Here is a 72,089-nt window from a genome sequence, read left to right as displayed (position 1 = left end):
TCTCCATCTCCCCCCGCCGCCCTTTGTCTCGGCTCCACGGAGCCGCTGCAGGTTTCCTCTCCCCGAACCCGCCAGGAACACGCACGGAACCCTAATAAGGATGATTTATGGTTCCGCGTTACACCGACACAGAGCCTACGGCGTAGGGTACGCGGCGACGCGTACCTTACGCCGTCGATTTAACGCGGAACCATAAATCAGGCTTGACACTCATTCATGAGCCGCGCACAGATTCATCAGCCTCAAGTCAAGGAAACTCATTTTAAATTGATTAATAAAATGTATCCAACCGCTGAATTCTTGAGACATAGATTTAAATTTGAAGTTGACACCTGTGTTTTTTGCAATGAATCGGAAGAATCACTTGATCACATATGTTTTTATTGTGTCCTGTCTCAAAAAATGTTTGGCATGAAATTAGAAATTGGCTATCTTTAAAAATGAATGACATTTCAAATTTAGAAATAGTTAACATTATTTTTTATATAGATACTATTGACAAATCAGTGTCCTTCTTGGTTAATGTCATTCTCTTACTGGCTAAATACCATACATTGTTGTAAGTGGAGAAAAATCAAGCCCTCTTTAAATTTTTTTATAAACGATTTCAAATGTTTTTTTGTTTCTTTAAAAAATATTAAGTCAAATAACTCTGCAAAAAAATTATTAACCGATATATCAAAGTATCTTTTATTTTAAGTCCCTTTCTGAAATGTCGATGTCATTTGCTTTAAAATGCCTTACTGTTCCTTTGTATTGACCTTACTTGTCTATCTTATTTTTGTTTATATGTCTCTTGTTCATAAAACCTCCAAGATGTTCTTTTTTCTTATTATATTTCCTCTACTAGCAGTTTTGTATGAAGTGTGTTTTTCTTGTTTAAAAAGTTGTGTTCAATAAAAAAAAAAAAAAAAAAGATCAGCCTCATCCCCCCAACGGGTTTATTCTCTACAAACCCCTGAAAGATCCTCCTGTTCGTTTGTCTGGTGAACCATAAGAAAACCAGTGAACAGAATCAAAGTTTTTTTTAAATTATTATATTTATTGAGTTTTCAGATTTAACATGACATATAAATTAATGATGGTTTACATGCCCACATTCATAGAGAAAAGAAAAGACAAAACCAAGAACTACTGAAAAAATATATAAATGAATAAATAAAAAGTCAATAAAATAAAATAAAAAATATGCATTTCCTATAGAGCCGATGTGTTGAATATTACATTTTCTTCATACACTTCCTGATTGGTGACTTTCAAGATATTCAATAAATTGTCCCCATAACTTAAAGAAACTTTACTGTATTTTCCCCTTGGTGGCAGGTTAACTTCTCCATGGCTAGAACGTTGGAAAGATTGTTAAACCTATGTTTAACTCTGGGAGGTTCAGTCTCTTCCAGGAAGTTGTTATACAGTGTTTAGCCTGAAGTGAGCACAAAATGACAATCTTTTTATTCGCACCGGACACTCCTAACTCATCTGAAAATAGTCCTAGGATAAATACTCGGGCAGACCGGTAGTTTGATAGAGATAATATCAGATACAGTTTGTATGACCTTTTCCCAGGATTTTTTAATTTTGGGGCAACTCCATAGGCAGTGTAATAAAGTTTCTTCTACTTAGCTACATTTAATACAGAAATCAGGATTACTGTTATCACAGCGATGTAACAGGGCAGGAGTAATGTATGTGCGCATAATTAAATTGTAATAGTTTCAATCTGGTTTTGATAGTCTGATGTTGTGCATCATGACAAACTGTCTCCCAGTCAGCTTGAGAGATTTCTGCATTTAAATCGCTAGACCAAGCCAATCTTTTACTGTCCGAGGATTCTTTAGATGAATCTACAATCCTTTTATACAAAAAGGAAACCTGGCCCCGGCCCTGAAGATGATCTAGTAGACTTCTCCAGACTAGGAAGAGGAGGTTTATGAGGGGATTGTTTCACTGCTGTTAGAATGTAGTTTTTTAATTTGTAGGTATTTGAAGAAGTGTTTTTTATGTATATTGTATTCTTTTGCGAGTCCTCAAAGCTATAAAGAATATCATTTTCGTTATACATATCCATAACTTTGCCAATTCCTCTGTCTGGAACAGAATCAAAGTAAATACAAGCTTTTATTATATCAGGCACAATGTTTTCCAGCCGGAGGTTCACTTTTCTCAAACCACAGATGTAGGAGAGAAATGTCATCAATCCAGTCATATTTATACTGAAAAAGGGGGGGTGTTTTGTACGTTTTAGGAGCCGATGTTGAACCTTATCTGTTGAACCTTATCTGGGACTGGGAGGCAACTGCAGGGAAAGAAACTTAAACATGTCAAACTTTCAGCCATATATTTTCTGTTGTCTATCTCTAATCCGACATGCCAACCCAGCAAAGATCTACGACAACCAAAACCCAGGGAAAAACAGAAGGGGACCCATCAATCTTAAACATCCGTTCCTCTTCACCGTCCTCACCTAAAGAAGAACTCAGCTGATCAGTCCGGTCATAAAAACAGGAGGTGGTTCTGCACTGAGAGCAACCATCAGTGTACAATCTTATAGAAAAAAACCCTCATACTTTTAACAATTTCATAAAATCCTAACACCCCGATCCCACAATGTTGCACACTGTGTAAAATGTCATTTAAGACAGAATTGTTGTTGTTCTTTTAATTCTAAACTCAGATTTTAGTATTATTTTGATGACGTAGGCGACTCAAAAACTTAATTTCTGCAATAACACAGTTGTCTGACTAGAATCGAATAGTGAAGAAATAAGATATTAATAGGCTAAACTGAGGAAACGTTTTTTTTAATTATTGATTTGATTTATTTGTTGGCAGCAACACACCTGAAATAAAGGTTGGGTCAGGGCAGCGTCCTCCACTGTCTTCCCATCCTCTCTACTGTCAACAGCATCCATCTGAGACCAGCTGCTTTGGACCAGGAATGTTGTCCCAGTCTGCTCTGATATAGTCCAACTGTCCTGGTGCAGCAAGTGTTTTCAGTTCAGTTTTATGTATGTAGCATATGTCACAACACAAGTTGTCTCTAGTAGCTTCCCGTGACCCAGAACACTGACCTCTAGCAATTATTACACAATCAATGGCAGGTAAACACTCCCCTTTTCAATTGATCACATTTCCGGACTGCAGGCAGGTCGATCCAATGTCCAGGCAAAATACACGTATTTATATAATGTAGCTTACCATTTAGTTTAGTTTATCTTGCTGAAAAATCCAATTTCAATTCTTTAAAAACAAGTTGATGTAAAACCTTTACAAACTGAATCTTTTTGCATTGATGTTTTCTTTCTTTCTTCTTTCACTAACACATCGGATCCCTTTGCTTATGTTATGTTTTGCTGTTCAATACTGTTGTAACATTACAACAGTAAACTTGTTATTTTTATGAAAATGATTTACACTTTGCAGACAGATTTTTACAGCATCTCCGCCCTTCTTCACTTCTGGGATGTTGGTTTTATACCCGTGTCACTGACCTCCTGCCAAACAACCTCATCAGCGGTCGGATGCTCCTTCAGGTGTTTCTTTCAAGTTCTTCACCTGAAGATGACGGTTAACAGCTATTTTCCTGGATTTTAATTACGAGTTGACAGTTTCAACAGTCTCCTCATTTCTTTTGTTAGCTTGAGCAGTAATTTGACCACCAGATACAGGACTGTCTCAGAAAATTAGAATATTGTGATAAAGTCCTTTATTTTCTGTAATGCAAAAATGTCATACATTCTGGATTCATTACAAATCAACTGAAATATTGCAAGCCTTTTATTATTTTAATATTGCTGATCATGGTTTACAGCTTAACAAAACTCAAATATCCTATCTCAAAAAATTAGAATATTCTGGGAATCTTAATCTTAAACTGTAAACCATAATCAGCAATATTAAAATAATAAAAGGCTTGCAATATTTCAGTTGATTTGTAATGAATCCAGAATGTATGACATTTTTAGTTTTTTTAATTGCATTACAGAAAATAAAGAACTTTATCACAATATTCTAATTTTCTGAGACAGTCCTGTATGTCTGTTAGACAATCAGAGAGCCAACAAGCCACTTATGGCACATTGTTGTCTGATAGTTGAGATTGTAAAATGAGATTTATTTATGTGAAGTACTTTAAAGATAAAGTTACATAGGTTGAGTTCATTTATGATTTACTTTACTGTCCTCTCATTAATCATTCATTTATAAAGGTGTTATTTGATAGGGTCCACTCTACCTTTAAGGTCGCTCAGGATTACATGATTACTTAGCAACCTAACAATATTTAAAAAAAACAACAATATTGCCATCAAACCAACGGTTACCTTCCCATAGCTTATACTGTACATCATGCACTGTGAATAAACCAGGATGTTTCCAGAAGACTGGGCCGGTATCAGCGGTTTCAGGGTGCTCAGCTTGGCTGAGTTGGCCACCTGCTGGACGGCCTGCAAACACGGGGCGCTGACGTTCCTCCTTCTCCCACCAACATCAGGACGTCATCATTTAAAATGCATTTGTCTCAAATTTGACATCTTGAATTCATGTGAGAAGTTACCTGTTTAATGCCACTTCAAGTGTTTTATCTTCCAACTAAGCGGTGAGGTCTGCATGTGGAACTAATGTGGAGCAAACACTGTGCATCAGAGACGAGGACACGTCAGTGACCCTGTTCTTCCTCTGATACTGAAGCCTTTTCCTCCCTCTGTCCACCCTCGTCCAGTTTCTAACTCCACTCTCTCCTCCATTGTGTGTGTGTGCGTGGGCAGTGAGCAGCGCTTAGATGCTGCTCCCTGCCTCCTCCACATATCCAGTCAGTTATATAAGAATACTAAAGAGTAGCCCATTTGATACTGAGAGATTATTTTTAAATCTATCTAATGAAAAAGCTGCCCACTTCCCTGGAGCTGTTTAAGCACTAATGCAGGATATCTGAACACGTACTTTTATCTACCACCATGTTTCTGTGGGCTGTTCCTCTGGTATTGTCACGCAGGAGCATATGCTTTGAGAGAGGTTTTCATATTTGTTTTAGGGAGGAAACAGTGAGGCACCTACTGAACACAGAGCATTTCTGTTTGTGTGTGTTAAAATACCTGCTTCTTAAAAAAACAACAAATCCCATAACTTGTAAAATGTACAGTAAAGAATGTGACTTACAGGACTGTCTCAGAAAATTAGAGTATTGTGATAAAGTTCTTTATTTTCTGTAATGCAATTAAAAAAACAAAAATGTCATACATTCTGGATTCATTACAAATCAACTGAAACATTGCAAGCCTTTTATTATTTTAATATTGCTGATTATGGCTTACAATTTAAGATTAAGATTCCCAGAATATTCAAATTTTTTGAGATAGGATATTTGAGTTTTCTTAAGCTGTAAGCCATGATCAGCAATATTAAAATGATAAAAGGCTTGCAATATTTCAGTTGATTTGTAATGAATCCAGAATGTATGACATTTTTGTTTTTGTAATTGCATTACAGAAAATCACAATATTCTAATTTTCTGAGACAGTCCTGTAGAACATGCATTCACAAACACCACCACACTGCAATAATGATAATAAAAACATCAAATTTCAGTCTTATTTTAATTATATAAAATATCATGTCAAGTTTCAGGGTAAAATTAAAATTACAATTGGCTATATGTTTTATTGATGTACGTCTTCTAGGCTTGAGAGCACACAGAAAGACACACACAGAACTTCAGCATTATTATCAGCTCAGTTTGGTTGAGATTGCCGAGGTCTGAAAATATCACATTCAGTGAGCTGTGCATATGTGCTGATATCTGTTACGTCACAGGACTAATTCAGTCAAGTCATTCAGCATCCTGATCTTTGTCTCCACCTGGAATCTCCACACACAACTTCAAATCATGGTGCATTCACTGTACGTCAAAAATGGGATATCAAATCTCTTATGTTGACATCAAATTCTCCTCAGCAGTTATATAGCTATGCTAACAGAGAGAAATAAATAAGACAATAAGGCCTCAACAGTAATTTTCCTTATGATTATAAACTTCTTTCAGATTTTATTTTATTTTTCACCTGGATCTTCTTGTTCAGCATAATGAGCTTCAGTGGCTTCAGTGATGTGTCCAATTTAACTGATGTGCAAAGCTGTACACTGGATGAAGGTGCAAACATGGCTAAAAAGGGAGCTTTGTATTGTATCCCCATTGTATTTTGAACAAACTATGTCACATTTCCTCAGGAAATTGCATCGACTTGGAAAAGAAGGTGTGATATGACTCCTGAATGCAGGAAGCAGCAGTAGCAGAAGAACAGAATCATGAATACATGATAGAATTGCAAGAGAAACATTTTTGACCAAACATAAATAACGTTTTCACAACTAAATATTATGAGGTAAGCAACGATTTTTATTTAGGACTTTAAATATGATTAATTTAAAAAGAGCTGAAGACAATAATGTTACTTTAGTGTTATTTCAGTGCTATATTAGTATATTAGTATATTTGAGTTATAAAAACTCTGCCCTCAAGCTTCAGGTCAGGCGATGCTTCTTCAACAGGCAATCTCTCTTTCTGTTGTCTTGGGACTGTTCAAATGACAAACATCTGACTGTTCTATAGTTCAATATCGCTACAGCTATATTAACAGCTATAGCAAAACAATTATTTGCAGCAATCATTTTTCAATATTTATAAGCGATGTTTACGTGCACCACGAGCAGTCCATGAACGCATCTTAAGGGGTTGCCGCTTCAGTTTCCTGGCCTCTGATTGGTCAAAGGGAACGTCCGTCAAAGACCGAACGTCACGGTGTCAGACAGTCGAAGGGAGCAGGTTGCAAGAGTCGGAGCTTTACATAGTCAAATACAGTTGGTTGCAGCTTGTAACCGGACCTAACGCACAAGCTGGTGAGGAACTATGTTTTTGTTATTGTATTTATTTTTTTTACAAATGAGTTTTTCTTGATATGCAGGCAAAGAGACCCATTGTCAGTTGCGCGAGGAATCAATTCTCGCTCAGCAGCCTTTTAGCGGCGTTGATGAGTGTTTTTAGCGAAGTATCGCGTTATTACCGCCGGTTGTCTCGTGATATCCAAACAATTCCCGCTACCGGTTGTTAATTCGGCATAATTGGACATTTTTTTTGATAGAACGCTTATTTTTATACCAATTTAGCCCAACATTTCCCCCCTAAAATTTTAGAGAAAAAGGAAACGTACAGAGCAAAAGCCCCGTAGTTGGTCAGGATCGCAGCATGGCTGGTGGAGCGTGTTGACATGAGGAGGTTCCTGGTTTATGGGTCTGCGTTAAATCAACGCAGCGCCTACGCCGTAGGGTACGGCGTAGGATATGCGTTGGTGTAACGCAGACCATAAATCGGCCTTACCTCGGTTCCTACCGCGGGGTTGAATCAGCATGCTCGGGGTCGCTGATTGAAACACTAACTCAAGTTAAAGCAAAAGCTGAGATAAACCTTTGATCTAACCTGTTCATCCATATAGTTTAAGTCGCACACCCTCTGATCGCACATGGCTTTACATTGTAACCCAGCTCTGTCGTTAGCGGGAAGGAAAAGAACCAGGGACAGTTATTAATAATAACATTTTCATGTAAATATGCTATATTATAACCAGTGGCTGATTTGCATGTTTAGTCCCTGGGGCAGGTTGATGTAAAAAAGGTTTCAGACACACATACATTACATACAGTCCAAAATGATGACACACAGCAGTAAAATAGAAGAATAGAATAGAATACTTGTCAATATACCTGGGTACAGTGAGATAAAATTAAGCAGCATCACCTCTCCAGTGCAAGACAGTGCAAACAATAAGAAATGTAAATAATATAATAATATAAAAAGGTTCAGGTGCATTTGAATAGTGAAATCAGACCTGAGACCCTATCTACAGATAATAAACATATAACTACATGTGGTGGAATATTGCACGGATAGTCCGGGAAAAAGTATTGCATGGTAAAAACAGTAATTGCACATGAAGGCATTCACATTTTGTTCAGGGCGGTTATGGCTTTAGGGAAAAAGCTGTTTTTCAGTCTGTTAGTTTTTGACCTGATGACTCTGTAGCGTTTTCCTGAAGGCAGCAGGTCAAACAGGTCAGAGCCGGGGTGGGAGCTGTCTAAAATACACTAATAAATACACAATAGAAGAAAATACACTAAGATAAAAGGTAAAACATACAATAAAATACACTAAGTGTAATATTAGTGCAGACTTGATTCTCTAGAAGCTTGTTCTTAAGTGTTTAATGAAGGAGGTGAGGGTGAGTTTGTCTCGTATGACATTTGCTACTGTGTTCCATGTATGAGATGCTCCGTATGAAAACGCTGACTGCCCAAAAGCACTTTTTCTGAATGGGACGATACAGTCACCTCTAGATCCTGCTCTGGTTAACCTGTTCATGTTTTTCTTTATATATATATATATATATTTAATGGAGGTGGAATTACATTGTCCCAGCTCAAAAGTTCATATTTCTTCAAGATTGCACAATGGTACGTGATACGTGTTGGACTTTTTATCTAGAATTTTCAAAGACTGTTTGTATGCAATAATATCCTATTTATTGGTTTAGTTTGCCTAATTTATAAATACACACATGGTCCAGTGCATTGAGTGAGTTTCCCCCTGTAGCTTCAGGATTTAAAAGATGCACACCAGGGGTTTAATTATGGACATTAAGGCTGCTGTGGTGCATCATGTGATGATGCTGCCATCGTGACTGAAATCAGCATCTTAAATGAAAGTCTGTTACGACTCAACGGAATGTATTTCCTGTTTCTCTTCAGAGTTGTGAGAGCTGACACGTGATTTATAAGAGAAAAAGAAATAACACCAAGTAACAGTTGCTCTTTGTGGACTGCAGGAAGGTCTCAGCGCAGAGTGGGTGCCCAGGGATCCACTGCCCGGCTGTGGCGAGAGCAGCGGCCGAGACCCCCGAGACATGAACAAGGGAGACAAGGGTGGCCTGGTGATCTTCACCGCCAACTCGCACGCCTCAAGCCGCGAGTTGGGCAAGAAAATTGCAGAGTGAGTAGAGGACAAGTTACTGATTTTTTCCAAGTCCAAAACGTGCAGCAGAACTGGTTGTTTTGCAGTAAATGGTTCATGTAAGTCCTCCAGTTCCCTCTCTGTCTTTTACTCTGTCTCAGATGGGAAGAAGTGACTTGCAGACGCTTTTCAAACAAGTGTGTCAGTTGCATCTTTCTCTTTTTATAAACATGTAGTGTGTCTGTGTCTGCATCCACATGTATAGATGCAGATATTCTCACACAAGTTAGACTAAACAAATGTGGTACTCAAGAATGTAGCACATCTTACAGCCTGTCCTAACTGCATGCGAGCGTCCGACTGTCGCGCCGCACTGCGTGGCATCGGACGCGCTCTGTCCACACTGAACGCGTTATCGGCCCCACGTTCTACCAGGTTGTTTTGATTGACAGCGGAGACTCGCCTTTTAAAATGCTGATTCATGGTTCCGCGTTACACTAACGCAGACCTTATGGCGTAGGGTACGCGGCGCACTCACCGAACGGTGCGCGTCGCCGCGTACCCTACGCCGTAGGCTACGCCGTCGATTTTACGCGGAACCATAAATCTGCCTTTATTCACCCGCCCGAGACTCGCCTTTTATTCTCCCCACCAACCGCCCGTGCGCTCCCTTTGCAGCTCCCTGTCCATCTCCCTCCAGCAGCTGCCACTTTATTGAGGTTTTTGTAGTGAAATGAGGAGGAATCATAGAGATAACTTCTCATTTCAACTAACTGGATCAGCCGTTCCTCATCCATGACTGTTTCCTGCAGCGCTTTCAACCGACTTTTAACGCAGGCGGCAGGAAGAAAATAGAAGCAGGTCTACCGTCCGACCAAAGTGGGGAAAAAAACGAACAAAATAACGGAGTGTGGTGACGCAATCACACAGCGAACAGCTGGAGTGACCGGCGTGTTCGTGGTGTTAAATGCAGCAAACATGTCAGATCATTACTGGGATGTGGGAAAAAAGCAGAGGACACGAGAAATGACCAAATAGGTACCAGATCTTGTTGGATCCGGCACAAATTAAGCCCTAATAAGATTAAGATAAGATTCTTATTATATCTTATTATTTTATCAGAACCTTCCAGCTCCTTGGCGATCTCCCTCCAGCCAGCTGCCACTTTATTGAGGTTCTTGTATTGAAATCACTGTTTCCTACAGCGCTTTCAACTTTTTTTTTCAACTTTCAACCGGCTTTCAAAGCGAGCGACGGGAAGAAAATAGAAGCAGGGCCTGCGACAAAAGTCCAGCTCAAAACGGCGCGCCGCGTCGCGCCGCATCGCGCCACGTCGCTCGCAACCAGTGTAGACAAAAAATAAAAAATAAAGCAATGGAACTGTTTTTGACGCTGACGCTCGCTCGCGTCGCATGCAGTGTGGACACGGTGTTAGAGATAAACAGTCATGAAAGCAAAATGAATGTTTTTTTAGATAAGTTGCCAAAAAAAAATAACAGTAGCAATTACTGTTTTCTTGTAGCGTGGTGTCAAAATGCAGTTTTGGCCTCCTGAGTGTTTTTGTGCAGAACAGACGAGTGGTCGATGCAGCTACTCATCATTGAGATCCAAAGAAAAACAACCTGGGGATCAAATTTGATAAACAAAAGAACTGATTGAAATAAGAAGTCAAAAAGCTGTCCAGAAATTCAGGCTTTTAAAGTTTTAAGCACATGAAGTTTGATTCAAAGAGCCCCATATCTCGTGAGAATGAAGTCGTGTATGGCATTCAGGGTAGAAATCCTCTCAGACCATCTGCTGCTGAGTTTGTCCCACAAAGTTCAGTCAGTGCATCATCTCAACCATCTGCCAACAGTAGGAAGCAAATCTGCATCACCAGTGGAAATGCTGGATGATGATTAATAAGATCAATTCAGTCCTCCACCTGCAGGGACCAGCAGGACCATGGCACACTGGGCCTGAACAAAGCCATGTTTCTACAAACTAACACAAATGTTCATGGTTTGTATCCCAAATCGATCATGCTTCAAGTATCTCAGCAAACCTTTCATACCCTTCATCATGAACAAGAACATTCTGCTCAAACTCCTCACCGTTATGCAACTTCAACATGATATAAAGTCCTCACTTTCTTCACTCCCAAGAAGTTTCCCTCTCTTGTGTGGAGACCCTTTCAACTACATTTTTAAGAGCATGTGGACAATAAAAAGCTGCTAGTTGTGTGGACAGTATATGCAGGGACAACCAAGAGCTAGTAGGTACTTGGCAACACATGATTCCTAACAGTGGATATCAAAGAGCCAAAGAACTTTAATGAGAACATTTAGGAAATGAAAAAAAGGCCACTGCATATATGGAAAATGATCTTGGATCGTCTGACGGCGTGTCTCCTTCCTTCCTTGTATTTATGTGTCTGCTGCAGTATTACGGAAGACATTGTTTACATGTCAGAGATGAGCATGCCTGCTTTAATCCTCAGGTTGCCATATAAACAGAGAGAAAGATGGAGAGACACTGATTATGACCTGCCGGGCATCATAGCCAAGCACATTAAGCATCAGATTTATCTATTACATCCACAAAACACAAGTTTCAGGCAGTTTTGCTGCCTGCTGACTCAAAGAGAAAAGAGCTTTGCACAATTCCTCTCTAAAGGTATGTCTACTGTGTGACAAGTTATAGATTGGACTTCTGTCCTGACATGGATAAGATCAGAATAACAAAAAGAATTGACGTTTTAAAGAAAATGTTGCCGTTTTAGGTGTCTATCTGTTGGACAAATAGACCAAGACTGTGTTGCAATTCTTTGCCACATAAAACGTGTGAGCCGAAGCGTCTTGCCACCATTTATATCCATCTCAAAGCAGAGAAAGTGGCAACGTTAAACATCTGAACACAGTTGTGGGATTTCTCTGGAAATATGTGGCCTAATGAGGACTTGAACTGTAGACTGTGTCTTGGCGTTTGCGTCTGTGCACGTCAAGGGTATGAAAGGCAGCAAAAATATTCCAGCGGTGCATCTACAGGACTGTCTCAGAAAATTAGAATATTGTGATTTTCTGTAATGCAATTACAAAAACAAAAATCTCATACATTGTGGATTCATTACAAATCAACTGAAAAATGGCAAGCCTTTATTATTTTAATATTGCTGATTATGGTTTACAGCTTAAGAAAAACTCAAATATCCTATCTCAAAAAATTAGAATCTTAATCTTAAACTGTAAGCCATAATCAGCAATATTAAAATAATAAAAGGCTTGCAATATTTCAGTTGATTTGTAATGAATCCAGAATGTATGACATTTTTGTTTTTTTTAATTGCATTACAAAAAAAAAAGAACTTTATCACAATATTCGAATTTTCTGAGACAGTCCTGTATATCCTGACTTCTGCTTAGAACGACTCATGAAGGGAGTTAAAGGTGAGAGGGAGAGGTGCTGGAGTTTGACTGTTGTCGTTCGGTGGCTGTACTTATCAGTAGCAACGACTGTAACTTCTGTTTCTGCGTCTGGCGATAACGTTCCAGATAAGAATTAAGAGCATAGACACGTTTGACTGCTGTGGAAATCTCTGAAATCGTTGCTGAGGTGGAGTTGTTCATTAGGTCCAATGTTCCTTCAAGTGATGGGATCAATAGCGTCTGTCAACGGCGAGGGGGAAGGACTTTGTACCGTAAGAACCTGGTTAGGGTCGACTACTGAGAGGAGTCCACGAGGCCCGGAGCAGCTATCCTGCTATCAGCTAACTGAATATCCACCGGTCATAAAGAGAAACGCTTGATGATGCAATACAATCAATGAAAGATGAGAGGAAAAGCCAGAAATGTCCACAGAAGACCTACATTCAGGGTGTGATTTGTGAAAAAACCAGAGGGGGGGGATAATTTTGAGAAATATTTTTATTCAGAAAAATGACCACACAACAGCGGGCCAACAGTATGGGCTATATGAAAACTTGTTTCTTGTGTAAACCTTACACTGAAGCTACATAACGTACCAGTAGGCCTATTTTGAACATGAACTGAACCACTGCATTTGCAGAAATATTTTCTCCTAATATTGTTTTTAAATGTGCCAAATAAAAATAAATAGACAAAATAATTTTAATTCTTTCTCGATATCAGTTTAACAGAAAACATGGGAGCTCCTCAGCCGGGGAGATGCTGCTGTCCACCTTCCGATCAGCAATGTCAGATCTGGTTTCATCTTCTGTCGAATTTTTTCTCTGGATTTTTGGTTGTGATCCTGTAAAATATGAGGATTATGCTGCTCTGGATTCTTTTCATTTTTTCATTCATTTGACTGACTGTATCTTTTATTTTGGCGGGCCGGAAGTCGGACTTTTGGAATGCAAGAAAATCCGGTTGGTTTTCAAAATAAAACTACTTTCTGTGGGCGCGATGCCTCTGACTCGCTCCCGGTATCAAAATCACAGCACAAGCAGAATGAGCACGGACTCTGTGTATTTTGGTTGTTATTACTTGTTAATAATTACAACGTAATGGTGAAAATACTTTGGGTGGGGGGGATACATTTTGTCCCCACCGAGGATAAAAATAATTCAGCAGAGAGGGTAGGACGTGTAAACCAGAGGGGGGGGAAATCCCCACCATCCCCACCGGCAAATCGCACCCTGCCTACATTCATGGAGATCATGAGCTCAACTGTGGACATTATTGTTTGAAGTTATTCTTCATAGAGGATAACTTGACGCCAAATAATCACTGATGCTCTGCAGAGAGGATGCAGATTCTTCCCTTCATGTGGTGACCAAATGGTGATGTTGCACCAGATCTCACTGAATACAGAACAGCTCTTCCACAGTGGAGACACGTTGATGCTGCAGCAGCGGTTTTCTGCTTGTTCGCTCGGGGTGTGAAAGGGAGTATCTGCTGAAAAGCGGCAGGTGTATCCGCCTTAAAGTCTGAATGGCCTGTTAATATCGTAAAGTGCAATCCTTAGCCGTGATGACTCGGAGGTTAAAGCGAAGGCTGCAGGGAATGCCGTGATCTTCGAGGATACACCAAGGGTTTCAACTATTTCTGTCAAGGCCAAGCATCCCATAAGCCAACAACTTCCTTTTTCTTCATGGAAAAGGGATAAAATGTCAGTTGCTTGGTTTCTGGTGGTTTCAGAGGCTGCTAAAGTTGTTGAGTCCAAAGACTTGGTGTCGTGCAGTGGACTTGGCAGATCCCGACAACAGGAAAGATTCATAGGTGCACTGGGAGGACGGAGTCTGTCTACGGAAAATGTTGATGGAACTGAAAATGCCATCATTCAGCAAGGTCACTTGGAGAGGTTTGTTGAGTAAATAATCGCTTTGAAAAGGGGAACATCTGGAGCCGGTGCTGGATAAAAGTACAGAGTTTTTTCTTTCTCCGAATGGTAGGAAGGCTCAATAAAGCAGCAGTACCCAACGTTAGAAAACATCCCATCATCCGTGCTAATGACCAGCCTTAGTTTATCCTTATTTTATCAATGAATCTCAAGCATTTAGGACATTGTGAAAGAAATGCCCTGGTTTCAAACTTTGTTTGTGGTGTTTGATAAGCAGTGCAAATGCCCGTACCAGAAGATGTTTTCCTATGTAATTTGCAGACGTTATGGGACAGATCTAGCAACAGACTACAGCCTGACCCGGTACACGGTGCGAGAGCACCAGGAGGTTCCCAAAGGAGTGATGATGATGATTCTGATTCCTTTGTCCCAGTACAGGACTGTCTCAGAAAATTACAATATTGTGATAAAGTTCTTTATTTTCTGTAATGCAATTTAAAAAAAAAAAAAAAAAAAAAAAAAAAGTCATACATTCTAATTCAATTCAATTTTATTTATATAGCGTCTAATACAACAGAGTTGTCTCTAGACGCTTTACAGAGACCCATACCCAGAACATGACCCCCGAGCAGTTATTACATAAACAATGGCAGGTAAAAACTCCCCTAGTGGGAGAAAAACCTTAAGCCAAACAGTGGCAAGAAAAACTCCCCTTTAGGAGGGAAGAAACCTTGAGCAGGACCAGGCTCATCAGGGGGGACCCTCCTGCCGAGGGCCAGACTGGTGGGTCAGGGACGGCAACAGCACAGCAGTCTGGATTCATTACAAATCAACTTGAAATATTGCAAGCCTTTTATTATTTTAATATTGCTGATTATGGTTTACAGTTTAAGATTAAGATTCCCAGAATATTCAAATTTTTTGAGATAGGATATTTGAGTTTTCTTAAGCTGTAAACCATGAAAAAATCAAAAAAATTGAATATTCTGGGAATCTTAATCTTAAACTGTAAGCCATAATCAGCAATATTAAAATAATAAAAGGCTTGCAATATTTCAGTTGATTTGTAATGAATCCAGAATCTATGACATTTTTGTTTTTGTAATTGCATTACAGAAAATGACAATATTCTAATTTTCTGAGACAGTCCTGTATATAAAATATGTGGTGGCAGACGACTCTGGTCCTTTCATAGCATGAAAGGAGGGACGGCAGGGAGGGCAACGTGTCCAGAACTGGACACCAGCTCTGCACAGATTCACATGTCAGATAAAACGGTAGTACTAACAGAGTGGGCCGAGTTTCAGGTCGGGGTGAAATGGAGTTCAGTAGCCCTTCCACATCACATCCTGGTGGGGTGTTGGAAAGAATCGATTGTATGGCTAGCTCCATCAACAAAGACTAGCCTGTGTGAATAAGAGGCCGTCTTGTGACCCGTCATAAAGATGTCAGATGATGCTACAGATCTGGAACTCCTGACTTCAGATCACATCCTTTTGTCCAGAGGCTGCCTGTCCATCGCTCATAGTAGCAGCGACTGTCAGTCTGACCTTTTTTTTTTTTTTTTTTTTTTTTTTTTTTTTTCTCTTTTATACTCTTTATTTATTTAGGCAACAAAGAACCTGAGGGCATCATGGGTGTTACAAAGTCAAGGCAATACAATTTCTTCCATACATCGTGCTACCGTGTCATATCTTTGTTAGTGTGCATACAGAATCCATTTTTCCCAGTACTTGTCACATTTCTGCAGTTCAGGTTTCAATACAAAAGTGAGTCTCTCCGTACAATAAACACCTTCTACAATCTTCAGCCACTGATCTTTTGTTGGAGGCTCATCCTGCAACCAACTACGAGTTATTGCTTTCCTGCTGCTTGCCAGAAGTATCTTCAGCAAATATTTATCTTTAAGAGGAACAGTTTCTGGCATCTTTCTTAAATATAGTGTGATGAATGAGCAATCTAACTCCACTCCCAACATTTCAGATATCGCCGTAGCCACCTCCTGCCAATATGGCTGTATCTTTGGGCAAGCCCAGAAAATGTGGTAATTGTTTGCCATAGAGGTTCCGCATTGCCTCCAACAAAATCCCCGGCTCTGAGTGTGTGTTTGTAGTGCTGTTATTCTGGGGGTGATGAAGTTTCTCGTAATATTCTTCCAGCCAAACTCTCTCAGGGCTCTTGAGTTTGCAGTGGTTGCCTGTGTCTCACAGATCTCCGTCCAGTCTTCCTCTGATATTTGTGCACCTGACTCTTTCTCCCATTTTTGTTTGATATATATTGTAGTATTTTTTTGCCATTTGTATACTTCCATATAATCTCGACACCAATTTTAAATTTTTTCCCATTATGTATGCATTAGAGAATAGAGTAATCAAGCTATGTTCATTTGTCGTTTTGCTTTGTATTTCCTTACTGACCTTTTAAGTTGCATAGTTGTAATAAAAACAACCATAACAACAGCAATAATACACATATATGCACGCACGCACGCACGCACGCACGCACGCACGCACGCACGCACGCACGCACGCACGCACACACATCAGTTATATATCCATAATATATTAATAACACTATAATTTATACTAATACACTACTAGCACTAATAATAACATACATTAGTATATTTTCAGTCACTGCTATCATTATAATAATTCTACTAATTTCAATATGAGTAATAAATTCCCAGTCATATGGTCTGCAGCATTAGGTGAGCCTTATGTCATTTTTTAAAAGTTAATTTGTTTTGTGAGCGAGATATGTGAGGAGGTAAAGAGTTGCAGGACATTATTGAACGACAGATAACTGAGTGTTTGAATAGATGAGTTCTCGGAGTTGGAGGTATCAGGTATCCAGAGCTGCATTTCTGGTGTAATGGTTATGTCTGTCTCTAGTATTTAGTAATTGGTTGAAAAAATGTTCAGGTGTCTTACTGAATATGATGTTTCTAAAAATCATCAGGATGTTGTAGCTTAGTGTTCAGGAATGAAGACCTGGAATTTTAGGATGAAGCCAACTTTGGCCACAAACATGTAGTGTTTTTATCTCGTCAGCTGACCATTTACGGTCACCAGATACGGCAGATACGTCAATATTCTCTGCATCATGAATCTCCATTCGATTTCCATTCGATTGAGATCTGTCGTCTTCCCGCTGACTTTGCAGCAGCAGCAAATCCACCACCTCTTGTTTTTTTAATTTTCTTCAAACAAGTAAACGTCCCCTTTGCTGTAAAATGTCCTCTTTTTCCTTGATTTTCTAAAAAGCCACGTTGATTAGAAAACTCTTCTTCTTCCCGTCGTTTTCATAAGTGAGACTGTAAATCCCCGGCTCTGCTCGCCCCCCGTGGAGCCTCACGGGATGTTCCCGTGTTTCCCTCCAGCTAAAAATATCACCAACACTTTATTTTTAAATGTAACATTTAGTTGCTTAAATACAAACGCAGATCAAACTTTAAAAGAAATATGTGATTACAGATTGTGTAAAGATATCAAATTTGCATATTTGAACACATTTTTTGTGGGGAGGAAATAAAGAGAGTACCGTATTGTTGTACAATTGTACAGAAAGTATTACTTGATTGTATCTTCTACATGAATTCAACGAAACTCCATGTCTGACTAATCAGTTTCTCTTTTCTTTCCTCTTCCTCAGGCGGTTAGGTGTGGTGCTCGGCAAGGTGCAGGTGTACCAGGAAGCTAACAGAGGTATTATGGCGGTGATGTTTTATTCCTTTGTCTCACTTAGATGCTGCATGCTGTGAAGAAGACATTTTGATAAAAGTGCGGTTACTGCGGTATATTAAATTGACCTAAAAGTCAATGGTGCAATTTCAGATTAAAAGGTGCAGAAATTCAAACAACAATACATCTGATCAGCAAGCTGAAACCTTTAGATGGCGACTGAAGTCTTAGCCTCCCGGTAGATCCTGTTTCTAACAGTTTTAAGAAGAATCTCTGAAGAGGTTTTCTGCCCCGTATTTAAAATATTTTTACACCATACTTTGATGATATTTGGTCTTATATGAAGCACTTTCTATTGTTTAGTTAAAGTTCTTATAGTTAGGTTGTATTGGTTGAATGGAGGATATCCCTTTCTGTTTATTTAAAAAATCAATTGTTTCCAATATACAGTATTACATTCACTTCTTGGACCATTGCCATGTCTTTCTCCAAAGTTCAACCAATTTCATTGGGAAAGGTGGATTAAAAAAAAAAAAACAAGTCGGAAAAAAAAAGTCCAAGTGTCTTTGATCATGGTGCTCTCGTTATCGTCACAGCTTTGCAATGTGAAAAATAAATAAAGTCCAGTATTAGAGAGGTATCAGGTGTAGAGAGCAGGTCATCACAAAAAACACAGATTCAAATGAAGTCAGATCTCACAGGCTTCATGTACTCAAGTCTATTTAGACCAAATCGCATAGAACTTTTCTTTTTGTATTCTGAGGGAAAATGACAACTTTTCCATGATGTAAGTATCAATCCATTCTTCAATAGTGGGTGATTGAAGGATACACCGTTCATGGTTAGGACACCGTGGCTACTCAGGTCTGTACTAATGTAACCTGGATCTTACGAGCTGTTCATGAGACGGAAGCGTGTTCTGGTAGAGAAAGCTGCATGGATGCTTGTTCCACTCCCTCCTCACATCCCGTTTGGTTTCCTTAGAAACGCGGGTACAGATCCAGGAGTCGGTGCGAGGCAAAGATGTTTTCATCATCCAGACAGTGTCCAAGTAAGAACCAACATACTTTTGAATAATACAACCCAGCTTTTTCTTGAAACATCCAGTCATGTTAGGTTTAGTAAATGAATAAATGATAGATCTGTGGTTGGTTTCAGGGACGTGAACACCACCATCATGGAGATGCTGATCATGGTGTACGCGTGCCGGACGTCGTGTGCTCGCAGCATCACCGGCGTCCTCCCCTACTTCCCCTACAGCAAGCAGTGTAAGATGAGGAAGAGGGGATCCATTGTTTCTAAGCTTATCGCCTCCATGATGTGTAAAGCTGGTACGTAAGCGAGGACTTACACACACGCAGTGTAACGGAGCGTTTGGGACGAGGTCACGTGTTCATACGTGTGTGTCGTCTCCAGGCCTCACCCACCTCATCACCATGGACCTGCACCAGAAGGAGATTCAAGGCTTCTTCAACATCCCCGTGGACAACTTGAGAGCTTCTCCGTTCCTGCTCCAGTACATCCAGGAAGAGGTACAATAACCGTCGTCATGGTGATGAAGTTATGCAGGGGCTTCTCACTCCCTGTGTCCTTCAATGACCTTCACTTTTTTGAGTTCATAAGCTTATTAAATTAGCAGCCCACTAAAATCTCCTTTCCCTTTTTAGTTTTCAGAGATAAAAAAAAAATCCATATCTGAATAACCCCCAAAGGGAAATTGCATAAAGGCCTTTAGCTCATGTTATTTATGAATTTGCACGAAAACAAAGGTGGGAAACGTCAACAAACACGGTCATTTGACAGGACACTCAGACAGACAAACACGGATATAGTTATAGTACTATATACACGGATGCACCGAGAGAAAATATCTAGAAAATAGTTCTGTGATTCCTGGTAAAACCACCCATGTCCTGAATGGGTCCAGCGTATAAGCACTCGCGTTGTGAGAACACAAACTATAATCACATGTCATAGTTGGGATTTGATCCAGGTGATTATTGGACAGATGCTTTGAAACCCTCAGATGTTTATCTCAAGATACTCTTCCTGTGAGGGCACTGACGATACCAGAGAGTCTAAATGGAAATGTACGGCTAAGAGCAGCATTAAAGCTCATCACCATCACCCTCCTGCACGGTGCTGAGATGTCTGCCCCCTCCTGATTTCTTATTTATGAAATGTTTGTCACACTTGAATGTTTCAGATCACCAAACAAATTTAAATATTAGACAAAGATAACACAAGTAAACACAAAATTCAGTTTTTAAATGAAGGTTTTTATTATTAAGGGGAAAAAAAATCCAAACCTGCATAGCCCTGTGTGAAAAAGTGATTCCTCCCCCTCTTAAAACATAAATGAACTGTGGTTTATCACATCTTTGGAAAGCTGAGTTCAGTTTCTCCAGCCACACACAGGCCTGATTACTGACACACCTGTTCTCAATCAAGAAATCACTTAAATAGGACCTGCCTAACAAAGGGAAGTAGAGCAAAAGATCCTCAAAAGCTAAAATGCTTTCATAGCATGAAAGGAGGGATGGCAGGGAGTTTTTGCATAAAATGCTAAAAACCAAATTCTCAAAAATTAAAAACTGAACATGGAAAAACTAAAAAAAGAATGTGGGAAAAAATAAAAGCGATTTCATACGTCCTCTGTTTCCTCCCTGGATCTGTTTGGTAATTCTGCCCCACGATGTTTCTAAAAGCAGTTCTATCAGCATTCTGGAAGCTGATTGATCCTTACAGCATCATTAGCTGCCAATACTTGCTGTTGAATCTCATTATAATACTAGTATTAATATGTTGCAGAACTACACAGTCATGTAATTCATGCAACAGCTCAAACAACAGTTTTAATAACACTAACCCAAATCAATATCGGATCAAATCAAATAGGATCGAATCAAACCCTGATAATCGATTGTGAATCTTAAGAATTTTTCACAACTGTATGTACCACTTATCCGTATCTGTACTGGTTGTCAGGATTTCAAACAGGTAAATGAGTGTGTATTTGAGTGTGTGTGTGCACCGGACCCCCCCGGGGCTTTACTCTCTCACTGGCCATCGACTTCCCCAGAATAACACTGTGCTTGTGACACTTTGTGCTAAAAGCTGATTTAAATCCTGACTTTTAATTAACCCCCAGATCCCCGACTACAGAAACGCTGTAATTGTTGCCAAATCCCCAGCTTCAGCCAAAAGGTAGGTCCTCCTCTTAAACTCTGCTCGTGAAGTTAACTTGTGCTGAGTTTTAGTGCCATGACTTATATTTTATATGTTAGACTCCCATCCTTCCTGTCGTCCACAGCTGCTTAAACGCAGAGTTTACGTGTCTGTTCCTACTCTTGTGCTCCCTTTTGGTGAAGGCTGAGGTTGCAGAGTGAGCCGTTGCGAGGAGTAACTGACAGGGTTGTTGTCTGCGTGGATGTGCAGGGCTCAGTCGTTTGCAGAGCGTCTGCGTCTGGGCATCGCTGTGATCCACGGTGAAGCTCAGGATGCCGAGTCGGACCAGGTAGACGGACGACATTCCCCTCCTACGGTTAAGACCACCGGAGCCATTCACCCCAGCATGGACATCCCATGTAAAGCACACACACACACCAGCAGTGTCTCACACACCCAGTCCCCCCCGCTGACCTGCAGCAGCTCAGCCGGATACTCTCTCATGTCTGTCCCCAGTGCTGATCCCCAAAGAGAAGCCTCCCATCACCGTGGTAGGAGACGTAGGAGGACGCATCGCCATCATCGTGGTGAGTGGTCGCACCGGGGTGAGCCGTGCAGCTCTGAGGGGTTGAGTCTGACGGCCGTTTGGGTTTGCAGGATGACATTATCGACGACGTGGACAGCTTCGTGGCCGCAGCAGAGACACTCAAGGAAAGAGGAGCCTACAAGATCTTTGTCATGGCAACGCACGGCCTCCTCTCCTCTGACGCTCCCAGGTTTATAGAGGAGTCTGCTATCGACGAGGCAAGTGTGCTCCCATTTTAACAGCATATGCAGTACAGTAATGCCTGGTTTTTCACGGGGGTTACGTTCCAAAAAGAACCAGTGATAAGTGAAATCTGCGAAGTAGCAACCTTTCTTTTTTTTTTTTACAATTATTATATAAGGCTTCAAATTGCGGAGATCAGCCCCGCCCCACCACGACCTACGGTGGCCGAGACCCGCCATTGCTGAAAATAAAAGTAACACTGCAAACAGAAACAAACGCCGCTGCAAATAAAAGAAATGCTGCAAATATAAAGAAACCCCTCTGCAAATAAAATAAAAAAACAACGCAAATAAAAAAGCCACAACGAAAGTGAATTACCGGGGACTATTTTTGCAGATGCACCGGTGTTGCACATTAAAAATTACACGTAGCGACGTTGAACACTAACCTTTTCACTTATTTTCTCGTTCGTTTTTCTTCTTATTCCTCCCTCTTCTTATTTCTTCCAAGTTCCTTTTCACTTACGTCGTCTTCTTCTCCTCTCACGTAAAAAACACCGGTGCATCAGCAAAAATAGTCCCCGGTAATTCACTTGTAATTCACCACCGTTGTGGCTTTTTTATTTGCGTCTTTTTTTAAAAATTTGCAGCGGTGTTTGTTTTTATTTACAGCGTTTATTTTATTTGCAGCGGTGTTTGTTTTTATTTACAGCGTTTATTTTATTTGCAAAGCATTTATTTTATTCGCAGCGGCGTTTCTTTTTATTTGCAGCGTTTCTTTAATTTTCAGCAATGGTGAGTCTCGGCCACCGTAACAACCCGAGTAACTGGATTTGAATGGAAGAAAATGAAAAATGATTATGAAAAAAATACAATAAATACAGTAGGACCGATTGTGACTGGTGCGTATTCCCCTGCTCTTCTGATGCCGCTGCATCCTGACTCGCTCTGTAGCGTCTTTTTTCTCCTAAAGCCGCGGTGCAGGAGTGTTTTTTCCAGAGAAGAACATAGTTATGGGTCGTTGTTGTCGCTCTTTTTTCTTCTGGGCAAAAAGATTCTGATAAACCGACATGCCACCATGGATTATATCTGAGACTGTAATGAACGATTCATCAAAGGTCCCGTTCTTGAGCTGCTGCTGAAGCTCATTGGCCATTCTCAGCTTGTTGCTAAGCAACCAATGTTATTGACACAGGAAGTGAAGAAGCGGGGAGACTGTTTAGCCCAGGGGTCGGCAACCCAAAATGTTGAAAGAGCCATATTGGACCAAAAACACAAAACACTAATCTGTCTGGAGCTGCAAAAAATGAAAAGTCTTGTATAAAAAGTCTTGTATAAGCCTTAGAATGAAGGCAACACATGCTGCATGTATTTATATTAGTTCTAACTGGAGGAAGATTTTTTTTTTTCATTATGCACTTCAAGAAAAAAGTCGAAATGTTGAGGAAAAAGTTGAAATGTTGAGAAAAAAGTCAAAAAGTTGAAATGTTGAGAAAAAAGTCAAAATTATCGAGAAAAAAGTTGAAATGTCGAGGATATAGTCGAAATGGTGAGAAAAAAGTCAAAATGTCGAGATTAAAAAGAAAAGGAAAAAGAAAGAAAAGAAGAAAGAAAAAAAAAATAGAAGAAGAAAAGGAAAAAAGAAAAAAAAAAGGAGAAATAAAGGAAAAAAAGGTCAAAAACTTTTGAAAAAGCTCCAGGAGCCACCAGGGCAGCGCTACAGAGCCGCATGTGGCTCTAGAGCCCCGGGTTGCCGACCCCTGGTTTAGCCAATCAGAAGGCAGAACACGATGCACAATGTAAATCCGTGAAGCAGCGAGACGGTGAAAGGAGAACCGCGTTAAAGCCAGGGATTACTGTACACCAAAACGCTTCTTATCCCCAACCAAACCTCCCTCACCTGGTCCTTCTCTCCCCCCTCAGGTGGTGGTGACCAACACGATTCCTCACGAGCACCAGAAGCTCCAGTGCCCAAAGATCAAGACGGTGGACATCAGCATGATTCTGTCGGAGGCGATCCGGCGCATCCACAACGGAGAATCCATGTCCTACCTGTTCAGAAACATAGGACTGGACGACTGACCGGTCGTCCCGTCCGCCCTCGCATGTTTGTGTCTGTCAGGACTCTCCCTCCTCCCAACCCACGCCTCAACCGTTACTAACTAGTCCGGATCTGTGCTGGAAGGTTTATCCCATAGCCCGGTGTAGCCGCTCACAGATGGAAACATTCACACCACTAACTGTCTTTCTGTATTTATGGGGACTTAAAGTGTCTTCTTACCCTTTAACCTTAGTCGTCACATTTCTAAAACCTCTCTACTGAAACATGTTTACTAACCCATAAAGGCAGTAAAACAACCCCCCCCCCCTCAAAAGATGAATAGCATTTGCCTTCTCACACTTCTCCATTGGCAGGAAGTAAAACACCAAAAAGGGAAAAGCTGCACAGACGGACACGTGAATCTGAACTTTCTCCAGCGAGTGTCGCTTAACAGACGTCGGTTACGAATGCTCGTTTGTTCGTACTTTCTCTGAACTCTGTCCCTTTGTCCTTTGCTCCTGTTGTCAAATGGCTCATTCTCTACTTTAACTCTTTTTTTTGTTGCTCTCCATAAAAACATGTTTAGATGTTAAATCTTTCTGTGGTATCTCACATTTGTCTGAATGTCTCTAACTACTAAGATTGTCCTGCAATAGTCTGTGCCTTCTTGCAGGACTTGCACAGCTCAGGCCTTCGTGGTCGGACGCCATTGTCGATGAGCAGATTTCAATCTTTAAATCCATATCTATGTTTGTCACTCGTGTCGTCTCTCATGCAGACAGCACGTATAGTTAGACCGGTACTAACTAGCCACATGTCTGTGTACTCGCCATTACAATAACGATTGTTTAGGTGGAACTGGGATGAAGTGAAAACATCTGTCTTGTGAATCGGTGTGCCTGTGTTTTCATTAGTCATTAGAGCTTTACGTGCCATCATTCCAGCGCTTCCTCCTGTAAAATATTAGACTGCCAGAAGACAAACAGCCTGTGATGTGAGCTGAAGCGGCCGGGCCGGTGGCCCCCGGTCCCGGTTTCCCTGCTCCAACGTCACGCACAACTGTTTTCTTCCACATTATTCAGCTCTAGATTCGACCCATAAGTCACTTCAGACGGGTCGTAGGAGAAGGGTTGTTCCTGAACCTTTAAAGAGATAAAAACTAATCTTTTATCCTCAGATCAGTGGGAATGACAACCATTTAGTTTGCCAAAACAAGTTGCAGAAAAGCTCCAAAAATAGTCAAATGAAAGTTGTTCTGACGATCAAAACTTGAGTAAAACAGGTTTTTGTTACTTTGCCAGATGTTGCAAAAACATTTTGTATTCATTTTCAGGATTTATTGTGAATAAAGATGACCTATTTAAAAAAAGAGCGCAGTTTGTGGTTTTGTAGCATCATGGATGGAAATGGCTGTTAACACGTTTGCAGACTCGTTACACGTGTGTGAGTGAGTGTCTGTACAGTATATATACTTTCCCAGTCAAAAGTTTGGACACTTTTCTGTTTCACGGTTCCACTTATTCCCTCTTTGTGGTGGTGTTGCCATGGCAACGCAAGGGAATCTGCATAATGAGTTGACTTAGGTTTTTAAGCCGGATACCTTTCCTGACACAACCTGGCGAGCACGAGCAGAACAAACACACCCAAGAAAGTGACAACGGTAATAAATCCTAATCTCACCCTGTATTTTTCAACCAGTGAGTCCGTAGCCTCAGAGAACATTTTGAAACGTTGCAAAGCTTGCTCTTCTGTGAGCTCTGATCTCAATCCTACTGTGGAAATGCTGGAACCTGCAGGCTGGAGAAGGAACCGTCCAACTTGAGATGTCTGGAGCAGTTTCCTTATCAAAGAGGTCAGCCGTTCAGGAGCACCCCAGGCAACTGTACTCTCCCCACTCCTCTTCACTGCACACCCCAGACCTCCAGGACAAGTCAGTCCTGTCATCTCACCTGTCAGAGGACTGCAGTTGTTGGTGCATCAGCGCTGGACGGTTTTGAGGTACAGTATGGTGTGGGGAGTAAATCATCTCATCTTGAATGTGAACAAGACGAAGGAGGTGATTTTTTATTTTAAGAGAGCCAGGATTACGTCAGACTCTCTTTGATGAGACTGAAATCATAACATCGGCAACAATAAATGTACGTCTGGGGATTGATAAAGTCTTATCAAGGGTTACAGATATTTCTTGATTAGTGTCTCAAAAGGTTGTGCTGGAATAAACCAAGTTGAGGCTCCCATAGTGTTTTAGTCACTTTCATTAGTTTGGTCTTATTAATGATTCTGTTCAGCCACAGTTTGGAAGTAATGTCTCATTCTTATTAGTAATTATGACTTTGTGTTGTTCCCAAACATTTTTTTCAAAACATTTGCTGATATGAATATAAAGTGTTTTAGTATTTGAATTTGGGATCTGAATGATCTCCAAATGGTTCGATTCATTTTGTGTTTACATTCGACAGCTATCCTACTTTTCTGTAATTGGAGATGTATCTGACCATCAAGCTTGATCCCCGCCTCCACGAAGACATTTTAAATTAATTATTATATTATGTTAAAATGTAAATATTGTTCTCCAGAGTCATTATGAAGAAGACACTGAAAGTGAGTTCCAGTATCTGCCAGACCGTAGACGTGCGGTCTCTAACAGCAGTGTTTTAAGGTTGCAAAATTCCAAGTATTTTTAAAGTTCCTGAAGGAATTATGGGAATAAAATTGAAATCTGCAAAATTGCAGGTTAACTATTTTGGTCAAAACAGTTAGATTTAATGGTAATTCTCAAGAATGTGTATCTTGTGCATTTGGCAGCCATGTCCAGATCATTTATGAGGTGATGCACGCTGACATTTGTGCCAAAGGCCTACGGTAAAGCCATATTGATCCGTCACATTAAAGTTTAACGAGTCCAGAACAGGTTTAAAGAGCAGCCAGCCAGTAAACCGGCTGCTAAATATGGGTTTGCTAAAACAGCGTCACTGGCAAGACAATTATCACAAAAAAGTACTGTAACACCTTACAGTTTTCAGTTATCATATGCTATCTGTTTATTTGTCTATTGTCCAGCATCAGCGATAAATTTGATCTCTAATTGTTTATCTTAAACAAACAACAAGTGTGGGCATAAAATTGCTCTGGTGTTTGCTTTAATTATTATAATTTTATTTATTTTTTTTTAATTTGATTCTGAAATGGAAACATTTTTCCAAAATTTCCAATCTTAAGTTCATGTGAAAAAATTCTGGCAGGAGGAAACGGTGCGTGATTGTGCGTCTTTGTCGGTGAGAATGCGGTATGAAAGGGTCCTGCCATGGAGGATTTGGGCTTCCATTGGCAGGACAACAAAATTTAATAATTTATTAATATTATACTATACAAAGATGGTTTTGTTATCATCATTATTGTGGTTAGTATATTATATTATATTATTATTATAGATACCGGATAGATGAATACTGCACATATATATGCCTTAGGTTTTTACCGGCAAGGTATCAACCATTAATATGTGTGCAGACAAGGTAAAAAAAAAAAAATTCTGAAATTTACCGTAAGAAAAACAACAAAAAAATCCTTCATAAACCTCATACAGAGTTGTGTGCAAAATCACTGGCGAAGACTAAACATAAGTAACAACAGCCTCATTTTATTGTATTTTTTTTAAATGCAGACACAAGCTATGGGCAGACATGACCGACTGACAGCTCTACTTAAAATACATGTAAAGGCTTTGTAGAGGCAAAAGCAGCATGTTAAATAATACATCATGAAAAAGGCAAACTGATCACTTACTGTGTTTACACGTTAAACCAAAAGTGACCAGGGTTTGATCAAAAGTGATCGGATTTGGTGAAACAACATCTTTTGTACAGCTCACTTTATATTGACATAGAGATGAAACCGTCGTAAAAATACTCAAGAAATCAAAATACTCCGGTGAGTTGCTTATGGCTGATTCTCATTCCATTAAAAAAAAAGAAAAGAAAAGAAAAGAAATGCTCAAGTGTTCCCGTTAAGTACGACTACTGTTTTGAACAAATACTTGGAGTAATTTAAATAATGAGAATGCCAGCTGTATAAAGTGAGAGTACGCACAGCTCGTCAGCCAAAAAGGTGTTAAAACAGAGATTCTAGTCGATAACAGAGTATCAAACTCTTCATGACGGAAATCTCCCAGCAGTCCTTGCTGCGGCGTGTCACTGAAAACCTCTGAATACACAATCACCACAAATATCTTACAAACCGTAGTCCAATTTCAGATCAGCTTCAGTTCAAATGCACTGTAGGGAATTTTGATCAAGTAGTTAGCTGTTAGTAAGTAATATATTATATATATATATATATATATATATATATATATATATATATATATATACACACACATACAGGACGGTCTCAGAAAATTCGAATATTGTGATAAAGTTCTTTATTTTCTGTAATGCAATTTAAAAAAAAAAAAAAAAAAAAAAAAAAAAATGTCATACATTCTGGATTCATTAAAAATCAACTGAAATATTGCAAGCCATTTATTATTTTAATATTGCTGATTATGGTTTACAGTTTAAGATTAAGATTCCCAGAATATTCTAATTTTTTGAGATAGGATATTTGAGTTTTCTTAAACTGTAAGCCATGATCAGCAATGTTAAAATAATAAAAGGCTTGCAATATTTCAGTTGATTTGTAATGAATCCAGAATGTATGACATTTTTGTTTTTGTAATTGCATTACAGAAAATCACAATATTCTAATTTTCTGAGACAGAAACAATATTCTAATTTTCTGAGACAGTCCTGTATGTGTGTGTGTATATATATATATATATATATATATATATATATATATATATATATATATATATATATATATATATATATAAACAAACACAATCAAAACCAAAAACGGTTGCATTCATTGTAGATTCTAACAAAAAAGACCAAATTAGATTTTAGATTGTACTGTTCCAACAGTATTTTCACGTGTGACCTAATTAGAGCTCGCCAGCAAGCCGTGTTGTCCCGATAGACCAACCGTCCGGACATTCCCCCTCATTTCCCCCTCATTCATCCCAGAGTTTGTTCCAACTTTAAATGCTCCTATAATAACCAGCAGCAGCAGGATCTGACCTCTGGTCTCTCTGTTCCCTCTGGTCCCTCTGTTCCCCGTCCGCGGACACCCACGCAAATAATAAAGCACCCCTGGGTAATTCCAACATATCTGGATACTTTATAATTGCAGAAACATTATTGTAACAGCAGTGTGTGTCGAGGCCAATTAGTCCGTTCTCAGCGTTCCCTGGCTGCTTGAAGACACAAAAGAGCAACTCGTGGCTCACATTTCAAACGTTACTGAGCATCCTTACAACTTATTGCATTTATGTGAATGAAGATGATTCAGTTTGGGGGAAATTAAAAAAAAAAAAAAAAAAGAAAAAGCAGGTATATTTGACTGATGACAGGATATGTATGTTAAAGTTAAGGACATTTTCTAAAGGCATAATACTGGTACTGGGCACTGGCACCCCTAATGCAACAGCTGCGTACAATTTTCCGAAAAAACACTCACGTGTCATGTGACTTCTCCCCCATGTGACTCCCCACACATTCGTCTAAGACTAAACTATCCTGCTACAGCAGGAGAAAAATACTGATGGCTCGCTGGTGGGAAGGGATCAGCGCGTTAACATGACCGTCACGGATCCTCACTGGTGACATTTGTAGTTTATTCATAAAAAAGAAAAAGAAGAAGAAAAAAAGAAAGAAGGAAAGTCTAATTCAGAGTACATCAATAGCTTCTTACGAGTAGGTCCTACTGCAGTGTACAGGCTAACAAGCAACAACGGAGTAATAAATAGGAAGGCCCATCACCACAACTCAGCAGGTCAAGCTGCAACACAAAATTCAGAGGCCGGGACGAAAAAAAGGACTTGAGGGTTTTAGAGAGGTCAAAGGTCGGGTGTGAGCCGGATACCGTCAACTAAGATCAAAATGGAAATCTAACAATTGGCACGTGTAAACTCGTCCTAATAGTCGTTATTGTCGCGGGGCAGGGGAGATATTGTTAGAAAGATATTATTAGCAAATCAGTAACACTAACACGGGCGCTGGAGAAACTCTTCAAATAACAACTGCTTTTCACTTTGCACGTGATCTTATCGTCCTCTACCAGGTGAACTGAAGCTCCTTCAAGGTCACGAGTGACTCATTTACATCAAAAAGGTTAAAAGAGAACGTCGTCACGTGTCCCGCCTGCCCGTTTCTACCAACCTCATATTTACAGCAACTCTGACTCCACGACCTCCAGGAATATTCTCAGCTGACCATATAACCTGAGAAAAGCCTCACAAATACCAGCGTACTCACTATATATATATATATATATATACACACTGTATGTTCATATACAGGACTGTCTCAGAAAATTAGAATATTGTGATAAAGTCCTTTATTTTCTGTAATGCAAAAATGTCATACATTCTGGATTCATTACAAATCAACTGAAATATTGCAAGCCTTTTATTATTTTAATATTGCTGATCATGGCTTACAGCTTAAGAAAACTCAAATATCCTATATCAAAAAAATAGAATATTCTGGGAATCTTAATCTTAAACTGTAAGCCATAATCAGCAATATAAAAATAATAAAAAGCTTGCAATATTTCAGTTGATTTGTAATGAATCCAGAATGTATGACGTTTTTGTTTTTGTAATTGCATTACAGAAAATAAAGGACTTTATCACAATATTCTAATTTTCTGAGACAGTCCTGTATATGAACATACAGTGTATATATATATATATATGTATATGTATATATATATATGTATATATATATATATATACACACACATATATATATATATATATATATATATATATATATATATATATATATATATATATACACATATAAACCTGAAAGCAGTCTGTCCTTGTGCCAGCAACATGAGAAACTGATGTGCATGTAAACCGACTGTATTCTACACCAACAAATATACATATTATTAGCTCTACAAGCACACGGTCCACTATTCACACCCTGTTTGCCATTAATGTGGATAGAAAAGAGCTGAAACTGACAGAAATACTGAGCCAGGGGTCAGGGGTCATCGCTCCCTCACTGGCCAATCGGCTTCAGGTCCAGTTAATGTCTCCGAGCTTTTACATGAACTTACGTGTACTTATATACAAATATTTCACCCGTCGCGATTCAGAGATGGAAAGCACAAAGTCTTTTCAGAAGAAAAGGAAGATCACAGGCTGGCGTTTCAGGGGCTCTCTGCAGGTTCACAGTTTTGGATCAGGAATTTCTCTTTCCTCTTGTTTTTTTTTAGTAACTAAACGTCAAATGGATTGCATTTTTAGAGCACACTCGCATTTCAGTCACACACACGCACTCACGCACTCTTCCTGCACACCGGTGAGTGCAGGGTGTGATGCCGGTGCAGCATCACCTCCGACGCCGGCTACAAACTCCTTTTTAAACTTGTGTTTGGCGTCACTACGAGGGTTGCTAAAAATGCAGTGGAAATGTATTCTAGTCGTCGTTGAGTCGGTGAATGTTTGCACAGGACAGAGACTTAGCTTTAAGACTTGGAGACGACGCTCCGCTTCGCTCAAAAACAAAACAACATAAAACAAGCACGCGGTTCGTTCCCCCGCAACGACAATCATTGGCCCTTTCTTATTTGTTCCCTTCGCTTCTGGATTCACGTCTCTGTCACCCTATAAAGCACTTTGTGATGAGCCAGGTAATTAAAAGCGCTTTTTGTGAAATCACTTTGTCTAACTGATGGGACCGAGTAAAGATACTGTTGATGGAGAGAAGAAAAATGAGATGAAATACAAGTTGTTGGTGGTGGTTTCTGTTTGTTGCCAAGCTGGTTGACAGGAAGACACACGGGGAGGACTGCAGATATTACAGATGCTGCATTCATCCCTCCGCTCCCTGTCCATGCAGTGAATGATTGATTGGTATATAATACAGCCCTGGTCGCGACGAAGGCAGAGCTCCTCCTCTCCCAGTCCAGACAGGAGGGAGGACGTAGCAGCAGGTTAGGAGGGTTGGGGCGTCTTCAAGGCATCCACTTTGGTCTCCAGGTCGGAAATCTGGGGGAACACACACGAGGATACTGTCAGTATCACTTATTTACATTTTCTGAAAAAACGTAGTCATTCAAGCCAGCATAGTTTTTTTATTCTACTTAAACTTTTCTTTAAGTTGTGACATGATACAGGTGTGTGCCAATTTTCGTGCATGTACGTCAACCCGTATTTTGGAGCTTGAGGCACAAAGTTTTATATGCATGGACCAATCAGATAAAGGGGGGGCGCGCTTTTTGGCGTCTAGCGTCGCCACGGTAACGCTTTTGAAAGAGAAAAGTAATGCGCGTTGTCGCAGGATGGAGACACACATTTTGATGGATAACACACCTGGGTGCACATTACGGTTCAGGCCGCATTAACTGCCGAAGGAATGGCATAAATTGCACCAAAATGACACGATTAATTCAAAATGGCCGACTTCCTGTTCCGGTTTTGGCCATGGCGCCAAGAGACTTTTCTTTAAGTTGCGACATGATACAGGTGTGTACCGATTTTCGTGCATGTACGTCACACCGTATTGTGGGGCTTGAGGCACAAAGTTTTTTAGGGGGCGCTGTTGAGCGCCTTATTCAAATTACATCTCCCCCTATTTTTTTCTCTTTCCTTTTTGTGTAACTTGAAAAAGACAAAATAAAAAGTATTAAAAAAAAAAAAAAATCAAATTTTTCGCCAGGCCTGGCTTGTGTGCAAATTTTGGTGACTTTTGCGGCACGTTTAGGGGGAAAAAAGGCCTTCATTTCGTCAGAAGAAGGGAAACAAAACAAATAAAAAAATAAAACAAGGAAAAAAAACATTCCTACAGATACAATAGGGCCTTCGCACTGTAAGTGCTCGGGTCCTAAATATTTGATGTTCACTGAATGAATTGTCCATGTGTAAATATTTCCTCTCTTCTTTGTGCTGATAACTTAATGGAAGTTGAAAGCTCATTTTGGTTGCTGGTATCCTGGCTGTGATGCTGGTAGTTGAACAATGTAAATGTGTCTACTTTTGCATATTTTGATCATTCAACTTCCCACGACTGCAGATAAATAAAAGTCTCACCTAATCTTAACAACACAGCTAGTTGGTTATGACTGTTTTTGAATGTATTTATTTCTGTATTAGATCAGTTGTGTAGTTCTAGACTACAAATGAAATGAAATTGTGGACTGCTTTTCAGACTTTTTGACGACCTCAGATGAATCTTAACTGTGCAGTGTTTTTGTTTTGTTTTGTGTTATCTTCTCATTTCGCTGTCATTATTTTGTGGAATGTCTGCTTTTTTTTGCAGAGTATTTTTAATTTGATATTCTCTTTATCTAGTGGAAATGTATTTGGTTAGCTTTTATTATGTTATGTTTAGTACTGTATTATTTTAAAATGTTGGCAGGAAGAATAGCTGCAGTCCTGCTGTAGCTAATGGGGATCCTAATTAAACAATTAAACAGCTGAGAGGAAGTTAGGTTGCACTCCGCGCGACGCTGACATCTACCAGTTTTAGTGGCTGTAACTCCAGCTGAGGCGGCACATCGGCCCGGTGGTTTTGGCGCTGCCGCTTCCTCTGCCAGAGGGTTCCCGGTTCAACTCCCGGAGGTTTGAACTCTCCCTGGATTTCTCCAGAAACTCCTACTTCCTCCCACAGTCGGAGAACATGAACATGCATGTCAGGTTCAGGTAGGGCTGGGGATCCATTCAAATGTCAAGAATCGATTCGATTCCGATTCTTAAGATTCAGAATCGATTATTAGGATTTCATTCGATCCAATATTGATTTGGATTAGTGTTATTAAAAGTGTTTTTTGAGCTGTTGCCTGAATTATATGACTGTAAAATAACTAGTGAAATAATAATTTCACAATAATTATTGTGAAATAAATAACTCAAATAGGCTTTTCAATATCCATTTAAATTGCAAATTGCAACAACTCATGCAGTAAACAAATCATGTTAGCTTGTCTAATGTATTCTGTCAGCAGACACACAGCTGGACATGAAGCACCAGGGATTTTTCAGGAATGTCATGACAAACCGTGTGTCAGATAACAGAAGAAACCAAACAAGCTGTAGTAAATATAGATAATATAAACTTCATTGAACTAATATAACATTTTGAAATTTAAGCTGAAATCCAGCATTTTCTCGAAAGAAAAGTTAATTTAGTTCAGGAGTTTTCAAAACCAGCTTTGTTAACGCTGCAGCTTCTCTTCGACACTGTGTTTATTGTTTGATAGTTTCACACCACACGCATGTGTGAATTAAATGATGTGACTGCTGAGATTAAAGTTCACCGAACGAAAATGTAATAATGAAAAAAAAAAATCGATCTTTAGACATACGAATCGATTTTTAGGAATTAATATGAGAATCGATTTAGAATCGGAAAATCGATTTTTTCAACACAGTCCTATATTTGTGCTGAGAATTGCTGGTTGTGTTTAACAGTCGAGAGTCAAATGTGTTGACACGGAGGTCATGGGAGAAAAGGACTGGGAGAAAAGGACTCCCTACAACCAGCGTGACATCGGATGATTGCTGGTTAATCCACTGTTCCTGCTTTGCAGCACGTACAATTCAAATCCACAATAATGAATCCTTGAATGGAAATGATGTAAGAAGAACGTGTGATCTGAAAGAGGAGCACTACGGCTTCAAGCACCTTTTCCTGCAGGTTGTCCGTCTCCTCTTTATGCGTGGCCTGACTCTCCTCTTGTGCGCGACGTTGAGCCGTCTCCTTCTTCAGGAACTCGATCTCCCTGCAAAGTGAACGCACACATGCAGGTTCAGCTCTCTGTGTTCCCTCCCCGCCTCTACTCCGCCTGCCGGTCCCCTCCCTTACTTCTGCTGGTATTCTTTAATCATTCTCTTGGCTTTGCTGTATTTCCTCTCCAGGGTTTGGTACTGCGCCTGCGTTTCCTTCAGGTGCTCGTCCACGGCCTGAAACAGAAGCTCAGCGTCAGTGACAGGAAGGTCCTTTTAAATATACAGTTAAGACAAAAGTGGAGTGAACTTGTTTAAAGAATAAGAATATTTCCTGATAGCTGCCTACCGCCCGGACCTGAGGTCTTTGTTACGCACGAATGGGCACGGATTACTTTTGTAATACTTTATTATACCGGTCTTTGTACGTTTTGACCGTATAGAAACGTAATTCTTGCCATTGTAAGAATGAGATGTACCTGCTGTACTCTACTACCCTTACTTTTTAACAACTTGTGCTTTTTATTATTTTACCTCTTTTCTTATCACTTTATTTGTTATTTACTGTTTAATTGTCTCTCGCCGCTTTTAATGTTACAGATACAGTTAAAAACACTCACAATCATGTACACAGCTAAAGGTAAAGCATTACCAGAAAATGTACAATACATGTTTACTTTCAGTTCAAATAATGAAGATAGTCGAAGAAAATGTAATTTTAAACATCTATTTGCCTGAACAACTTTAAAGCAGATGAGTGTTTCTGTTGTTGGGATTAAGTTATGGAATTCATTACATGATGATTTAAAGGGCTGTATAAACATATTTCAGTTTAAAAAAAAATGTAAAGAGGAAAAAATAGCAATGTATGGATGAAAGAGTTAAGATTTATAATATATTAGTATGGAGACAGACAATCTATCTTTGATTTTTTTGTTTTCCTTTCTTTGTGACGTTAACTGAGTAATTGTAATTGTGCAGACCATCTGTTATTATTGTTGAATTTTGTTTTGAGGGAGGGGCAGGTATAATAAGATTTTCTTCTTCCTGCTCCTTTCTGGTTATGGAATATGCTTTAGTTCACTGGTCCCCAACCTTTTGTGAACCGCGGACCGGTTTAATGTCAACAATATTTTCACGGCCCAATCTAAAGGTGTAGTTGATAAAAACTAAATAAAATGACAAGATTGGCGTTAAAAACTGTGGTATTTTCTTTATAGTAATAATAATAATGAATAATAATAAAACATAATTTTCGAAAAAATAAAATAAAATAATGGAAATTGTAAATTACCTTTAATATGAGTATTTCTATAAATGTGTTTTTATGTTTTGGTAACGTTATTTAAAGGAGCGTGAGGCTCCTTTTAAGAAATGAGACTCTCTAGCGCCACCCTTCACCACGACGGCCGTTGGGGGTACTGCAGCCAACAGCGAAGCCGGCACGGGAGAACGGGGAGACCGCACATGCAGCGTCATGTGACGTCACATCCGCAGGACAGCGCGGGAAATTCGGGACCGAATTGCAGCACATTTTGCAGCACACAGCCTGGTAAAAGTTTAACGGCTGTAGAAAGTGTGTCTGAAAGACTAAACGAGTGTCAGGAATGCTAAAGTGGAGCCTAACTGACACAAAAATCACCTTCTGATAAGGATTTGTTTTCTTTGCGAATGTTATGCCGTATTTATGTCCATATTGAGTTTGGCTGTCATGGTTATTCATGTATTGTGGTTAGCGTAGGCCTGATTTATGGTCCCTCGTTAAATCGACGGCGTAGCCTACGGCGTCGCCGCGCACCTTACGCCCTAGGCCCTGCGTAGGTGTAACGTGGAACCATAAATCAGCCTATGTAGCTGTTATTACCGAGCGAGCGAGCGAGCAGCTGCGTTGGTCTGTATTTAAGTTAAATGAAACTTATATGAATGTAGAAAGACTAACTATTTTATTTTATTTTATTCCTTTATAGCTCTTACGGTGTGTTTGCAGTGTATTTACATCCAAGGAATAAAAACATTGTGAACCATCAGTTTGAGAGTCATCCATCATCAGTCGGGGCTACAGAAATAATTTTTTCTCTCTGTGCGGCCCGGTACCAGATGACCCACGGTCCGGTACCGGGGGTTGGGGAGCACTGCTTTAGTTGATGATTATGTTGTTGTTATTTTACTTGTTTGTTTTTAATTTTTTCTGTTTGCGTATTTCCATGATTGGAATAAATAAAAAATGAAATGAAATGTTGATGTGAAGCACCTTGAATGACCTTGTGTTGAATTGTGCGGTACAAATAAACCTGCCTTTCCTTCTAAGAACTTACCTTACAAAGGGACTGCGCCTCCATCCAGTATCCCTCCAGTTTCTCCATCCTCTCTTTGCTGTCTCTGATGTTTTGCTCCAACTGAGCACGCTCCATCCGCCAACGCAACTTATCCTGTTCCGCATGAGCTAGCTGGAGGTAATGGGGTCAGTGTGGGAGGAAGGGGGTGGTGTTGGAGAAAGAGCCAGAGTTAAGTCATCGCCGTGAACAGCAGGGAGCTGCTGTCAGGAGTATTTACACTATTATCTGCAGTACATGGATATGACGGTCATTCAGCCTCCTCACCTTCCTCTTCAGCAGCTGGATCTCGGCCTGGGTCACTGCGTGTTTGATCTGGAGCTGCGGAGACACGGGCGCGTGAGAACTAGGGCTGCAGATATCCAATATCTTAGTAATCCAGTATTCTACTGAAAATTACATCCATTAATCGAGTAATCAGATAAAACATATTTTTGTTTAGTTAAAGAGCGATTATAAATATACATAAGATGTTAGATGTTAATTGACATATACTAAGACTAAATTATATAATACAGTAGGTTCATGGTTGTGCATTTAAAAACCCTGAACTTACACCAGTTGACCAAATTCACTGATTCACTCAAAAAACTAAGGATTTTACCAAGAAATGTTCTTATTTCTAACCTAAAAATGCCATTACACCTGATAACACACACAACTTAAAAGGTTAGGTGTTTTTCCCACGTGTTTCAATTGAACTTTCATTTGTGTCAAGCACATTTTAAGTTCTAGTTAAGTTTTAAGTTAAAGTCTTTAAGATCTTGAGTTTTGGCAGTGTTTAAAATAAAATGATGAGCCCTGCTGTATTGGAGCACAAACTGAAAACTACCCAGTTAGCTTTATTACGTTTTTATTTTTCTGACATTTTCTGCCTTTTCTTTTAGTTAAAACTGTAGCAGGAACAGATGTTTAGAGGAACCTATGTATGTATCGGGTTAGAGGGGGAACATATAGGGGAACGGACCAGAAGAATATAGAGTGGATTGAAATTAAAAGTTAAGCACTGAGCTACATGTGTCTCCCATCTGAGCATGGCATGTTACTAAAACCAAACATATATACGCCTCTTTCTTCTTCCTTTACGTGTGTGGCGTCAGCGCATTGTGCAGCATTGTAGTAGTGTATGTAGTCCGGGTGAAATACCTGCTTTGAGCTGGTGAAATTAAACAATTCCTCGATCATTTTTTGTAATGGAATTACTGGAATTATTGGAGGAATGGTTTCAGCCCTAGTGAGAACCCTCTCAGACCATCTCCGGGGTGATGCGAGTCACACGTACCTCCTTGAACTTGTGGGCCAGCTTCTCCGGGTCCAGCTCCACCGGGGACAGCATGTCCTGGTTCTCCGCCAGGTCAAACACCTCGATGGAGTTGGGGAACATGGGACTCATCTCCTCCTCCTCGTCTGTTGCATATTCACCCGTCTGTGTGGAAATAGGAGAATAAAGGAGATTTAGACATAGATGTTACATTTTCTAATGAATGTAAACATTTTATGTTTATTGCATCAGATGGATTAATCCCTGATATATCAGATGTCCTGCAGGTTTACATGTCCTGCAGGTTTGGATGTCCTGCAGGTTTACATGTCCTGCAGGTTTGGATGTCCTGCAGGTTTTGAACGTCCTACAGGTTTTTCCCTGCTTCAACACACCTGATTTTAATTAGGCCCGCCGTTCAGGGTGGGTTGAAGCAGGAAACACCTAAAACCTGCAGGACCCCGGCCCTCCAGGACCCACTATGTGCACCCCTGACCATGTGCATAAATGTGCACACAAGAGGGAGGGCTGGTTCTGCCAAAGAGCCGTTCCTTCTTTACTTTACATTCAGCAGACGCTCTCATCCAAAGCGACACAGTAACAAAGACATCACACAGTAGGTGTGGATAAGACAGTATTTAAATAAGTCTCACTAAGACGACATTAAAGTGCAGCTGAGGGAGCTAAACAACAAGAGGTGTTCATGGAAGACCACAGTTTCTAACAGCTTGTTGAACACAGAGAGGGACGAGGGACTTGCTCCACCATCGAGGAACGATGTGGGAGAACAGTCTGGACCAAGGCCGTGTGAGGAGAGTAGCAGGCTGGCTGAGTTTCTAGTGAAGAGCGCAGTGCTCTTGAAGGGCGTAACCCTTTACAGGTGAGTTAGGGCCAGTCCCAATCCCCCCCCTACTCCTACTTTTCCGCCCTACCCCTAAATTTTGCGCGTTCCCGTGAGGGTAGTGGTGTCCCAATTCCTCTTTGCATGTAGGGCTAGTGGGGATAACGAGGGGTAGGGGGTATGAATCAATATTTTGAGTTAGTTTCTGCATAAAAATGCGTTTTGATTACAATTCTAGCGAGAAATATATATTTTACTTTCATAATATTCACTCAGTGAATGTACATAATCACTTGCTTGCTTGTTTTTTCAGATCTCCCCAGAATAATGGCTGATTTATCAACCATAAATTGTCGGCTGCTCTTCTCATCCCCGAAAACATCAGATCAAATTTCTTAACAGGCGTTATTTGGATAAACTGAGCCCAGGTTGGGGATCTTAACGGTTACTTTTACCTGAAAAAATATTAAAACTGAATAAAGTGGCATATTAACAGCGCTACAGCTGAAATTAAAACAGCTTTTATCTCTGGGCTTCCTGATATGGTGTGACGTATGTGCAAACGTAACTACGCAGTCGCTTACGTACCCGAACTTAAACCACGCAGTGAAGTAGCAAGTGGTGTCCCAATCCCTAGGGAACATTACAAAGCCCTACCCTTTGTGGCTTCATTTTGAGGGTGAAGTGGTAGTGAGTAGGGTGAACATTGGGATTGGCCCTTAATATAGCCAGGTGTGGACCCCGAGATCACCTACGACACAAATGTCAGAGACTTGTGTTTTATAGGAGCAGCTAGGAGGGTACTACAGTTATGGAGGTGGGATATGAGCATGGCTTGTACCACTGGTTGATTTGCATATTGAGTCGGGTTTGGTATTGTTGATGTCGTAGAGATCAAAGCAGTCACGACCAGTAGCTCTGAGAGATAAACATCCAGGCCAATATTGGTGGAAGTGGAGGTTGAACGAAGGATGGCTTTGACGGGTCAAGATGAAGGTAGGGATCCTTCATCTGTGCAGAGATTGGTGCAGAGATTGTGGCGTGTCCGGTGGGGATGACAGGTAAACTTGTGCATCATCTGCATAGCTGGTAGCAGCATTGGCCTTTAGTGAGAATGTGCTAAGAGGACGCAGGACAGGTAGACTGGCCTGGTCTTTCCCCGAGTAGGTAAAGACGGGGGCTTGTAGCTCCCTATAATGTAATAATTTCCTGAAAATGTAATAACGCCTGAAAATGTAATAAAATGTGCACTTAACTCAATCGAAAATGTAATAAAATCCAATAACTTCACCAATAATGTAAAAAAATATCCTGACTGATATTGTAATAACATTTTTATCAATAATGTAATACCTTATTACATTATTGGGAATTTATTACATTTTCAGATGGGTCTTTTTTTTTTCTTTCCAAAACTGATAATGTAATACTTGACAAATAATGTAATATATATGTTCATTTTCAGTCCAGAGTTTTACATTTTGTGTTTTAAGTATCTAAGAATGTTATAATCACTGGATTTGAAACACCAGAATGACTATTGGGTTAAATTGCAGACTTTGAGTACCATGTAATACATGTTATTACAATATCCGTCAGGATAATTTATTACATTATTGGGGAAGTTATTACATTATTGGGTTTTATTACATGTTTGATTGAGGTAAGTGCAAATTTTATTACATTTTCAGGTGTTATTACATTTTCAGGAAATTATTACATTATAGAGTGCTACAGGGCTGATGCTCCAGCGGTGGTTCGTCCCCGAGCACTGATGGGGGCGTGGCCCCTGCACCCTCACCTGCCCCGAGTGTCGGTAGCCGGTCAAAACTCAAACACAGCGAGGTCCGCGACTCTCCAACATTTTATCGCAAATCAAATTGCTAATGGCAATAATTAGCAGAAATATGGCAATCAGATATTTCCCCAAGATTGTTCAGCCCCCGCGCTCCACTAGCGCCCTACTGGATCTCCAGCTCCACTTCCTACGTTGCCGCTGTGACACAGTTAGGATGTCAGACTGGGTTTTATTGTGAGGAACATCAAACCAGAGGAAACGCAGCTGTCCGAATTAGTGTCCACATTAGTGTCCACATTAGTGTCCACATGAGTGTGCTCTAGCGTGGGGGGCCGTGTTCATGATTCATCTGACCCCAAATATGAAAAGATCACGTTTTCAGCTCGTATTAGGAAGATAAGACTGGCTTCATTCTCATGGTCTCCTGAACAAGGAAATTGTTAAAAGCAGCTTCTGGAAAGTGCATTTCCTGACTGCAGGTCTGACTGCAGGTCTGCAGGTCTGACTGCAGGTCTGACTGCAGGTCTGACTGCAGGACTGCAGGTCTGACTGCAGGTCTGACTGCAGGTCTGACTGCAGGTCTGACTGCAGGACTGACTGCAGGACTGCAGGACTGACTGCAGGACTGACTGCAGGTCTGACTGCAGGTCTGACTGCAGGTCTGACTGCAGGTCTGACTGCAGGACTGACTGCAGGTCTGACTGCAGGACTGCAGGACTGACTGCAGGACTGACTGCAGGTCTGACTGCAGGACTGACTGCAGGACTGACTGCAGGACTGACTGCAGGACTGACTGCAGGACTGACTGCAGGACTGACTGCAGGTCTGACTGCAGGACTGACTGCAGGTCTGACTGCAGGACTGACTGCAGGTCTGACTGCAGGACTGACTGCAGGACTGACTGCAGGTCTGACTGCAGGACTGACTGCAGGACTGACTGCAGGACTGACTGCAGGACTGACTGCAGGACTGACTGCAGGTCTGACTGCAGGACTGACTGCAGGTCTGACTGCAGGTCTGACTGCAGGACTGACTGCAGGACTGACTGCAGGACTGCAGGTCTGACTGCAGGTCTGACTGCAGGACTGACTGCAGGACTGACTGCAGGACTGCAGGACTGACTGCAGGACTGACTGCAGGTCTGACTGCAGGTCTGACTGCAGGTCTGACTGCAGGACTGACTGCAGGACTGACTGCAGGACTGCAGGACTGACTGCAGGACTGACTGCAGGACTGACTGCAGGACTGACTGCAGGACTGACTGCAGGTCTGACTGCAGGACTGACTGCAGGACTGACTGCAGGTCTGACTGCAGGACTGACTGCAGGACTGACTGCAGGACTGCAGGTCTGACTGCAGGACTGGCTGCAGGACTGACTGCAGGACTGACTGCAGGTCTGACTGCAGGACTGACTGCAGGTCTGACTGCAGGACTGACTGCAGGACTGACTGCAGGACTGACTGCAGGACTGACTGCAGGTCTGACTGCAGGTCTGACTGCAGGTCTCACTGCAGGACTGACTGCAGGACTGACTGCAGGTCTCACTGCAGGACTGACTGCAGGTCTGACTGCAGGTCTGACTGCAGGACTGACTGCAGGACTGACTGCAGGTCTCACTGCAGGACTGACTGCAGGACTGACTGCAGGTCTGACTGCAGGACTGACTGCAGGACTGACTGCAGGACAGACTGCAGGTCTGACTGCAGGTCTGACTGCAGGACTGACTGCAGGACTGACTGCAGGTCTGACTGCAGGACTGACTGCAGGACTGACTGCAGGACTGACTGCAGGACTGACTGCAGGACTGCAGGTCTGACTGCAGGACTGCAGGTCTGACTGCAGGACTGCAGGTCTGACTGCAGGACTGCAGGTCTGACTGCAGGTCTGACTCATGCTCTGCACATGTAATGCAGTCGCTTATTTAACTCACGTGTGTGAAGACAGAACACAGAAAACACATTTCCACAAGTAGCAAGGAATAGGGACAAGTCACCTACTGCCTACTACCTACTGCTACAGCTACTCTAATCTGCACAGAGCGTGCCGGGAGCGGCCTGATTAATTACATTTCAAACTCTTAATTGTTGTGATTGAGTTCCTCAATCTCACCACAAGGTGGAGAAGCTGCACAGAGCTGGAAGAGAGGGGACCGGTGGCTCCACACAGGCGACATTTTGTCATGCAAAGACACTGTGGACTCCCCGTGGCTAACAAACCCCTCCCAAGCCTCCTCAGATTAGGGAGTAAATGAGGATGATTTTAGGCTGGATTTACAGAGGGACACGGGATAATCCCAGGCAGCAGCCCCACCAGACCAGACAGTTATGGTTTGAAACTTTGAAAAGTTTCCAGACCAGGAAACAATACTTTATGTTTTGGGATGTTTGAAAAGACAAAGCTGCGACGGTGTGTTCTGATGCAAACTGAATGTGTGTGTGTGTGTGTGTGTGTGTGTGTGTGTGTGTGTGTGTGTGTGTGTGTGTGTGTGTGTTACAGCAAGTACCTCTTCATCTTCGTCCATGTACTGTTTGTATCTCTGCTCCATCATCTCCCTCTGCCATCTCTCCTGCTCCAGAGTCTGCTGGATCAGCTGAGCCACCTCGCTCTGCTCCCCCGGCTTCTCCCGGCCAATCACAAACCTGGAAGCATTCGAATCGTGAAAAACTCACGAACAGCAGAACAACCAAAAGCACTGCAAAAACTAAAAGTCTTACCAGGAATATTTGTCTTATTTCTAGTTAACATGTCTCATTTTCAGTCAAAAAATCTCATTACACTTAAAACAAGACCAGAAATATAACTTGTTATTTGACAATTTTCACCTGTTTCACCAGGTCATAGTGCACTTTTTTGTTTTCTTAGAACTTAATAAATGAACAAACTGATATAAAGTGTGGAATGCAAAATACAAAGAAAGAAAAATAGCTAAGAATAACAATAGATAAATAAATAGAAATAAAATAAAGGTAAAAATACATAAACAGCCCCCCACCCTAGCCTGTCTTACTCTTCTGTCTGTTCACACTGCAAAAACAAAAATATTTGTCTTATTGCTAGTTAAAATGTCTCATTTTTAGTCAGAAAAATCTCATTACACTTAAAACAAGAGTCATTACCACAAAAATAACTTGTTATTTGACAGTTTTCACCTGTTTCAAGTAAATTTTCATTTGAAATAAGTAGAAAAATCTGCCAGTGGAACAAGATTTATCTTCTCATTACAAGTAAAAAAATCTTGTTCCACTGGCAGATTTTTCTAATTATTTTAAGTGAAAATCTACTTGAAACAGGTGAAAATTGTTGTTTTTTATATAGTGATGAGTCTTGTTTTAAGTGTAATGATATTTTTTACAAAAATTAGACATTTTAACTAGAAATAAGACAAATATTCTTGTTAAGATTTTGAGTTTTTGCAGTGAGCCATCCGCATCACTGTGTGTGCGTGCGTGCGTGCGTGCGTGCGTGCGTGCGTGCGTGCGTGCGTGCGTGCGTGCGTGCGTGCGTGCGTGCGTGCGTGCGTGCGTGCGTGCGTGCGTGCGTGCGTGCGTGCGTGCGTGCGTGCGTGCGTGCGTGCGTGTATGGAACAGACCTGACTGTGCCGGAGGTGTTGCGGAGCACGGATGCAGCAAACGTCTGCGTGACACCGACCAGGCTGGTCCCGTCGACCTCCACGATCAGGTCGTTCACCTGGATCCTGCAGGGACAGACCAAACAGATTGAAAAGCGGTGATCCGTCTCCGCTGCCGTGCATGGCGGCCTCCACACGAGGACGTCTCAGACTCAGCTAACAGGATCTGGATCCAGCGTGAAGGAGTCCCGGGACGAGCGGAGGCAAGTTAACAGGGTACCTGCCATCTCTCTGAGCAGCTCCGCTCTCGGTGACCGTCTTCACGAAGATGCCCAGCTTCTCCAGGCCCATGTCGGCCCCCGCACCCATGCCGATGATGCTGATGCCCAGACCGTCGCTGTCTGGGAGACACGGGCACGAACACACGTCACTCACACGGCCCTCACCTCTGGGAGATATAACTAGTGATGCACCGAATGTTCGGGAACTGAAATTGTTCGGCTGAAAATAGCAAAAAAAACACTTTCGAACAATTAATAACGGCGTGTTTAGATGACGCAAAAGAACTGGATAAAACAAAATAAATAAAAAGAAAATCAATCCCTTTCCCATATAAATACTTGTACGGGAAAGGGAGTGATTTTCTTTTTCTTTATTCTCTTTTATCCACTTCTTTTTCACTTTTTTTTTACAATGCACTTTAATGCATTAAATGCATTTTTTTTGTTTTAAGGCCTATGTTTCAATTTTTCAGCAGTCAATTATGGGCCTAATGTCAGCTCAAAGATGGAAAAAAAATTATTTTGCCTAGTTATTGGGCTTTGTTGGTATAATGTCTGCTGGAATATTTAAAAAATACTGGGAAATGTTCAGTTGTTCATGTTCAATAAATATTTCTACCTTGTAATTTTGTAAAATATTTTTTTCTTTGAAAAGCATGCCTAAAGCACATTTATTATATATATTCAATGGTGAAAAAATTGGCAAAATAAATGGAAAAACTGCGAAGAACCATGTTCGGTATGTTATTCGGTATTCGACCAAGTGTTTATTATTATTTTCGGTTTCGGTTTCGGTTTTGGCCACAAATTCTCATTTCCGTGCATCACTAGCAATAACGCTCACTGATGTTATTATAATCATATAATATATAATATAATGTAATCATATAACCACTTTTGTGTCTGGATGCATGCCGTGCTGGAAGCAGCTACTGTACCACACATGGTTGCTGGTTCAAATCCATTCCCTCCAGAATGACTAGCTCTTAATTAGGCTAATCTGTGCTAAATGTAATCCCATAAGGGGATAAAGGCGCTGCAAGCAGACTGTGTGTGTCCTCCTGCAGGACCAGTCAGTGGGGGTGTGCGTGTGCACGTGCGCGTGCGTGTGGGGGCTGGTTACATAACACACTTGACTGATTGACTCTCAACCGCTGGAAATAAGCCTGATGTGTGCGAACCTTTCTCCAGCTCCACGGGGAACAGGTCCAGCTTCTCCACGCGCTTCTCCAGCTCGTACTCGGCCGACGCCGCCATGGGGTCCACGTCATCGTTCCGCCGGTCGTAGTCCTCGTTGGAGTAGGTGGTGAACACCTGCCGGTGGGCAGCACGGGTCAAAGGTCAGGTGGTTCCTAATGAGTCCAATAAAAACTAGCTGTTTCCCCATAAAGGCCTGGGAGCTCCTTATACTAATAATCTCTTTGTTTGTCCTCTGCTTTTAACCCGTCACTGGTTAGACTGGTAGCCGTGCAGGGAGCAGGGAGGGTTAAGGGCCGTGCTCAGGGGCCCAAAGTGGCTGATTTTGATTGCCTTTCAAGTGTGTTTTATTAGAGCACATTAAAATACAGTTACAAATTTACAGTATAAACATCAGTGCGCATAGAGTACAGGTCATAGTGACCTTTTATGTTTTCTTAGAAAATAATAAATGAAGAAACTGATATAAAATGTGGAATGCAAAATGCAAAGAAAGAAAAATAGCTAAGAATAACAATAGATAAATGAATAAATAAAAATAAAATAAAGGTCAAAATACATAAACAGCCCCCCACCCTAGCCAGTCTTACTCTTCTGTCTGTTCACACTGCAAAAACTCAAAAACCTTACCAAGAATATTTGTCTTATTTCTAGTTAAAATGTCTCATTTTAGTCAAAAAATCTCATTACACTTAAAACAAGAGTCATTACCAGAAAAATAACTTGTTATTTGACAATTTTAACCTGTTTCAAGTAAATGTTCACAGAAAAATCTTCCAGTGGGACAAGATTTATCTTTTAATTACAAGCAAAAAAATCTTGTTCCACTGGCAGATTTTTTCTACTTATTTTAAGTGAAAATCTACTTGAAACAGGTGAAAAAATTTGACATTTTAACTAGAAATAAGACAAATATTCTTGTTAAGATTAGGAGTTTTTGCAGTGCATTACTTTGTTAATGTGAAAGGGAAATATCCATTTCTGAGGTGTGAGAAAATGAATGAGAGGGGACCACATTTTTTCCTTATTTTGATTGCCATGCTGGGGCTTGAACCTGGTCCTCCAGACCCAAACCCACTACTCTACAACTCTTTTTTTTTTTTTATAAAAAAAAAAAAAAAATTAAATGTCCATCACAATATAAAAATACTGTCGTTTACACAAATAAATAACTTTGAACTTTGACTTCACGTGTACTTCGTGTCCTCCCATGATGCCTTTCATCTCCCCACTGACCAGTGGTCACGTGGCCGCGGCTGCATCGCCATGGCGACGGCGCGCCGCTCAGTGTGAGCCTGGCTCGTCCCCGCGGCCCCGTCTGGTACGTATGCTAATGCAAACGTCTGTGGCACAGACAGCGAGACGGAGCCGTGGGCTCCAGTGCGTGGGAGCTCCTCTCTACAGCGTCATGTACATTCACCGAGAGCAGAGGACACGCTCACACGCTCACACGCACGCTCACACGCTCGCTCACACGCACGCTCGCTCACACGCTCACACGCACGCTCGCTCACACGCTCACACGCTCACACGCTCACACGCTCACACGCTCACACGCACACGCGCTCACACGCACACGCCCGCTCACCCGCTCACGCGCTCCCGTGCACCGTCTCTCTCAAACAGGGTCACGGTGGAGGCATGTTCGGCTGCTTCCTGCTGTCACGCTTCCTTCCTGTTGAGTAACCAGGCTGTGGAAATGTGCTCCCGCTTCGACCGCTCAGTGTGCGAGCAAAACAACAACAACAACGGTGCCCCTATGGAAGCCTGCGCCAGGTGCATGCTGGGAGGTTTAACCCCAGGACCGGGGTAAGAAAGTATCACCCCTGGCCCACGTCCTCTTATAAACAACGAGGCTGCAAACATGCAGCTCAGATGTTCCCAGATCAAACACGGACTAAACAATCCCTTTCCATCAGACAAGGATCAATAACAACACTTGAATTCTCCAAGAATTAAAAATCATGTCAGAAGTTTGGCAGGTGTTTGGTTTCCAGGGTCGGGCTTCATAAATCTGAGCCGTCACTCTGCTGCACGAGTCCTGGCATACAGGCCACAAATCAGAGGCTTGGATAGCCTGTTTGTCTCTAGATGATGAGGTGTGTAGTGGTATTGATCCATCCCCCCCCGGGGGAAGCAGCCCTAGTGAGCTAAGTGCTCACAACCGTTGGGACGAGGTGCACTGATCACCCTTAAACCTTTAAACCTGTTGCACTGATTGATCAGCCCACGCTGGGACCTGGGTGCAGCTACTGGGGTGCAGGTACCTGGGTGCAGGTGTGTCCAGCTCATGTGTTCAGTTATCATTCAACTTTCTAGTAACTGTGTCTTTCAGGAATGGCTGCTCGCTGGTTTGCATGTTAGCAAAGATCAGGTCAGTGAGATACACCTGCAGCCCGGGGGCTGTCCCAGGTGAGCGGAGCAGATCACCTGCAGCCGGGCCCGACAACCCGCTGGTTCCGTCACCCGGGCCTCCCTCAACTAAACCCTCAACTAAACCCTCAACTCTGTTAGAGGAAAAGAATGTTGCTTTTTCTGTTTCAGTTCAAAAATACACCAGGAGGCTTTTCCCCGAACAAAGCTTCGTTCTGTGATTCTTATCAACCTGTGTGTGAGTGTGAGTGTGTGTGTGTGTGTGTGTGTGTGTGTGTGTGTGTGTGTGTGTGTGTGTGTGTGTGTGTGCGCGTCTCTCAAGGAAAACAAACACACCCAGCTGCATTCCAGCTGCTCCCAACAGACTCACAAAGGTGTCCTTGTGCAGCACAGATAGTTCCCGTTCCTCGTGCAGGAACTAAGAGCAGAGCTGAGACAGACTGGCCGGCGTTTCCTCCGGCGGCCGCTGGGCGGGTGCACGGAGGCCCGGCAGCCCCGGGAGCCCCGCTGCCCCCACACGGTATCCCCAGTGTGAAGGGCAGCCTGCACCCGCTCTGGCGGGGGGGTGGGGTGGGAGATGGGCAGACCCTGTTCCCACAGTGGAAACAGACAATGGGCCACACATCGCTGATTCAATACCAGCTCCGTTCACCAGCTGATTCCAATTCAGCGCCAGATAAAGGCTGGCTTCATCTCTCTGCCGGGCGCCTCAGCTAATGCCAACGCCTGGACGTATAAGAGCACATCCACACCACTCCACCCCCCAGACGCCCCCTCATGTCAGGCAGCGGGTCACATCACATCTGCTGCTTCCTTGACCCAGCGCTGCAGAGACGCTGATTCGTGGGTCTGGACGTCCTCGTCGCTAGAGATGCACCAATCGATCGGTGACCGATCGGTATTGGCCCGATCGGGGATCGGAAAATAATAGTTCAAAGCGGCCGATCTGATGACGTTTACAACAACAAACCGCCACCCGCGCGTGCGTTCCCACATCTCATACCGAGCTGTCCTAAGGGGGCATGGCAGTTTCTTCAAAACTGAAAATGGCGTCGCTGTTATGGGAGTTTTACAATGTCTGAAAAGGACAACAAATTTGCAGTTTGCAAAGTGTGTGCAAAGGAGATACCACGAGGAGGAATGTTATAAAAGAATTTCAACACAACGAAGCTGATAAGACATTTGAACGTTTTTCACACGAAGGAGTATATTGAGTTGCCAAAGTTGGCTGCTGCTAAGGCAGAGAAAGAAAAGGAGCAACGCCACTAACTCAGCTGTAACAGAGACCTATAAATGACAGCAGGAAAAATAAAGAACTACATCGTAAGGTAATTGATTCATATGCTTTGCTCATCAGACGCTTTCTGTTGTAGAAGACGTCGGGTTTAAACGTGACGTTAGCAGGTTGGATCCGCGGTGCGCGTTGCCGCGTCGTAAATATTTCACTGATGACTGTCCGCCGAGTTTCCTCACACGCGGCAGATGCTATTGCTAAAGCTTTCGCAAAGCTTCATAATTCATAATTTATTTTTGATTGTAAGATTGAATTCCTCTTTCCTCAGGAAAACTAAGGTTTATAGTTTACAATTTGTATCAGCTTTTAGAGAGTGACATGTCTGTGTTGCTGCACATGTTGTACGTAATTATTACTACAGGAAAGCTGAAGCTACTAAACTACACTTACTCTTTGTAAGCCGAGTCTATATCGTCTCTAAGAGTCTCTAGAGGGTGGAATATTGCATTGCCTCAGCCTGCAATAAAACAGACAATTCATGATACTTTCTCATCACAGATTTGACGCTGTGATCGGTGATCGGCAATGTCGGGATCGGCCCTCAAAAATCCTGATCGGTGCATCTCTACTCGCCGCTTGTTTTCATCACCTGAAGAATCTTCATCACAAGGCCCGTATTAAACTATATAGTTTCATAACGGAGTTACAACACCCCACAAGTCTGGACAATGAAGGTCGGTCATGTCTCCAGGGCCTTGGAAACAACTGTGTTTATTCCAATTATGATATCTGGTTCTGCCTCCTCACACTTATCTGGCACCAATATCTAGAAGTACTATTATTGTGCAACTTCAGTTCAGGTCTGTTACACGTGTGGCACGTTGCTGCCCGTCATGGCGAGCCCAGCGTGGTTTCTGCGTGTGTGGGTGTGAGCGTCCGTCTGATGCCCGCGCTGAGGTACGGTCAACTGTGCCGAGTTCAGCAGCTCAGCAGCTTTAGAGGCTCAAGCTGCTGCCCCCCCGCTGGAACACGCTCCGGGCCACATGAGGACGGCACCAGGATCACTAACCCACGCCGTGACTCCAAACAGCAACGGGAGGAAGCTGGCCAAGGTTTTAGCTCATCTCAATATTTTATTTCTAAATTGAAAAATAATAATAATTAAAGCTGCAAGCAGCGATGAACGGGCCCTAGGCACATTCCTAGGTCAATAATACTATAAAAAGTGCCTTTGCTGTTCACATAAAACTCAACTTATCATCATAAGCATATCAGAAATGACACCACCCACGAGTCTTTATGTCAAACCATTCAAAAGTTATGGCAGAAAGTAGGAACTATCAAATATGGACCAGTCAGATGAAGGGGGGGCGCTTTTTGGCGTCTAGCGTCGCCACGGTAACACTTTTGACTGAGAAAAGTAATGCGCATCGTCGCAGGATAGAGACGCACATTTTGATGTATAACACACCTGGGTGCACGTTACGGTTCGGGCGAAGAAGCGGCCGAAGGAATGGCCGAAGGAATGGCATAAATTGCGCCAAAATTACATGATTAATTCAAAATGGCCGACTTCCTGTTCGGTTTCTGCCATGGCGCCAAGAGACTTTTCTTTAAGTTGCGACATGATACAGGCGTGTACCGATTTTCGTGCATGTACGTCAAACCGTATTGTGGGGCTTGAGGCACAAAGTCTTCTAGGGGGCGCTGTTGAGCCATTTTGCCACGCCCATTAATGCAAACCATTAAATATCAAATTTTTCACCAGGCCTGGCTTGCGTGCAAAATTAGGTGACTTTTGGGGCACGTTTAGGGGGGAAAAAGTCCCTCATTTCGTCGGAAGAAAAAAAAATAAAAACGAGAAAGAGGAAAACAATTCCTACAGATACAATAGGGCCTTCGCACTGTAAGTGCTCGGGCCCTAATAAAAGAAAAAAACAGCCGCGTTGCCTTGTTTAACTTTGTTGTTTTTTTTAAATTTCTACCCAAAATCTAAATCAAATCTTCAGGATTGACGATTCAGACAATGATGGGGGGCAGAGTTTGGTAAAGGTGTGGGTTGGGGGGGTCCTAAGTCTAGATGACAAGACCAACTGGAGCAAAGGTTGAACCATCAGGACATGTGACATCAGAGACCTGGGTCAACTGAGGAGCTGAGCTGGATCAGCGGCGGACTCGCGTCCAGGCATCCTGGGGTCCTGGGGTCCCGCTAGGTGGGAACTTTTGTCCGAGCAGCCGAGGCAGTTGCTCCCCCAGTAAACAGGTTTCAAGGTCAGAGGAAGTCAGATGAGATGACGCCAGGCCCGTGACGCAACGACCCGAGTAACGCGTCCCGACACGCGTCCCTGCGCCCCAGCGTTTGCCTCGCCCCACACAAGTCTGGACCTGCCCACGTCACAGCCGAGCAGGACAGACGAGCGCGGCTCACTTACGGCTCGTAAGCAGCTCAAAGCACAACAACATCCAAACATTGGTGTGGATCCACATTTCCCATCGAGATCGGTGCTGGATTTATGCTGTTTCCACTCACGCAGGCACGTGCACGCTCGTTTACCATTGCTGCATGGTGTGGCACCATGGTTGGGGGGTTTCTTGTCAATTTTGGCCCCCAAACTGGTAAGTGTTTAGAAACTATGGAAGAGTATAGTAATAGTATCTTACCTCACGGATCGCTTTCAATGCGTGAGAGTAAGCGACAAAATTTCACCTGTCACAGCCTTTTACTTCAGGGGTGCCCCAAGGGTCTATCCTGGGAACGTTGCTTTTTAGTCTGTATATTAATGACTTTCCCTCCATCTGTGATGGTGTGGAAGTCCTAATGTAAGCAGATAACACCGTTCTCTTCACGCATGGCAGGGACGCAAACGTCTTCGCTCAGAAACTCTCGTGGCCATGGAAAAGACAATGAAGTGGCTTAACAAGTTCTGTCTTACACTGAATACAGAAAAAACGGTTGCAATGTACTTTTCAAACAAACAATGGCATAGTGTCCGTCCCAATATATTGGTGGGTAGTTTCATAGTGAAAAATGTTGAAGAGTTTAAATATTTGGGTGTCATTTTGGACTTTAATCTTAGTTTTAAGAAACATATTAAAAAGACCTCTCATGTCGCAGATGTCAAGGAGACGGAGCCAGAAAAAATCTCACTCACCTTTATGGGCTGGGTGCTGAAACAGATTTTGCGGCTGGGAGGTGCAGGCTCCTCTTCCTCGGGGAGGCCGGGGATTTCAGAGCAACTGCTCTCCGGCTGGTACGGCTCATCGTCCTCTTCGTCCTCCTCTTCGTCCAGCTGGCTCCCCCCAGAGTCCTCCTCCCCAAGGCCGCTGTACGCACTGATGTCCACCAGATCTCCCTCGGAGTAATCCTCCCTCCTGGAACCGTCCTCATCCTCCTCGTCCTCGTCGTCCTCCTCTTCCTCCTTGCTCTTCCACTCAGAGTCCGCTCCTTTCTCGTCGGAGGAGGACGAGGGAGATTGGGGCTCTTTCTCCCCGTTTTCCAGCGAGGCGTGCACCTCCGCTTGCACGAGCCTCCCCCCCGTGTCGGAGGTCCCGGCCGGGGCGTCCGGCCCTGCGGCCGGCGGCTCCGACTGCGGGGCGTCTGTGCTGGAGCCCCTCACTCCGGTGGTCGGTAGCGACGCGCCTGGTTGAGGTTTGGCCTCCGACGAGGACGAAGAGACAGTCACTGAGGAGGCTGAGGAGTTGGAAGAGTTGGAGAGTTGGTCCCCGGACTGTCCAAACCCGTCCTTGTCCTCCTCACTGGGGACCAGTCCCCCCACGCTCCTCGGTAGGGACCCCTCTGCTTCTGGGGGCTCCGCCAGGCTGGAACCCTCGGCCGTCCTCTCCTCTTTGGCCGCCTGGCCGGGGCGAGCGGTCTTGGTCTGCAAGAGAGAGAAAGAGAGAGAAACCGTGGGACCACTTCATCAACTCTTTGGGTCACAACCTTTTCTTGAAAAGGAACTTCCTCTCTGACCTATGGGGCTAGAACAGTCTAATAATTCACAAATGCACAGACCGATCCAAAAATGCACAGGACAAAATTCACAAATGCACAGACCGATTCACACGTGCGTAGGACAAGATACACAAATGTATTTTTGATGCACACACAAATATAACTTTGCGTGAGACTTTTGAGATTCCCCTGACGTGACTCGATCCACACGACAAACCATCTCCAATTGTGCTGTTTTCTTTAACGAGATCACAAGAAAAGCAGAACAGTGATCTCCTCTACATCCCGTGTTGTTGTCTTATTTATTTATCTTTACTCCACCAACTCGAAATATTAATCACTTTTCAAAGCGAACGGCACTAACGCAGCTCAAACAGCAGGTGTATCCGCCCCTTTAATCTGATTGGTTTACGAGTAAATCGTCCCCCACGTGGGGTGCGCTCATGTGATTGGCTGAAACAAAGGAAGACATCTGATTGGTTGCAGATCCTTCTGTGTTAATAAAAACGTATTTGTGGATCGAGTCACGTCAGGGGAGTCTAAAAAAGTCACTCGCAAATCCAGCTCACAGACAAAAAAACGTTTGTAAATCAGGTTATATTTGTGTGCATCAAAAATACATTTGTGTATCTTGTCCTACGCACGTGTGAATTGTTCTGTGCATTTGTGAATCTTGTTCTGTGCATTTGTGAATTATGAGACTGTTCTAGCTCCACTTTCCCTTCTTTATTTATTTATTTTTTTTAGCTTTTCCATGCTTCTTTATTGGGTAGTCGATGTAATGCATATTACACAATAAACATTTTTTAAAGGATTCGACAGAATACCCCGTTTTATATTTTACCACACACACACAAAAAAAAAAAAAAAAAAGTAAAATAAATAAAGACACAAAACTTAACATAACAAACACCCCAAAACACACACACTGTAAAATACGTAATTATAAACAGGTCCCAAAGTAAGTACCAATTACCAATCAAACTCTGACTGAAGACAATAATAATAGGAAAAATAAAGTAATAAAATAAAATACAGGACACACAAAACAACAACAACAAAAAATAAATAAAAATAAAATAAAATAAATAAATAAAATTAAATAAAATAAATAAATACAAATTAAAATAAACAGACATAAGAGGAACCCTAAAAAAAATAGACATGGTTAGCAATATCATACTTCCCTATAATTAAATTAAATCAAATTAAATTAATCTTCCAAGGATGCCAAAGAATTAACAAAAGAAAGAATAGGTTCCCAAATATAAGAAAACTTAAAACTCACTGACCTTCTTGTCGGCCACATCGGCTCTGGCTGGGAGTTTGGGCTTGGGCGCCAGGGCGGGGGCCGCCCGCTGCTGGGGGAGGTAGTTGGGCTGTTCACCCTTCTCAAACACGGCGCTGAGCTGGCTAACCGTCGGGCTGACGGCATCGCCGGGCTCGAGGGAAGCGGCGGAGGGAAAAGTGGCGGGCCCGGGACCCGGACTGGGAGCGGGACTGGGACCGGGACTGGGAACGGGACTGGGAGCCGGACTGGGAGCCGGGCTGGGAGCCGGAGGGTCGTCCAGCCGGTCCAGGGCTTCGGTGGAGCCGTTGAAGCGAGCCACCACGTCCAGGCGGCTGCCCTGGAAGCCCGACGCCCGCTCTTTCTTCAGCAGGATCCGGTTGGTAGCAGCTTGCTTCTCCTGACAAAAAACGGCTCTGCAGTCAGCGACTTTGATGGAGAAAAACTAGAAACAGGCGTGAGGACGAGAGCTCACCTGCAGGGTCCTCTGCTCGAAGAGCCTCAGGGTCTCCTGCAGCTTGGAGGGGCCCATGGCCGAGCTCGCGCCGTCGCCGCCTGTTTTAGCGTCGAAGCGGTTGATCCTCTCCGACACCGTACCCCCGCGCTTCAGGTGGGCGGCGTGGTCCAGGTTCTCCTCCAGGCTGGGGGCTTTCAGGATGGAGAGCTTCACCCCCTCCTCCTTACCTGACAACCACAAGAAAAACTCAGCTTTTTCTTACTCATCCCTCTTTGGACTAAATTTTTTCACCAGGGGCCTCATTTATAAAAGAGTGTGCAGCATTCATACTAAAAGTGCACGTAAACTCAAAAGCCGAAAATGGCGGGAGCAAAAAAAAATCCGGATTTATAAAACCGTGTGCACGCACACTTGCATGTAATGTTCGCTTTATAAATCACAGTCCAGCTGGAAGGTTGAGCAGGTGAATTTGCCTCATATCCCGCCCTCTACACGCCCACTTTTTACCATAAATGGGCGATGCAAAGTAGTCCATGACTGTATTTGCATATAAATGATCCTGCTGAGCATGTGCAGCGCCACCTGCAGCCTGTTTCTGCTGCGTGTCAGGATGAATGAGACGCGTCGACCAACCGTGCCACTAAATTACACGGAGACCGAGATGGAGATGTTGTGGATGAGGTGGAGGCAGGAAAACCACATTATTTGGTGGTCACAGTAAAAGTAGAAAAAGTATATAGATAGTATAGAATAAAGCGAGTGAGTGGCAGCCCGTCGTTGCTGCGCTAAACGCTGTGAGTGCCACGGACAGATGGTGCAGAAAAAAAAAGAAGTGGTGCGATCTGAAGGTGGAGGCCAAGAGGTACGGAGCCCCTAAAGGGACACAGATTTTTCTTATATATATAATGAGTTTTACGTGCGCGCGTGAAACCTTTAAGGCTGATTTATGGTTCCGCGTCACACCAACGCAGAGCCTACAGAGCGCACATTTTTCTGTTAGTTATTTCTTTTTAAATCCCAACCATTGCGTAGAAGGTGGCTTGCGCATCTTTCAAGCCCTGTTTTGTGCGCAACCAAGCTTTATAAATGAGGCCCCTGGTCTTTTCTCTGTCTGGTGCCCGACCTTTTTAAAGGTGCTGACAGACATGTTTAGGTCAAGGGAGAGCTGTTTTGAATGAGAAGAGCACAGAACAGCACATTAATGATAAAAATATATTTCCCTTTGACCCTAAACCAAAAGATACTCCGAAACAAGTCGGTTCATCCGAGGACGAGTGAAAGAGTTGGTTAAATGGTAACAATAGAGAGGGGTTCTTGGCCCATGTATGTTTGGCAAATGTAAGGCTCCAGTCTTAGGAAACACTTTTGAATCAAGATGCTGTAGTGCAAACATCCCGACTACCTCCAATGACGAGGAAAGCAGAGGCCCGTGAAGGCTGATTTAGTTTGAAAGAACTGACAGATGTCAAATACCTCTCCCCTAGCATGCAGCCAGGTGGCAGGTTTAAGCCCCCAGGTGGTGGCGGTTTGTTCTGCCCAGCATTTATTGTTATGCTCACGTCTGGAGCTCAAAGCAAAACTGGACAATTTAAAGCCTGAATGTTTTGCAGGTGGACGTTGATTCTAGGGCTGGGGATCCATTCAAATGTCAAGAATCGATTTGATTCAGATTCTTAATATTCAGAATCCATTATCAAGATTTGATTCGATCCAATTTGATTCCGATATTGATTTGGGTTAGTGTTATTAAAACTGTTTTTTGAGCTGTTGCATGAATTATATGACTGTGTAGTTATGCAACATATTAATACTAGTATTATATTGAGATTCAACAGCAAGTATTAGCAGCTAATAATGCTGTAAGGACCAATCAGCTCCCAGAATGCTGATAGAACTGCTTTCAGAAACATTGTGGGGCAGAATTATCAAACAGATCCAGGGCAGTAAACAGAGACGGATGAAATCAGTTTAATTTTTTAACACATTCCGTTTAAATTTTATCCATTTTTGGTCTTTTTCGATTTTTAATGTTTGAGAATTTGGTTTTTAGCATTTTATGCAGATGTAACCCCAAGAAAGTATATATATATAATGAAATATAGACAATTTATGCAACTATAACTGAAAACTTGACTGTTTTCATACTTTTAAACATATTTAAAGGCAAAAACACGGCACCGGTTATTCTTGTGTCCAACAAAAAATTCCTTTTTTGGACATAAACAAAAAAATACCAAAAATTGTAATGATGAAAAAAAATCGATCTTTAGACATACAAATTGATTTTTACAAATTAATATGAGAATAGATTTAGAATCGGGAAATTGATTTTTTCAACACAGGCCTAGTTGATTCTGTTCAGAAGGGTTCAAAGGTTTCCCTCCCTTCACCGGGCCCCAGGTTCAGGCTTCTCCTCGCACAGATCACCCCCCCCCCCGAACCACTGAGGTTCTTCAGTTACCTATCACTTTGGCTCCGTCCTCCTCGTCTCCGGGAGACTGCATCTGCATGAACATGTTCTTGATGCGGTGCACGTTGGAGCCGTACCGCCTGCCCCTGCCGGTGGGCCGGGGCAGGAGGGCCGGTTTGGAGGAGGCTCCTCCATTAGCGGCGTTGTTCAGGTGGTCCGTGGCCTTTTTCAGCGCCGCCAGCCCCGCCTCGTAGGCGTTGCGGTGCGGCGAGGGACTCCGCAGGTTGGAGCCTCCGCTGCCCCCGGCGGGGGCCGGGCTGGCCCCGGTGGCGGACGGGGGCTCGGTCTTCATCATGTTTGGTCAGTCAAAAACCCCCAGGAACACGACGGGTCAGTAGGGAGGAAGGCGGCTGCATCCTGGAGCGGTCTGGTCTTCACCTGCTGAGGAGAACACACACGTTTACATCTTTACACGCATCTCTGATTATGTTTAACACAAAAACATAAATCATGGCTTTTAAAAAATTAGCAAGCAGTAAAGTCACACATTAAAGATTTAAGATTTAAAGCGACACTACGTAACTTTTCCACCTTAATATCATATTTCCAGAGTCATTGTGATGGTACATCAACTTCCAACAGGTTTAATGAACCTCTGTCATGGTCTGAGGGGTCTGTATCGCCTTCACTGGCACTATGTAACTTTGAGGAGCATGGTAGGAACCCTGCCACACTAAAAAACTACAAATCGTTACGGCTTTGACTGCTTTACGGCATATGTCACTTCCCCCTCCTTCCCGATTCGTAGTCGAGACGAAAATGGGCGGGGCTTGGAGCGCAGAGCTCAGCAGAAGCTGGTAACCCGTTGCTGCATTGTGGCTGCAGCAGCTCCACGTAACAGACGTGGGAAAAAGATCAATAATGGTTTAACTTTTCACCGCTTTCCTGCTCGGAGGCAGAACCACGGAGACCAAGCATCTGATATAACAAAGAGTCGTCGGCTTGGTTGGATCGCGTCTGTAACGACCAAACATAACCTTCCACAGTAAACCACAAACAAACACTCACACAGACTGGGGTTGCATCATTCATACGGGTTTTATTCCCCACTTCTCCAGCTAAACGCAGTTGCTGGCCAGCTCTTTGCGCTGCGATTAACCCCAATCTTCAGATAAAACTAGTTTGTTGAGGAAAAACTATTAACTCTATTTGTAGCTGCAGAGGAAAAAAATAATCTCACGAGGAAAACAAAAATATTGCTCACGCCTCGGAGCCTCTTCAAAGCAGTCAAAAAAAAAAAGGAACAGTAAGAGTAATACCAAACATGTACTGTATGTTGTACTATTATACTAATTTATTGAAACACATGGCGAGTCAAACATTTACCAAAGCAGCTGCCAAACACTCCTAAACAAGGTAGCCAAGACGTTTGTTCTGCAGAACTGCGGCAGTAAATCCTCATCGGAGCTCCACTCTTTGATAGGGATTTCATATGGATCCAAACCGTTAATAATCATTATTTTCTACATATACAGCTCCCTGGCTTCCTTGTTTAAGGTATCCCGGTAAATTCCAGTTCCTTTACAGCATCTTTTTTTTTGCGTTCCGTCTGTTCACTTGGTGAAACAGAAAAGTAGTTTTGAAAGTCCGTCCCGTCTTCATTCACTATCAAAACAAATGCACGTGACGGGGACAGGAGTTTTCCGGCAGTACGCGCTGGTGCTCATGGGAAACGTCGTGTTCTTTCTGGTAAAGCACTACCGCTTTGGTCCAAAGGAGCCGCCAAACTCAACAAAAGCTGAAAGTTACATTGTACTGCTTTAAAGTTGTCCTAACCATTTCTGGTAAGTATTATAAATGTATTATACATATAAGTTAACGGTTAACTGTCACCCGTGGTGACAATATACATTGTTCCTGGATTTGCACGCATTGTGGTTGTGAAATTAATCTGCATTTCATGGCCATAATGTGTGTAAATTTAGGTGAGGTGAACTGTAGAATAGTTTTTATTATAATTTGATATAGGTCTTTTGTTCATTGTTTTGGTTTAAATGTTGAGACAGGAGGAACCCCTTAAAAGAAATCTGTCAAGTTGTTGATGAGAAACAGGGGTGGGATTAAATAAGTTTTCTTCTTCCCACTCCCTTTCGAGTGTTAACGAATTAATTTGTATTTTGAACCTGCACGTATACTGTTAAAGGTATTTGTTTAATTTTCTGTTGCACGCAGGTCACTTATGTTATATTGTATTGCTCAAAATAAATATGAACTGAAAGATGTGCGGTGCCTTTAACTACATTATTAAACCTGTCAGATTATCAAATGCATTAACAGTCAGAGTCTCGCTGCTCAAACAAAACAAGGTGTTTAAAACCAAACATGAAAGAAAAACACTGATGACATCAAGTCTGAAGCAACGGATGTTGTGTAAATGTCAGGGAGATATGAACATCACTTCTGCTTGTCGTCTACAACACAGATATTGATGCCAACGTTCCTCTAACTAATGTAAAAATGCAAGTCTTCTCTGTAGTGGCATTTAAATGAATGGAAAGAAAGTTTTAAAATATGCCTGTTTCAAGCATAGCCAATGAGAAGAGAGCTCCACCCCACACCACATCCTGTGGCGGGAACCGGCTGCAGAGTAAAAGAAGACGTGAGGAAGCCAGAACTGGCCCAAGTTAGCTGAGCATGAGTCAAGGACATTTGTTATGAAGCAGCGCTTCATGCTTGTGAGCAGACGTGTGGGGCTGGAAACGTGTGAACGGTACCGTTAGGTCACGGGCCAAGATCAGGGTAGTTGTCCAACCTCGGGTTTTCACATCCACCCAACTTTAAGCCGTGTTCTGGACTTCAGGGTGAAAAGCTGATTCTCATCACTAGTTATACAACCAACTTAACTGAAGAAAGAGATGCAATGTTTTATTTTCTGATCAGGGAATTCTTTTCTTTATTCCCCTCCCACATTTTTTCCCTCTGAACTGACAAAGTAACAACAGTTCTGCCATAAAAACACAGAAAGAGAGCCGTTGTCCATGTAGGAAACCCTTCTTCTGCAAACACGGCAGAAACTACGACACTTATCCTTCCTCTGCTCAGCTGGCCTCGGGTCCATTTATCTGGTACCTGCGCCGGCCCGGCACGTGACCGGCCCATGAATTGTGCCTGGAAGAGGAATCGATACCGGATGTCCCTCGTTGATTTGCAGACAGGGGGAAATGAAAGTATTTGAGACTAAAACTGTCCAGAAAATCATTTTGTGTGAGGTGGCGTGAGCGTCGTTGGTCTCGTGTTCTGGTGCGCTCCTCGTGGGATTCATCACCTAATCTACCCTTACTTATACAGCAAATATCAACCACCTAGCTGGCCAAACGGCTTCACAGCATATATATATATATATACATATATATATATATATACATTGGTCGGGGGGTTGGAGTCGGACGTCTGAGTCATGATGTGAAATCAGCGAAAGAGCGACTCTGACCGCGGCTTCCTGTTCATTTCTTTCGACCAGCAATGGCAGCAAACGTCTGTCTGGTGATCCAACTCTGAGGTGCAGATGTTCTTAACCCTGGTGGATGAGGAGAGAATTAAAAAGGATCTAGACGGCAATAAGGAACGACCAGATCTACCAGGAGCTCTGTCTATTCATAGCGGCTCGCGGCTCCAGCTGACTTTTCAGCAGCGCCGAAACAAACTAACAAAAAAAAAGCGTTGCCGCTTGAAGCTTCTCTCACTCTCATTTTTTTACTTGATATCGAACACAAGCCACAGACCCAGCAGCTATCATCTCCTCCAGGTTCTACATCTTTAGTGTTGTTTTCTTCTTCATTTAGATCACACAATCAAATACGTCACAGCAGCTTCACTCCAACCTCCTACTTCTGAGGGCAAGGCGAGTCGAGTCGGGCTGAGTAGGTAACTAGTGTAAAAGCGCCATAAATCCAGTATAACAATAATACACATTACAAAAGAGCAAAGCTATGTGGTTAAAGCTAATCTGAATAAGAAGATTTTGAGTGGGGCTTTGAGCGGTTGCAGGTCGGAGGTGGCCCCACCACCGCCTCACTGGGACGCTGACCGGCCCAACGCAGAGCTCTGGTGGGTTGGTGAAAACCTAAAATCTCCCGTAAACATGGCTGTGCAAGGCCCACACCTGCACTACACACAAACAACAACAGCTGAAAATGACAGTTTTATCAAAACCAAGACAGATGATTGTAATCTGGGAACTGGTGAAGGCATGGGTGGCTTCTCAAGGTCACCGTGGTGCAGGAAGGGCCTGATCGTGGTAGTAGATAAAACAGCTCGCCTTCTAGGGTTGCAGCTATCCCATATTTTGGTGATCAATTATTCTATGAAATATTCCATCGATTAATCGAGTAATCGGATAAAACGTACTTTTGCTTTATTAAAGCCCAATTATAAAAAAGAAAACAAGACAGATTACTTGATTAAATACAACCAATTTGATTCTTTTATGAGAATAATTGACATGTATTTACATATTATGCAAACTAGTAAACTGTTTGTTAAATTTTCCAATAAAAATAAATAAAATTATTTTAAACTTTTATACAAACTTATTTTTTCTAAGTATCAAAAATAAAAAAAATTCTTAAACACTGCTTTTAAATTGTGCAACTTCACATTCATGACCAATATGAGATGCTTGGCTGTGTACCGGGACTCGGAACCAGAGTCTTACACCATGTGGACCGGAACTTCATTTTTAATTTAAAATGATCCCACACCTTCGACATCTTCTTTCTCTTCTTCTAATTACTTTCGCTTTGCTGCGTTCTCATTGTCACTGTTGTCGGACCTGGGCCGGCGTCTGTGCAGCTAAACTGTTCACACACTTTACGAAAAGTGCGATGCCGTGTTCTTCCGCTTTATAAGGGACACATGCGTGTTAGCACGTTGTGTCACCTGCGCGAAACGTGTATTTTTTTACAAGGCTCCGATGCAGAGGAAATTCCTCTATCCATCCATCCATCGTCCGCCGCTTATCCGTTCCCGGGTCGCGGGGGCAGCAGCCTCAGCAGAGATGCCCAGATTTCCCTCGCCCCAGACACTTCCTCCAGCTCTTCCGAGGGGAGTCCGAGACGTTCCCAGGCCAGCCGAGAGACATAGTCTCTCCAGCGTGTCCTGGGTCTTCCCCGGGGTCTCCTCCCGGTGGGACATGCCTGGAACACCTCCCTGGGGAGGCGTCCAGGAGGATCCGGTACAGATGCCCAAGCCACCTCAGCTGACTCCTCTCAATGTGAAGGAGCAGCGGCTCGACTCCGAGCTCCTCCCGGGTGACCGAACTCCTCACCCTATCTCTAAGGGAGCGTCCAGCCACCCTGCGGAGGAAACTCATCTCGGCCGCTTGTATCCGCGATCTTGTCCTTTCGGTCACTACCCAAAGTTCATGACCATAGGTAAGGGTAGGTGCGTAGATTGACTGGTAAATCGAGAGCTTCGCCTTTCGACTCAGCTCCTTCTTCACCACGACGGTCTGGTACATCGACCGCATAACTGCGGACGCTGCACCGATCCGTCTGTCAATCTCACGCTCCATCGTTCCCTCACTCGTGAACAAGATCCCGAGATACTTGAACTCCTCCACCTGAGGCAGGACTTCTCCACCCACCCGGAGAAGGCACGCCACCCTTTCCCGGTGGAGAACCATGGCCTTGGTCTTGGAGGTGCTGATTCTCATCCCTGCCGCGTCGCACTCGGCCGCAAACCGCCCCAGCACATGCTGAAGGTCCCAGTCCGATGAAGCCAACAGGACAACGTCATCCGCAAAAAGCAGAGACGAATTCCTGTGGTTCCCAAACCGGATCCTCTATCTTTTTTTGTAATCAAGTTACTCAAGGAAGTCAAGGAACCATTGCAGCCCTATCGCCTTCACAACAGTGTCAGTCTGCTTATCACATCTTAAACTGCTAACTTAGGTCACGCCCAGAGTTTTGACTACGTGGTTAAGGTGAGGGAATAGAGCATCAGGACCCGGGTTCACTGTAGCAACGACACCGCTGGGCTGCTCGGAGCGCACAGACACTCAGCGACAGTCACATGTCCTCCAAACTTCTTCTTTTGTAATGTGTACCTCCAAAATTCCTGGGGATCCACATTTCACAGGACCTGAGAGCAACCAACATCACCAGGGACTCCTACCACCCAGCACACAGACTGTAGCGCCTCTGGGAGGCGCTACAGGAATCTCCACACACGAACCACCAGGATCAGGAACAGCTTCTTTCCCACAGCTGTCTCCATGCTGAACTCTGACCCCCCAGGCCCCCACCCCCCTCTCAGTCACACACACCACCCCCACCCCTCCACCCCCCCAGGAAGTGAACGGGGCTAGTACCCACTGACTCTTTGCACTATTCTGCACAACTGTATATAATATAATTGCACTGGACTTTTTACTAGGGTTGTCCCGATCAGGATATTTTAGCTCCCGATCCGATGCCGATCACTTGAGTTTGAGTATCTGCTGATTACATTTCCGATACTTTTTCCTGATCAGATACATTTTGGCAATGAATTAAAAAAAAAGAGGACTAAAACTAAATGATCCCAAGTTTCTTTTATTGTCCATTGGAGAACAACATGGACATATATTTCAACGAAGCTTATCAGCTCTGGTGCCACAAAATGTAAAAACATGAAATTGTAAACTAAAACAAAAAGTCCAGAATAGTGCAAAAACAAAAATAAATACATTTAACTTCAAAAGAGGTAGTTGAATGACAAACTCACAAACACAAGAAAATTTTAATACTTTTTGGCTTAACCTTAGTGTAACATTCTGAATGGCATGAGATGAATAGCAGCAGCTTAATGCAACATAAACATGTATAAAATTTCACAATTCAAACATGTAAACGGGGGCAGCCGGAAGTGATGCCGGCTGGAAGTGACATTAAATGCAACAATATATAAAACGATTTAATATATATTAGAAACATTAATAACTATGTCCCGATACTTTTTTGGCCGATACCGATGTTTTGAAAATGCCGTGATCGGCCCGAACGAAAGGGCGGCCGATTGATCGGGACAACACTACTTTTTACCTTTTTACCTTTTAACTACCTCCTCGCACTACTGTAAATACCTCCACACTCATGTAAATATTGCAATCAGCCATACTGTAACTCAAATCTGTGTAAATCATATAATCACATCTCATCTGTTCATAATATATATATTATCATTCATTCATGCCTGACCTGCACCTTATAAGAAGTTATTTATTAATCTGCACTAGGTACATACATATTTATATGTGTATGTGTTTATTTCACTGCATAAGCAATTCTGGTTAGATGCTAACTGCATTCCGTTGCCCTGTACTTTTTACATGTGCAATGACAATAAAGTTGAATCTAATCTAATCAAATCTAATCTAAACTACTGTAGGTGGATTTGAATGTGCCTGACGAGCTGGGCGTAACAAGCAGCTGTGTGAAGCAGCTGACATTCTGACGTGTAATAATTGACCCTTACAGCAGCACGTATAAGGGAAGTAGGACAGGGCCCAACATGGATCCCTGTGGCACACCACAAGTCAGAAGCACTGAGGAAGAAGAAAGGTCACTGATCATAACAGGAAATGGGAGCTAAAGATTTGGGTCGATTGCTGTTCGTGTTTTGGTCGGCTCCGTGCCGGTTTCGTGTTTTGTTTGTGGTTTTTTGTTGCAGATTTCCAGTGCTTGACGTGTGTCTCCGTGTGTTCCTGCTTCCTGGAACATATATATACCTTTGGTTTCTACCGTCATGGTATCAATCATTAATATGTGTGCAGACAAGGTAAAAATAAAAAAAATAAAAAAATAAAATGCAGTGATCGGCCCGAACGAAAGGGCGGCCGATCGATCGGGACAACACTACTTTTTTACCTTTTTACCTTTTAACTACCTCCTCGCACTACCGTAAATACCTCCACACTCATGTAAATATTGCAATCATCCATGTATATACTGTAACTCAAATCTGTGTAAATCATATAATCACATTTCATCTGTTCATAATATATATATTATCATTCATTCATGCCTGACCTGCACCTTATAACAACAGTTATTTATTAATCTGCACTAGGTACATACATATTTATATGTGTATGTGTTTATTTCACTGCATAAGCACTTCTGGTTAGATGCTAACTGCATTCCGTTGCCCTGTACTTTTTACATGTGCAATGACAATAAAGTTGAATCTAATCTAATCTAATCTAATCTAAACTACTGTAGGTGTATTTGAATGTGCCTGACGAGCTGGGCGTAACGAGCAGCTGTGTGAAGCAGCTGCGTAAAGACGTGAGGAGACATTCTGACGTGTAATAACTGACCCTTACAGCAGCACGTATAAGGGAAGTAGGACAGGGCCCAACATGGATCCCTGTGGCACACCACAAGTCAGAAGCACTGAGGAAGAAGAAAGGTCACTGATCATTACAGGAAATGGGACCTAAACCAGTGAAGGACAAGTCCCTGACGGCCAATGGGGGGATCCAGATGTTTCAGGAGGACTGAGTGGCCCACAATGCAGCGGTGAAGTCTAGCATCTCCAGTACCACAGGGTTTCTAGCACCGAGGGACAGGAGGACGTCTTTCTGGACCAGAGCTTCAACAGAGCAGCGCTGTTTGTCAAAAACATGAACAGAAAAAGGAGCAATTTATGGAGAACAACCTGTCCTAGAATCCTGGACCAAGACAGTGAATTGGACCCTAGTCTAAAGTTCGACAGACGTACAGGATCGAGTTGGATTTCTTGAGCAGAGGCCTGACCACAGCTTCCTTAAAAAGGTCTTGGTACACACCCTGAACTGAGACAACTGTCAATAACAGCGCGGACACACGGCCCTACTGGGTTTAAGACCTGTTAGAGCACTTAGGACGGGACGCTGTCTCAGCCGCCGGACCGCCTCAGAGAGGTCGCGCTAGGATTTACCATCCAACGGTTGAATCTGACAGAAAACCAATGTGATTAAAGCTGCACGTACGTCTCCCACGAGGCGGCCTCCAGATCTGAGAAGAGGAGGAAGCGTGTGGAGCAGGGTCATGTGACTCACACGTCTCCTAAACCAGATGTAGTGGACACAGCTGTGAGGACATGGCTGAACAACGAGCACCAGTACTGGAAACTCCTGGTATTTACCCCCCAAAGCAAGTCAGAGAGGCTCTTTTAAAACCTCGGGGAATTGTTTCAGCTCTCAATAAAAAGGGAATAATACGTCTCCTCTCAAGTCTTATTGATTGGTTATCCCTGAAGAGTTTCTCTAGGCTCCAAGTCCACCAGAGCCCCGCTGAGCACCCAACGGTGTGAATCTGCTGAATATGACACGCGGTTTGAGTTATGCTCATTAACTTCATCCTGACCCCGTCTGAGCGCTGATCTCTTGAGAAGCAGAGAAAATGAACACTTAGCAAGGGAAAGTCATTCAATAATGCTGACGAAGCAGGTAAAACAAGCTTTTCTGTGACAGTGTGAGAGAATCTTGAGGAGAGTCTCTGTGACAAGTACAGGTGGAGGCAAATCTTTTTTTATTATTTTCCCAGCAGGCTCTCTGGGAATCATGCAAAGACTTGCAGCTGATTTGTGGAAATGTACACTGCCATTGGTGTCACATCGACATGACAGCCGTCTACTAAATTCGCTCAAAGTAAAAGCACCTCAGTCGGGGGGAGGAGGTGTGACAGCCTGCAGCCGTCGCCTGTCACGTGGCTCGTCAAGTGTGAAGGAGAAAACACAACCATCCCACTCAGACTCAGCACCAGTGCTACAGCGTGTCACGTTGGGATGCTCCCGTCTGTTCTCTTCTTCATTTCATATCTACAACTCCACAGACATGAACTGCAGAGTAGGAGAAAAAACTCGTCCAAAAACTTCAACTTCAAAGGTTGAATTGTCAAATTGGTTCGATTCATCGCACGAATCGGCACATATTACTTTTGTAATACTGTATGTTTTGACCGTATAGAAACGTAATTCTTGCCATTTTAAGAATGTGATGTACCTGCTGTACTCTACTGCCCTTATCTTTTAACAACTTGTGCTTTTTATTATTGTACCTCTTTTCTTATCATTTAATTTGTGTTTAATTGTGTCTTTTGCCGCTTTAAAGCACTTTGAATAACCTTGTGTTGAATTGTGCTATACAAATAAACTTGCCTTGCCTTGCCTTCAACTTGCCCCATCACTTTTTGCCAGAATTGATTGTGTAGATTGATCAACAACTTCAAGTCCAGGTCTGTGTGCAGGCCGAGGATAAACACCGCTGAGAGGCCGTCTAGGGACCAGGACAGAGCTTTTACGGGTCTGCCAGGCCCCACTGCTGACAAGCACACCATAGCAACCACAGTCTTGTGACACTTTCTTGCCAAATAAAAGATTCTCACACACTGATCATGTGGAAAAAGTGAGCAAATCAAATGTAAAGCGAGTAGGCTTCACAGACGCCTCTCGAGGAGCACACACACGAGCATTGCACAGCCCCCCCGGCCTCTTTCCTGTTATTGTTAAGATGAATCTGGAGGCTCCTGCTTGAACTGATAAACACAACCTGACATTCAAATGCAAAACACAGACATTCAGGATCTGAATCTCATCTCCATGGTCCTCACGCATGACGCGCCTGACGCGGTGCATCTCTTCAGTGCTGTAGCCAGATAGGAACACACAACCAACCAAAGGCAGCGACATCCGCAGCTCTTATTTCTAAGAAAAGCCCCATCTGCCTCCAGCCTATACTGCACTCGGAGGGTTCTTCCTGCCATTGAGCAGCTATTCTCACTTCCAGCAGGGCTTTCTTTGGTTTTCCTGTCGGACAGAGAAACCTTCACGCTTGTTCATCAGTGCTTGAGATGCATTTAGTGGAAAACACAAGTGGACCAACAGACACGACAGTGGGGGGTGTGGGGGGTGTGGGGGGCACTAAACGCTGATTCCAGTGTATTCCAGAGCAGGCACACACTGGCATCATTGATTGGTCTCTGCTTCTGTCACGGCACTTCCCCATAATGACTTGTTCTGTTACAGCACTTCCCCATAATGACTGCTTTCTGCACTGAGTGAATTATCTAATCCAGGCCCGGATTCCAGAGCGCTGTATTTACCAACACTTTCTCCAGGGCCCCAGGGCCCCAGGAGCCCTGGAGACCTGGAGCCCTGGAACCATGGGTGCAGATCCCGGGGGGGACGGGGGGGGCATGTCCCCCCCAATTTCTGAAAAACATGAATTGTCCCCCCCAATAAAAATACCCTAAATTATTCAAAATTGAACAAATGTATTTTCAGACTTAAAGGTTGAATATGTAGAATATTTATTAAAAATATATTTCTAAAAAATAATACATCCACGGTGCATTTTGAGGTGTACAGAATGAAAGTATTGCTACTCCATTTTATTACTACGCCTATTAAGATACAGGATCTCTTCTTCCAGGGAGTCCTGGAAAATGACAGATGAAAACGAACATGGACATTTATGTAAATAAATTTGATGTTGGGTCAACTTGTGCTGTGTTTATTGTGCGCTTAGCAATGGGTCCTCTTTTTTTTAGAACTGTTTACCACCATAACTGTGTTAAAACATGATCAGTTAGTTTAAACAACTTGTTTAGGGCTCCGTATTTCATTCATATATCAATTGATCATGCATAAAAGTAGTCCCAGAAGAATTTGAGATGAGTAGACACTGCATGCCAAAAACCCTTATTATTATGATTTATGAATATAACAGTTAAGTAAGCAGTGACACACACTGTTGGCTGTTTAGGACAAATAAAAAAGAAAGGTAAGCACAATAAATGATTCCCTGTGCAGTATTTTTTGGCGAGCCTTTACCAATTTATGGCATGATATGAGTTGCATATTGGCAAAAAATTATCACGTTTGGTGTCCCCCCCCCAATCCTGACATCGGATCTGCACCCCTGCCTGGAGCCCCGGGGCCCTGGAGCCCCGGCCTCCCCCTGCAGACGCTCAATGCGCAAGTCTCTGCAGCCTCCCCGCCTGCACCACCGCAGTCACGCAGACGAGGATGTTTCCTGAGTAAATGCATGTTTAAAAGTCCCTTATTCCTGCACGGCATCTCCCTCGGCCGGGCGGCTGCAGGCGCGTCAGTGCGCACACAAGGCGCATTGTAGTAAAAACACAATGACTCCATCCATTCACACCACAATCCCCGCATCTGTGCAGGCTGAGTCCCGGGCTCGGCCTAGTGTAAAAGCTCCAGACACACTGCAATGAAATCCTGCACCGATGGGCCAGCAGGGGGAAAGGCTGGCACACACACCGTGCAGCTCCAAACTCCTACCCAGACCTGGTAGATTCAAGCTGCGCCTTTTCTAAAAAAAAAAAAAACGCGCATCCGCCTTCCGTGCCAGCCATGAGCCGCTGCAGTGAATGCGTTAACCGGATTAATTACGCCGTAATGAATACACATCATTTACGGGGAAACACACACACATGCGCTGCAGGACCGCGTCCACCGCGGCTGCATTTGTTATTTAATTTAATTCAAATCTAATTTGAACGGTGTGCAATATAGTAAATAAGCAGGCCGATTTTAGTAGCAGACGTTGAGGGATGTATACCGACCTCCCTCGGAGCTCTAGGAGCAGGTTTTCTGCTCCAGCACCCGCGGAAACGTTAAATATCATCTTTTTGAAAAGGGGTTTGGCGTGACGCCGTGGAGGAAAGGGAGCGAGGATCGGGGTGTTCCGGGTGTGTTTTCCTGCTTCGGTCTGTCGGGTGGTTTGGGTCGAGACGGTTCGGACAGTAGGAGCGGACTAGGACGTGGTGGAGGGTTTAGTTTAGTCCGGGACCGGTGGTGCGAGGGCCGGGCGCCGGCCGGGCTGCAGGCCGGCCGGGGGGCTGCGCAGCGCGGCGCAGCGCCGCTTCAGCAGCCGCTCCTCGGCCGCAGCCCCGCCGCCCTCAGAGACACGAACCCCGGCGTAAAAAGCGGGCTAGGAGCGACCCGGGCCGGCGGTGCTTACCTCACATCCCGGCGTGCAGCGTTGGTCCGGGGCGGCTAGTATCCGTGGACGTGACGGTCCATTGTCCTGCCGCTGTTACTGATTCCTCCTGCGAGTTCCTGCCTCCTCTCTGCTCCTCCTCCTCTTTCTCTCATCATGTTTTCCTCCATCCCTTTTCCATCTCACACCTATACTGCTCTTCGCCCTTCGCTTCACCCTTCCCTCCCTTATCCGTATTTTCCTCGAGATCTACCTCTTTATTTTCCTATAATGTCCTTTTTACTTTAATTTGCCTTTAATTTAAAAACAATTCTATCCTTCCTCACTGTGGCCCTCCCCTCCCTCTCTGTCCATCAGGTGTATTATAGTTTGATCCCTCGGGTGATTAAATTAACCCTTAATGTCTTCGGGTCAAAATGACCTAATTCTCCTGTTCCTTCTTTCCTCCTGCTCTCTCCTTCCTTCTTCCTTCCTTCCTTCCTTCCTTCCTTCCTTCCTTCCTTCCTTCCTTCCTTCCTTCCTTCCTTCCTTCCTTCCTTCCTTCCTTCCTTCCTTCCTTCCTTCCTTCCTTCCTTCCTTCCTTCCTTCCTTCCTTCCTCCCTCCCTTCCTTCCTTCCTTCCTTCCTTCCTTCCTTTCTTCCTTCCTTCCTTCTTTCCTTCCTTCCTTCCTTCTTTTCTCCCTTATTTTCTTCCTTCCTTCCTTCCTCCTTTCTTTCCTTCTTTTCTCCCTTCCTTCCTTCTTTCCTTCCTTCCGTCATTCTTTTCTCCCTTCCTTCCTTCTTTTCTCCTTTCCTCCCTTCTTTCCTTCTTTTGTCCCTTCCTTCCTTCTTTCCTTCCTTTCTTCTTTTCTCTCTTCTTTCCTCCCATCCTCCCTTCTTTCCTCCCTTCCTTCATTCTTCTCTCCCTTCCTTTTTTTCTTCTTTCCTCCCTTCATTCTTTTCTTTCTTCCTTCCTTCCTTCCTTCCTTTCTTCTTTTCTCTTTTTTTCTTCCTTCCTTCCTTCTTTTCTCCCTTCCTTCCTTCTTTTCTCTCTTCCTTATTTTCTTTCTCCCTTCCTTCCTTCTTTTCTCCCTTCTTTCCTCCCTTCCTTCCCTCTTTCCTTCCTTCCTTCTTTCCTCCCTTCTTCCCTCCCTCCTCCCCTGACCTGAAGACAGCACAAGGGTTAAGATCATAATTGATGGTTGTATTTTGTAAGTAATTGTTGCACTAACAGGATATAATAACAGAAAGATCCCAATGTCTGATGGTGAAACTTGACAGCAGCAGCAGCTTAGTCTCATCTAGCAGCGTTTCTGCTAACGCTGACAGTCCTACTGAACTATAATGGTGGCTGCTTGACTTTTACTGCCTGTTTTGAAATAAACAACAGTTCTTCAGTGAAAGTAGCTTT

The 72,089-nt window shown here is 42.8% G+C and overlaps 2 protein-coding genes across 3 annotated transcripts; one reads left to right on the top strand and one right to left on the bottom strand.

The window, feature by feature from the left end:
- Positions 1-6,789: 6,789 nt before the first annotated feature.
- On the top strand, positions 6,790-25,301 carry prpsap2 (phosphoribosyl pyrophosphate synthetase-associated protein 2). The gene is made up of 11 exons (XM_061712136.1): positions 6,790-6,894; positions 8,874-9,037; positions 17,933-17,985; positions 18,946-19,012; positions 19,120-19,292; positions 19,378-19,493; positions 21,113-21,168; positions 21,400-21,548; positions 21,646-21,716; positions 21,787-21,933; positions 23,821-25,301. The coding sequence occupies exons 2-11, from the start codon at positions 8,952-8,954 to the stop codon at positions 23,977-23,979; spliced, it is 1,077 nt and encodes a 358-aa protein (XP_061568120.1). The 5' UTR covers positions 6,790-6,894; positions 8,874-8,951; the 3' UTR covers positions 23,980-25,301.
- A 5,952-nt stretch (positions 25,302-31,253) lies between these two features.
- LOC133422160 (neurabin-2-like) lies at positions 31,254-70,880 on the bottom strand. 2 transcript variants are annotated; one of them, XM_061712084.1, is made up of 15 exons: positions 70,722-70,880; positions 57,764-58,153; positions 55,321-55,529; positions 54,850-55,245; positions 52,758-53,483; positions 45,983-46,115; positions 44,801-44,921; positions 44,542-44,646; positions 43,456-43,591; positions 38,334-38,477; positions 37,319-37,372; positions 37,034-37,165; positions 34,858-34,955; positions 34,678-34,774; positions 31,254-32,042 (listed from the first exon to the last, which is right to left on the bottom strand). In XM_061712084.1, exons 2-15 carry the CDS (start codon positions 58,065-58,067, stop codon positions 31,989-31,991), a joined length of 2,709 nt encoding a protein of 902 aa, XP_061568068.1. In that variant the 5' UTR covers positions 58,068-58,153; positions 70,722-70,880; the 3' UTR covers positions 31,254-31,988. The 2 variants fall into 2 exon arrangements, with proteins under 2 accessions (XP_061568068.1, XP_061568069.1); XM_061712085.1 differs by having other exon boundaries at positions 57,764-58,150; positions 70,722-70,862.
- Between the last annotated feature and the right edge of the window lie 1,209 nt (positions 70,881-72,089).

This window comes from Cololabis saira, chromosome 21 (genome assembly GCF_033807715.1).
Source record: "Cololabis saira isolate AMF1-May2022 chromosome 21, fColSai1.1, whole genome shotgun sequence".
NCBI lineage: Eukaryota > Metazoa > Chordata > Actinopteri > Beloniformes > Belonidae > Cololabis > Cololabis saira.
Note: the sequence above shows the minus strand (reverse complement) of the source record. Positions and strands in the feature narration are given on the sequence as shown.

What these genes read in the sequence shown, in the direction of transcription:
- prpsap2 (XM_061712136.1), top strand. Translation starts at nt 8,952, where the DNA reads ATGAACAAGGGAGACAAGGGTGGCCTGGTGATCTTCACCGCCAACTCG. An exon ending in CTCCATGATGTGTAAAGCTG is followed by an intron (nt 19,293 to 19,377) that starts GTACGTAAGCGA and finishes TGTCGTCTCCAG; the next exon opens with GCCTCACCCACCTCATCACC. An exon ending in TCCCCAGCTTCAGCCAAAAG is followed by an intron (nt 21,169 to 21,399) that starts GTAGGTCCTCCT and finishes GTGGATGTGCAG; the next exon opens with GGCTCAGTCGTTTGCAGAGC.
- LOC133422160 (XM_061712084.1), bottom strand. Translation starts at nt 58,067, where the DNA reads ATGATGAAGACCGAGCCCCCGTCCGCCACCGGGGCCAGCCCGGCCCCC. An exon ending in AACACCTCCGGCACAGTCAG is followed by an intron (nt 43,592 to 44,541) that starts GTCTGTTCCATA and finishes GAATGCTTCCAG; the next exon opens with GTTTGTGATTGGCCGGGAGA. An exon ending in CGGACAACCTGCAGGAAAAG is followed by an intron (nt 32,043 to 34,677) that starts GTGCTTGAAGCC and finishes GTGTTCCCCCAG; the next exon opens with ATTTCCGACCTGGAGACCAA.